Below are 72,089 nucleotides of genomic sequence, written 5' to 3' on the forward strand. Positions count from 1 at the left end.
ATAAGTTTGTAATTTGAATCATAGAATAGAATCATACAATTGCTTAGGTTGGAGGGCTCTTAAAGACTATCTAGTTCCAACTACACTGCCATGAGCAGGTTTGCCAGCCACCTCTTGTGCCAGCATCTCAACACCCTGTGTGTAAAAAACTTCTTCTTAACACCTAACCCAAATCCCCCCTCTTTTCATTCAAAGCCATTCCCCCTTGTCCTATCAGACCGTGTAAAAATCCATCCCCTCCTGACTGCAAGCTCCCTTCAAGTAATGGAACGCCGCAATAAGGTCTCCCTGGAGCCTTCTCTTCTCGAATTATAACAATTTCCATTCTGATACTCATTTTTGTATGCACACATACTTATTTCTAATTATCATTGAATGCTCTCCACACCAAAGTCAGTAGACCATGCATTTGCATGCAATACAAAGGAAATGCGAAATGCCACTTCCGTAATCTTACACTCAGCCTTACACACATCCACTCACTGGAGCGAGGGCTAGGAGTTGTAACCAGTGTAGAACTGGGCCAGAACAAGGCATGGAAAAAATTAGGAATTCCTCCCCGGTTTTGACATGACCTCTTCCCAGTGACTTGGCTCACACACCAATTTTCCCTGGCTTTCAGTATAATCATCAACAGCTCCTCGGCCAGAGCTACTCAATGCTGCGTGAGGGGCCTTTCTAGCCAGCTCAGCTCAGCCCATCACCTCATGGAACTCTGGTGCTGTCTGCAGTCAGACATCTAGAGCCAGTTGAAAACAGAGGCTTCAATCACGCGTAGCTTTCTGACATGCCTGCGTGGGGAGTGCTTGAGGGTCTCTGGCGCGCTCAGGTCTGGCAAAGCCTTCCCGGAGCCGACAGCTCGAAGGCAGGTGGGCCAGGAAACCGCCCTGCCATCCGCAGCGGGCACTGCCGCAGCTCTCAAACTTTTTGAGAGAACGAGGAGGGATAAGAGACGACAACAACTCTGAAGGGGCTCCTGGGACCTCTCGGGGCGGCAGCAGCGCCACTCTAATCGGGAGAGACCGAGCGCAGAGCGCCGGAGTTCCGCGACACCCAGCCGGGCGACGCCTCCCCGGAGCCGCGCCCGCAGCGAGGGCAGAGCTCCGCGCTCCCGCCGAGCGCCGGGACCGCGCCTGCCCCCGCCCCGCCACCCTCTGCGGGCCCGTGCCGCAGCGGCGGCGGGCAGACCCCGCCCCTCTGCCCGGCGTGTCGCGCGGCGCGGCTCGGCACGGCGCGGCACAGCACGGCGTAGCCAGGCTCGGCCCGCCCGGGCTCTCCCTCGCCATTGTCTGCCTGCGCGGCTGTTCCTGCTGTGGGTGGCGGGCGTGCGCGGCGGCTCGTGATGCTGAAGGGCTCCGCGTCCCCTCCGAGGCACTGGCAGCGGGCGCGGGCTCGAGCTTCGGGGCGCAGCCACCCCGCCGCCTGCTGAAAACTGAAACTTTGCGTCCCCGCCGCTCCCTCTCGTCCGCCTCCGCCCCGCCGCCCTCCATGCGCTGAGCGGCCCCATGGACGCCTTCAGCGCCGCCAAGGCCAAAATGGGGGCGAAGAGCGGCGGCGAGGCGGCGGCGGCGGCGGGATTGGCCGCTCCTCAGCCCGCCGCCACGGCCCCCAGCCCCGCTGGCCCCGGCTCGCCCTCGGCGCCCGAGCCCGCCGCCTACAAGCTGGAGGACCTGGAGACGCTGGCCACCGTGGGTGAGTACGGAGGCGGCGGGAGCGGGAAGGAACAAAGAGCCGCCCAGGTGCTCCCGGCGGGCGCGGCCTCCGCTCCGTCCCCTTCCCGTTGTCGCCGCGTTCCCCCTTTCTGCCCGCAGCCGTGCGCTCAGCGCTCGCTCTGAGGTGGCGCGGCGGGAGTTTGGGCCGTTAACGGACGACAGGTGCCGCTGGGGCAGCACCCTCATCACACACGCACACGCGTTGTGCCGCCCGGCATTGTGGTATATGGGCAGCGCGGGCGCGTTGGGCGCGAGGTGCGATTCGGCTCTGCAGCCGAGGAGCGCTACGCCCGGCTCGGCTGTGTGCGGGCAGCGCGGCCGCCCTCCGGTACAGAGCTGCTTCGGCTGGCTTAGCTGCATTTGGGTGCATCGTGATAGAAATTCATCATTCAAATGCAGTCGTAGGACCGGTGAGAGATCAGACAAGTTAGCTGAACGCGTTTAAGTGTATTTCAAAGCCCCAGCATTCTGCTGGCCTGAATGCTGATGCGGAGGTGTTTTGCCTAGAGCTGAATGTTGGTGAAAGGCAGTGTTACATCCCACATCTGCCACACTCCTGTGATCAGCAGCGCTGAGGTGTAAATGCGCACACTTAGTAACCTGACACATCCACCATCAGTGGTGATATGTTCGTATCAGTGTAACATCTGCCTGCTGTACACATACAGCTGATTTTGTGCGTCCTTTGAACATCTGAAGGTTCAATGGTACAGAAGTTGGATGTTTTTCGTTAGAGATCTCTGGAGGGATTTTGGATAGATTTATTCTAGCAACTACTTCAGATACTACTAAGCTCTCTTCAGTCAGTGAAGTGGATTGAAATCCTTTCGTAGTGCAATTCGTGGTTTGAAAAGGTCTTTAAAAATGGAGTTGAAAAGGCCTGGGAGCATGGTGATTGGTGAAGACAACACTACCTTCTCTTGAAGTATGTTGTTTTATGAGATAATATTTCCACGTTGAAATGTCAACAGGCGTTTTATTGAGACTTTAATTGAGATTCCTAAGAGTCTGCCAGAAAGGTTTGTGATGCTGTCCCTCTGCCAGGAGTGGTTCGTCTCGTTTGTTACATCATAGCTGGTTGCTGTGGACACAGTTGTCATCACCAAGGATTATGACTTCATGTGGTGCACAGTCTGTGGGAAAACAGTGATTCTTAAAGAATGCAGTAGTCACAGAAATGTTGCTGAGGCCAATGAAGAAATTTACATTGATTGCTCCAAAAGTAATGCCTCCTATTTGTTTCCAAGGAAGCTGCAACAGACATGAAGAGCAGAAAAACACTGTTTAATAGAGCAAATTCTCAGCTACAAAACACTATTTTTTTAACACGGTCCCCACCTTTAGCTATGCATTTCTGCCAGCAGTGAGCAAGAGCCTGCATAGTGATCTCATAAAAATCTGCACCAGCAGTGGTAACCTACTGTCGTCCCTGCTGAAATGCACCACCCATTGCCTCACTGTGCTTGCATCCACTGTTTGGTCTCCATAAACATTCAGCAAGCATTGAGGAATGTCAGTGGATGCCATTTTTTCCACATGGAGAAATCCAGTTCCACACCTTTGCTTCGCACGCACTTCTATGTCAGACGCCATTTGGACAGACTGCCCCTCTGCTGCCATCTGTTGTGCGACAGCAAGATGTAACAGGATCTTAGTAGGAAGGTTCAACCTCTGCTCCCCTAGCACCAACATCCGCCTCCGATGTTGTGGGCCAGCATAATAAAATAAAAGACATTACTTTCAGAGCACAGAAATAATCTTGATGATGGTTTTAAACAGCATAACTTGTTAGGGTGTTCTTTAAAGTGCTCCTAAGAGTTTAAGAAAGAGGAAAGTTTATTTCAATAAAGAGAAACTGCTTGATGTAAAGACGCAGAAGGAAAAAAATGTAAAAAAGAAGCAGGCAGCTACTTCTGATAACACTAGCAATACTGAAAGAACGCTCTATCTGCTCTCTTTTCTTTTTCTTTTATTTTTTTTCCCCTCTTCATATTTTTGTAACTCTCTGTCTGAGTAGATGAGTATTTGCATCTTTTCTGGACTTTGGCATTTGTTGGTGGAGAAAAAGACGTAAGATGTGATGTCTTATGTCACAGATGTATGCATGAGGTCTTATCTCAAACAAGAAGCTGAGCCTGTCTATTTTCAGCTGATTTTGAAGTAGATTTAAGAGATGTCTGCATTCCTCGTTAAAAGGCTGTGAGAAGGGAAGGGACCTCGCTTCTGACCAGGAAGCAATTGGCAGCCTCAAAGTGATACTGAAAGTGAACACAACTGTACCAGCCTCCAAGTGGCAGAGTTTGTAAACTTGAAGATGTGGTGCCCTCCTGAAATGGTGCAGTGCTGCTGAGGTATGGGCCAGCAGCTCTGTATGTGCCTATTGACATGCTGCCCTGCATCCTGCAGCTCAATGTGCTGCAAGCTATCAAAGGTGTATTGCAGCTTGAGAAACATGTTTTTGCTTGGCTTAAAGTTTTGTTGTTTTTTTTTTGTTGTTGTTGTTTTATAAGTTAAATATAGTTCAGGTTTATATCACATACACTGAAAGAGTGTATCTACTTTTTGTTCATGGTTAACTTAGTATTACCCTAAACTCCTTTTATTTGATCTCCTTGCAGAAGTGCAAGAGATGAATGTGCTGTCATCGGTTTCGTTACAACAGCCTTATGTGCAGCATGACTGCTGTGAGAAGAGCAGCCACTGTCTTTAGACTGGGTGCTCAAAAGCTGTTTGTGCTCTGAGATATTTGGAGATAGCTATGGCATTAAAGGGGACACCCAGAAATTACAGGACGGGAAGTTCCAGTATCTTCCCTTCTAGGATCGCTGTTGCTTGTAGATATACTCAGGGCTAGAAGGGCAGCCTTGGAAACTATCTGCAGGCAAGCGGTAGTCTGGAGGTAAGCTCTGTGCTCCTACTGCTGTGTGTGAGTAGGATGTAAGCTAAATAAATTACATTACTGTCAGTGTGGTCATCCTTGGGATTGGGCATCTCCTCTTGGAGGATGGAATGAAGTTCTTAATAAAAACAAAAAGTGGTTGGAAGTGGTACTTGCTTTGAAGGCAGCAGCTGCTGGCTTTAATATCCTCTAGGCTGAGAGGATTACAGTCTTTGCTAATGTGAGCACTGCAGTGCAAGCTAGCTTAGAACTGCTGCTCTCTGACTTCTGTTGGAAGTTAGGCCTGGTTTAGCAAAGAACACCTTATGAAGGAAGAAAGAGAGCAAAAAGAGTAAGCATAGTTTTGCACAGTGATAGGTGGGGGGCATTTATCTCTCCCTAAACATCCCTGGGCTTTGATATTTGTAGGCTCCCTGATAAAACATTGAGAGCAGAGACTAGTGTATGCTTTTTGGGTACTACTCTGAAACTTGGTTAGTAAAGTAGTTGCAAGTTTGGAGCAGGCACCAGGAGTGCGGTGCAGACTGGTTTCTGGCACTAAGAACAGGAAGAATATTTCTTTAAGGTTACTTCCTGAGAGGTTGAAGTTGTGGCTTTGAGTTTTTCAGGTACATGGTTGTTTTGTTGTTTGTTTTTTTTGTTTTACTACCCGTCTTATCTAAGAAGGTACATGCTCTGTCTTTGGGGCTAATGAAGGTGCCTTTTTTCCACTTTTGTTTTTGAATTGATTTCTTTTTCAGTGGAAGTTAAGCCACGTGTGTTTGCTTAGTATGTTCAGAAACTGCTGCTCAGACTGGAATAAAATATTTGTGAATCAGTTGAGCTTAAATGATAGATACTCATCTGTACCAAGGCTATGGTAGTACTATGCTGGATAGAAGCAAAAATGTAGATGTCATAGCTACATTCACTGAAAGTTAATAGCTAAAAGTTCATGGCCCAGCCGTGCCTGAGTTATTAGTTTCAAAACATTTGTAGGTCTGGTGAAAGAGAGAGACCGTGAACAGTAAGTGAATCATCCATGGCTTTGCTGAGCTTCTAACAAGGGCACCCTTCCTGTTCCAGGTGCTGGTGTCTGCAGCTGGACACCTTACGCATACTCTGCAGATGCTACATTTTTTAGTTATGTCATAATGAAGAAATAGTGTAGATAAACTAGAGTAATAGGTACAAGTGAAAGAAATTTAGAAGCTATTTCTTTACTTTTGGGTAAGTGAAAGCAAGAGAAGAAGTGTTATGTTCCCAAATTAAACGTAGGTTAGTGCAGGAGTAGCAGGCAGCTTTGGATAGAGGAGGGTGACAAACTTGCTCCTGCCCTCTCTCCTCTGATATAAGTTTCCTGCCCATTTTTTGAAGTGCAGTGAATTCCATAGCATACATTTTGAATGTAAATCAGGTTTTGTAAATCTATTAAATTGATTGAAATATTTTAATAGTAACATATTCATTTGAAAAGATTCTTTTAAGCAGCTGTTCCCATGATGTGCTTTAAATGAAGCAAATGCAGAATAAAAAATTGGGCAAACCAGTATTGCAATTTTTCTGAGCATGGGAAAATTTTAAAAAGTACATGGGAAAAGTGAGAAGCAACATATTTTTAAATACTTAATTTCAGTGAGTTCACAGACAAAATATGTTAGCCAAATCTATTTTAAATGACATTATACCATAGGGACAGTAGGTATAGAACTGCCGTCTAATCCTGTGAGAAGAACCTGCTTGTGTATAGGATGTTACAGGACTATTCTCCTTCTCTGTAGTCTAAATGACAACTTCCACACAAGGATAAAGTTTTTCTTACACCTCTTCTGTTTCTGACTAATCCTTAGTTTTGGTTTTGCTGCTGAGGGCAGCTGTTTTGAATACTATTCAGGGAGGTGTGGGAACGTTTTTTTTCTGTTTTGTCACCTTTACTTGATACTGCAATGATAAAAAATAATCACCAATTTTACTTGGCAATGTCCTTAAATACCACAAGTTTTGAAAGAAAACACGGTCTGAATGTTGTGACTGTAATGGTGACCTGAATTCACTGTTGCATTTGTACATCCTTGAGACTTTAGTCATCTAGCTAAATTACTTGGATTTTATTTTCACTCTTCTGTGGAATGTCTTGCTTCATTTTTCCCTTCCACAACATCATACTTGTCAAAAAATAAACCTTTAGTACTGTTTTAGCTGATCTGGAATGGGAATGACCAGGTGTGACTCAGCTTTCTTCTGTTGCTTGTTTGAGCACTGTGATAGTTATTGTGGAATCAGCAGCAACAGGTCCTTTTGCATAAGTTTATTGTTCTTATTTTAGTCTGGAAAAAACGATTTGAAACAAGTACTTTATGTCTTTCAAAAAGGAAGGTCAGAGAAGGAAAAGTATATGAAAGAAGTCTGAGCATGTGAAATCTGAAAGTTCACATTTCTGCTTTTCTGTCTTTCAGTTTTAAAGTCAGTGAGGAAGTAAATGGCTTACTTAGTGTTTGCCTGTCACCTATTAGATCTACAGCTACATTTTGGTATGTAGTTAACTGCAGAAAGAAATTTGAGATTCTTTCTCTGATGTTGAGAACTTAGTACATTTTAGAATAGGCTTTGACTCTCAGATATACTTCTTGCAGATAAATAACCTACTAAGTCCTGTAAGTAGCTCAGAGAGCCACAGAAGTACCTGCTGTGATGCAAATCATCTGGAATCAAACTAGTTCTGATATTTCAGAAATAAGAAGCATTCAAAACTCATCTCCCACAAAATCATGAGCAACTAACACCACACACCTTCTCCACAGAAAGTCTCTGCTTAAACAAAACTAATGTTCTAAGTGAAGATATTGTTGAAAAATTCTACCATCGAAAGTATTGTGTATCAACCCAAGCTTGACAAGATAGAAAATGTGAACACAAATAGAGATTCTGTTTATTTATTTACGTACTTAGATTTGAAATATGAACTTTGTTGGCAAAATACTGCTTGATTCAGCTTTTCTGTGCTTAGATTCCTGAGTTTGCCCATCTGGGCTTTTTGTGGTGGACAGCAATAGTAACCATTTATATATTCAAGAGGTAAGTATAGAAAGTAAGAAAAGGGTGGAGTTTATGTGCTGCTTCTGTTTATTGTGAAGAGTGTAGACACGCAGACAAATTCACAGAATGAGTTTTCCTGAAGTGGGAGATAGGAACTTCTTGTTTACCTTGCAAGGACTTGTCTGGGCATAAGCTGTGCTTAACTAAATTAGTTTAGGTTAAACAGTATAACTCCCTTACTGTTGATACTTCCTAATGTAAAACATGTTTAGTGTTAGCTTAAGGAGTAGTTTAATACATTGCCTTGGTAAAGCATAATATATATCTTTCCATTCTGCAAAATTTTGGTGCTGTTTCAGCAACTTCGGTGAGTTGGTAAGTAAAATTTTGCTGGGTGCTACATTTTGTGTGCATCTGGGATATTCTTGTGATAGGGGATGGCACATTTCTTTTAAAGCTCTTCTTCCACATAGAGACTGTAGATGTATGACTGCTGAGGAAGTTTGCCAGGAAGACAGGTAAATTGTGAAAGTAGTTAATAAAACAGTATATTGGAATGTGAGTGAAATGTTACAGGACAAAAATACTTTCAAAAAATTTGGGTCATCCCATTGTTCCCTTTCTTTGGATTTCTGTAGTCTTGCTTTGTTAATATTTGTAAGAGAAATGTTCAAATCTTTGCCTGTTGCATTATGTTTATTGTTTTACTTTGGATAGCTACAATATACTTGAAGGGTTTTGAATTAATTTCAGTTGCGATGGTAAGACTAAGCTGGCAAATTCAAGACTTCCTTCTGAAGTGTTTCCAGGGGACGATGCTTGAGATGATGTTACTTCTGAAGCAGTGAATGTTCCCAGCCTCCTTCTAAAGCCTGAAAGGGTGTAAAATAGAAACAGGATTTCTGTGAGCAGTTTTGCCCAACTCCCTCTGGTAATCTCAAAAGATACAATTTCTGAGCCTAATACTGTTTTATCATTTTGGAAAGCTTATTTTAACAGGAATGAAACGTCTTGTTCTACTCTGAAGAACATTCTGAATATGCTAAAACGGCAGTTTTGTGGGGATTAACTTAAGCTCCCTTCTTGTTTTTATGCAGTTTAAGGGCCCCAGTCTTAGTGAACTCTGAATAATTTGTGTTTACAATTCAATTTAAGCAGTTTAACTATATCCACATAAATGTCTAAGCTCTTTCACTGAAAGGCAGAAGGATGGCTGAAGCGGGGGAAAATATTGCTGGAGCCTGAAATCCTTACATACTCATTTTATTCTGAATATGCTCTTCTGAACTTACCTATAGTGTACATACAGTATACTATTAGAGTTCTCTTTTATAGGCATACCTAAACTGATTTTAACTGCTTGCCTCACTAGCAATACAACTATGCTAAACTGCTTGTGCTTTTCTGATAATAAAGTAAGCTTGCCTAAGTTTGAGCTTATTCTAAAGGATCATATTAAAATGCATATACTGCATTTTAGAGGTAGTTTGAAGATGTTTACAGAGTTGCTTTTCAAATTATATGTAAATAAAGTCTAAAATTTGTTTTTGGTGAATTCTGACAGCTACTCCATCTAGTCCTCAGTTGTGGTGATCTGTGGCATCTGTTCCTGAAGGCTTCCTGCTCAGTTGCTTTTTTCCTTCACTCCCATCCCAGCTGGGAGAATTTGATAGCCTGACTTTTAATTGATGAACGCTAAGTTTTGTGTAAATTTGTTGTGATTTTTTCTGGGGAATCAGTTGGTTTGCTTCAATACGCTTCACCTGAGGCAAATTGCTAGAAAAACGTTAAAAATAATGCAGGAAACATTGTTTCTAGATGTATCTCAACTATGAGATAGAACATATTTATGTCTGTTATCAATGGCAACAAAATGTTACACTTGGCTCTGGGGTTGACTATTGCTGGATCATTAGCACTGATCTTTACATTCTTCTTTGTGACCCCATAATGCATTGGAAAGCACAGCAGTGACAGCAGAGAAGCTGGATCCTAGGCTGCAGGAAGTGAGGATTTGCTCAGATGCAACAGCTGTGGGCACAGAAACAAAGGAAACAAACTGCTTACCTTCAGAAGGGCTCAAGGAAGCAGGGATCTCTAGCAAGATACTTTTACCTCCACTGCCAACCCTTAAATGAGGTCTTAAATCGGATCTTGGCTCCACCCCTGCTGGTTACTCAGGTATTGCATGCACCTGAGCTCCCCTGGGCTGGCCCTGCTTTCACACCAGGTGTTCAGTTAATGGTTCAATCCATGCCTTTGCGTTTCCACTACAGACCCTCACTTTATTGTTCTGTTGGGGAGCAGGAAAGTCCAACTACATCTCTGAGCTAATTTAAATACTTTGTGAAATATCCAGTTTTCTGGTCTTTAGATTCTACTTACTGTTCATTTAACACAAAAATAAAAGAAGATAGGTTATATGGTTTTATTTGGTTCACAAGGTGTGTTGTAGCCATTACACCAACAGGTTGCAGAGTCTAAATGTAAAAATTGTATGTAGAACCTTCTTTGCACTTTGTGTCTTTTCTGGATATTCAGTGTGAAGGTCACCTGTAGCTTTCTTTATCAGCTTATGAAACTTCTAAATATAAGTGCATATATAGTTAAATTTATATAAAATTATGAAACAAGCTCTGTAATCCTGTAGTTTGATGTAGAAAGGATGAGAATATGGGAAAGTCTTCTTGCTTTGTGTGAGTGTAGTTACATAGGACTTCCTAGTTGGTTATGTCTTAACATTTTGTAATTCTTTATTTATACAAAGCATTAACACAATATCTGCAGCATGCCACTGTGCTTACTTAATGTATTTTTAACTTTCTTCAAGGCTGGATTCTGCTCTGATTTTTCTTAAAGGTCACATTAACTTTATTCGATTACTGTGCAGCTTGCAATAGTTCAGGAGGTATAATCTATGTATTCATTGGCCTACTTTGGAAAAGCGACCTTAGGCAGAAGAGCTGTGTCGCTTAAGTTGCTGCTTGTGATTTATACTTGTATTTGTTTTTCATGTGTACACCTCACATTGTCCTATTTGTGCATTTGAAAAAACACTAAAGCTATTAAAGCGATATATTTTTTACTTGGGAAATAAAAGAGGAAAATGTGGTACTACTAAGTTTTTTCTTTTGTTCTGTTTATTTTTTTATTTTTTATATGGTACTTTCAAAGGAGGTAACACTTCGTTACAAAATCATCAAAAGTGCCCATTTTGAGTCCCCACTGCAGTAATTGAGTTTTGGAGTAGTTGCTGGTTATGACATGCCTTCTTATACAGAACTCTTGGCATTTGCTTAAATGTTGTTCTGATTGTATTTGGGACTGAGCAATCTGAAATATTTGTGGTAATGACACAGCCATTACTAGAAAAGGTTCAGGTTGCTCCCTGGATTAAAGCAAAATATCTGGTTTGTGTTCCTTTTCATGTCTTTCATGTAGTACTCCAGTCAGTAAATTGAATGCTTCAGGATAGTTTAGGGAGATAGACTCTTCAAAAAACAGGCTGAACTGGGTGTAAGATTTTTACCTTGCTAATCTACTAATTAGGATGAACTGTAATTAGTTACATGGATGGCAGCTTTACAAATTAAGACTTCTGGATGCTGTCTGTATTTATGTAAAACCTGTCAGTACTGTAATAGCAGACTCTAGTCACCTCCCCCAAAATTGATGACAGACTTCTAACCTCAGCCCCTTCCCTCCAGCTTGGTGTTGGCTCCTTGTAGCTCCTTGTGTGCAACAGATGATAGCCTGTTCTAATTTTACAGAGCCTGCCAGAAATAACTTCAGAGTATGCATTTTAAAATTTAAGATTGTTTTCAGGAAGATTAATGGGTTACTCCTTTGTCCCTGGGGAACTTAACAAACAATGAGGACAGCTGCTGGTCAGCTGGGATTCTAAACTGGGATTCTTGTCATCTCTTTCATGAAAACATGTCAGGTTGCATTTCAGCATCCTGAATTTGTGTTCTGATGCTACTAAACTCTTCTTCATTTTTTGTGAATTTCAAAGGCTTCTGAAGAGTTCTGCCGTATGTTGTTGTCACACTCAGAAGTGGTAGATGTAGAAGTTACACTGAATCAACAACATTGCTCTTCCTTGCTTTTTTTTTTTTAGTTACCAGCATACTTTAAGCCACTTAAAATAAAATAAATTAGCAACCGTAACTGCAAAATTTTCTCATTCTTGAATATCTCTTCTAGCAATTTTACCGTGAGTAGTAGTGATTCCTTCAATCTCTTTCTTGAAATTTTTCCTCTTACTGTTAGGTTTTGTTACTTCCTTGTTCAGCTGGGAAGAAGCTTTGTGAGGCTCACAAGACCCACAAGACAACCATTAGAGGCAAAGCAAAGTAATTGGAATTATAAAGAAGCTGAACAAAGGAACAACACCAAGGTTAATGCAAAATATTTTAAACGAAATGAAAATATATTTCTTCTGGGGGGAAAAAAGTACTTAATTTTTTTGAATGTCTTTTGTATACATTCTGTCTTTCATCAGTGGAAGAGTAGAAACAAATTGGGGCGTATCCATTTTTGACACATTAAAACCAATGAAAGCTTTCCCTATTATATTTTAAGCACTCATAAAATAAACTTGGCAACTCTGTCATTGATAGCGGGTTGGAGCTCCATGATCTTGAAGGTCCCTTCGACTGTAAGCTATTCTGTGATATTGTTAAACTATATCTTTGTTCTAAATGTCTAAGTGGAAAGAGTTCCTAGAGTTGTTTCAACTCTTGTTGTCTCTAATGCTTAAGGTAAAAGATTATTTTGTTGGAGGTGGCGATGACTGCTTTCAGTGCTGCTTATTTATTTGGTAGGTAGGCCTACTGTTTTCAGTGCTCCTATGGCAGTCAGTTGTGATTTAGGCAGTGTGCAGCATTGCTGCTTGATTTGAGGTAATCCTGGGAAAACAGTGCTTTCAAAACATGTGGAAAGACAGTTTGAGTGGATCTTGTGCATTTTGTGGAGTAGCAATATTGCAGTGTCTGAAATCTGAAAGCAATTTTGAAATTCTCTTCCATGCACACAAAAATAGTGTAGTGTGATGTAATTTTGCAAGCAGGAGTTGAGCATGAGATATACAGGTGGCTAGATTGTAATTCCATAAATGCTCGACTTGAGTGACATCAATGTTGAATTGAGGAACAGGCTTTCAAAATCCTGTTTATCAAGTTGTTTTTTTTTTTTTTTTAATATTCTTTCAGTATGAAATATATATGAATTATACTGCAGGTGATGTGACTTATTAGTGAATGCTTTATTTGTTGAGAGGAGACTGATTTATATGATAGTATTAAGTAGAGAAATGATATTGTGAAGTGGGAATCTAGGAAGCTGATTGGCTGTGTTTCTAATTAGCCAGTTCCTCATCAACCTTGGTTTTTTTCAGGTAAACTTCAGGTCTTTAGGTAAACACATCCAGCTTTAAAGCAGGAACTGGTTGCATGTCCTTGATCTTAGAGTATGCCTATTTCACCTTGCTTTTAAGAATTTCCTAGGACACATTCCTCAGTGATAAAGCCTGCTATATAAATAATTTTGAGTCTTGATCTTAAGTGTTTACTTGCAAGTGAAGTGCTTTGAAATTATATGTGTGGAGACAATGATTCATTCCTCTATATAATTTTAAATAACTATTTTAAAATTTGTTGACTTTTTTGTCTAGTTGTTATTTATATTTTAATAGAGGCCCCTTAGTGAAAAGAGAACTACAACTACTGAAGTGAATGGATAGTTAGAGAAGGCTGGGAGGCAGAAAGAGTGTTGAATGCTTAGATGGAGCTATACTTTTGTCTGAGAACGTTGTGGTAGTGAATTCATTGATATCCTGAAGTTGGGCACTCCTACCTATAATGTTGCCAGTTTATAAAATACACTGAAAAACTTCTCTTTTATCTTCACATGTTTTGGCATTTAAAGTATTTGTAGGAGGGATAAATGTTTTTGCTTGCAGTAGATAATCCTAGGCTAGTTGCAGTTTCTAGCTTAATTGTTTTTTATTTTTGATAGAGACACTCCAAACAGTGTTGAGAACAAACAGAACTGTTACCTGGGCTCCCTTGTTTCTTCAAAATACAGTGTTTGAAATGAATTAAACAATGATTTCAGTAATGGAGAAGGGAAAAAAGCATAGAGGTGCTGGAACATTTGAGGGGGATGTCAGAAGAGCAGAGGTTTTTAAGAAACAACAACTAATGTTTGTTTTCATTTGGAGATCCTTCTGTAGCATAGTTGCTTGGTTGTATAAGCGAGTCAGATCCTTTTCTGTGCAGACTTCTGAATAATTCATTATGCAGTACATATCCAATTTTATATAGCAAGGAATGTTTAAAACTTGACTAAAAATAACAGTATAGAGAAAATAGGGACTCTTTAAGCAGTGATGCTACTTAGTAGGATTACCTCAGGTACACAAACAACTGATAACTTTTAATTTTCGTATCAAGAATGAAGATATTAGTAATTTGTGCAGCTTTATTCTCAGCTTCATGAGTACTTCATTTTGGATAGTGCAATGCCGGTTTAACATCAGTGGTGCAGGAGGACCTGTTACTGTGAAATAATAATTTCTTCAGTCTCTGTCGTATCTTTGAGACTGTTGGTTTTCCACAGTATTGTGAAATGGTGGTGACATTCCTAAGAAGAGTGTTTTGTAGCTGAGAATCTGCTCTACCAAATAGTGCTACCATGCTCTTTATATCTGTTCTAGTTTCCATGGAAAGAAATAGGAGGCATTGCTTCCAGAGTGACCTGTGCTGAACTAGTGCTTGTGCACTATTTCTTTAAGTGTAATTCCTGAATTACGAGTTCTATTAAAATGTTTATTCTTTAAAATGAAGAACTGAAAATACATTTCTATTGAGAAGTGTGCTATTGTCAACTATAATTGCAAATGAGTGTCTTAGTAAACACTGATGCTACAGTTATTGAGAAGTAGTCTACAAGGGTATGTCAAGTACTCTTGTGTTGAGAACTACAACTTGTGAATTTGATTAGCTGCAATTTAGTCTGTCCCATCAAAACAGTGTTGAATTGACTGTTAGCTCTCTCTTCTGTAGACTGTGATCCTCTTTTTAAATTTGTCAAGCGAAGTTCAAATAACTTATAATGAGTTTTTATGGGACAAGAGAATGGGAGTGAGAATTGAGAAGCAGACCTGGCAGTAAATAAAATAAATTAACCTGTGCTTGGATTAATGAGTGTAAAAAAAAGTTAAGAATTGGAAAAAAAAACAACAAAAACGTTTGACGTATGAAGGCGGTATTCATACAAAAGCAGTGAGAAATAACTGGAAGTCTAGAGAAAAATATTCTTATGTAAATACAAAAGCTGTATTTCAAATATTGGACTGTTAATGAATGTGAATGTTTCAGTGACTGGAAAGTAAGAGCAAGTAAGAGGGGCTCTCTGTGATGTCTAGCTAGTAACTGTAACTGATAGAACAGGAAACTGTGTTTTACTAATATGATTTATCTAATAATAGTCCTTCTATTATTACTATCAGATATTCTTATCAATTGATATTCTTTATGATCAGGCAGAATATCACAAGTTAAGTTCCTGGAAATAACTCCTGGGACAAAGACTGACTGGAACATCTCAAATGTTGATAATTGGTTTCCATGCAGTACTTAAAATGTTAGGTTTTGTCTAGAGTGGAGATTTTTGAGAAAGGTGATGCTAATCAGGACAAGTTTAGGTCTCAGCTCTGAGACTTCATTGTCTGCTTTTCTGATGTTGTTGTCTGTTACAGATAATGGAGAGGGGACTTTTGTTTTGTTTTCCATTTGAGACATGGTTTAGATTAGCCAGTCTGTTTAGGGTAGAGTGTTGTCCATGTGCATTGGGTCAATGTATTTTCCAAGTATTACATGTATTTTACAGTTGATGTAAATTGCAGTTTTAAACACCTCAATTTATTATTTCTTTTTCTTTGTGTTTATATTGGTAATTTGCCACTATATTGCTTTGTACTTAGTCACCAGCAGGTTAGTGGCTAAATCCAGTCCACCATCAAGCTGAGATTCTGCAGCTTGAGGTGGGTCATTGCCTATTGTTGAAAGATTAAAGGATGAAATTTCATCAGGCTAAACTCACTGCATGTGAAAGGAATTAAATGGTCTTTTCTTCTCAGTGCACTGAAAAACTGCATTTGTTTGGCAGAACTCTGAAGCACTCCAGGTTTTATGTCCATTTGTCAATTTTAAGGAAGGATTTGTGTCAAGGTACGTGCTTCTGTAGGATTCCACTAGAGTGGGATTTTCTATTTTTAAGGGAACCAGTTCTTGAACAGACAGGTAATATTTAAGAAAAGCCTATTTGTTAACAACATAGAAATCATAGACAAATTTGAACAAAACTACAAAAAATTGCAGTTTTTAGAAAACTTGAGATCCATATTATGAAGGATTATATGCAATTTAAAAAAGTAAGTACTGTGCAATTAGTAGGATCTATTAGTGTTCTGTAACAGCTGCAATAGAGGTAAACGTGAAGATTATCACACTACAGTGCTGTTATATATGGGACAGGTTGGTCGTTATATACATTGGTCACTCTAAAAGTAATGCCCCCGTTTATTTCTCTGCAAACTACGACAGGTAGAAAGAATACAGTAGAGCTGCATTTAGAGCAAATTCTCAGCTGCAAAACAGACTTTTTTGGCACAGGAAAAATGTTGTCTCCAAAATGGTGTCACCACTGATACCTATGCATTTTTGCTGACAACGAACAAGAGCCTGTAGTAGCTTGTTGATTTGTGGGGTTACTTGATAGATACTCAGATGTCTATCATTAAAGCAAAGTTGCATTGAAGAGATACTAGATTGCAATTTAAAAACAAAAGGAACAAAAAACAGAAATAAATACATGCATAAGGCCGATACAGGCAGTTGGCTTCTAAGTGTGGAAAACTGGCACAGTGTCTTTTTTTCCTATTTAGAAACTGTATGGTAAAAACAAGAAAAAATACCTATCCACTCTGTGCTTCAAGTCCCTGTGGCAGGCTGAACTGATGTCAGAAAGCAACAGAACTTTAAATGGGGTTAGATTTATGTTTTTTATGTAGGAAATTATACAGTTGTCCATACAATCCCAAGTAACAGAATAAATTTAAGCCAGCAGGCCTTTTCAGCTATTGTGTTGAAGTATTTATGTTGAAGAAAACTGTTAAATTAACATCGGTGTGTCCTTAGTAGTACTGTATTAATACTAAGAATATTTACACTTCACTTCTATCGATAATAATAGTTTCTTGAGCCTTTACAGAGATTTTCTTCTGAGATTTTTAAATGCTATTTGAGAACAGATTTCTGAGATTGAGATTTCGAAACATAATATTTGTGTTAGTGCATTTGTTCCAGTTCTGTATCAGATAGAACTTTATTTGGATATTCTAAATTTATTTCCTCTTTCTTGCATAATAGCTCTTTATATGGAGAATATTATGTTCATTCTAGCGCCAAACAACAGTGATTTCATCTCCTTGCTTTGGACAATGTTACATTATTTTCTGTATGGTATAGTATGAGTGAATGTGGAAAGGTAATGACCATGTGAAGTAAACTCTAGATGCCTAATGCATCTTTCTGTAGTCTCTCAGGAGTATCAGTTGATACTGTGTTAGGAATATAAACAAAGCCTTCCCTTTGAGGAATACTTTGTTCCACTTGTGAATTGTTGGTTATCTTATTAACCCTTACCTCAGAATAAATCAGTGAGTGTTCCAGACTGAATACTTAAATAGTCTTTGAGAAGATTCTTTTTGACTCGCTGCTTGATTTATTGTGTAAAACTTAATTTATAGAAAATGAAATACAGAGTCCCAGTGACCCAATGTACTGATTATGGCTTATAGATGATAGGTCATTTTGGTCATTTCCAGAAGGGGATTATTTTGCTGCAGTTACAACACTGAGTCCTTTGTGCATTCGATAATATGAAAATATGATAGTATGAAAATCTTCAGTATATCCTGTTCAGAATAAAGATTGAGCTGAAGTTTTTTGAAGAATGCTTAGTTGCATCAGAAATCCTTTTCTGTTTTTGTCTGCATAACAGCTGAAGAGTAAGGTAAACATTAAAATAGTTTCAATTACCTTTGAAGACTTCTATGCTACATAAGCTTCAATAACTTGTATAAAATTGTAGACTGTATGTGTAAATAAAGGCTTGCAAATTAGGCATGATTTTGAGGCATGATTTTGCTGTTATTAATTGGAAAAACTGTGTTTCTTTCTTGTGCTTAATACCTGCTTATTAACAACATCGTTATTAAAAAAAAAAAAAAAGGTAGATGAATGAGTTGATTTTTTTTTTTTCTTTTTAATAGCACATTCATGAGGTCGTGTTGTTTATTTTGTTTTTTCTTTTGACACTGCTGAAGATTGTAGAATCAAGAGAATGGTTTGGAATCATTTAGTTCTAACCCCACTGCCATGGGCAGGGACACCTACTAGATCAGCCCTTTTGGTCATCTTTGTGGCCCTGCCATGGATCCGTTTTCAAAACTCCTTGTATTTTGTGTGCTGTGGGTTCTCGAGTTGAACAGAGGATGATATTCATCAGAGCAAAGCAGAGGGAGAGAGTCACCTCCCTCAATGTGTTAATCATGCTTTTTTTTTTTTTTTTTTTTTTTTTTTTGAGGCAGCCCAAGTTAAGGTTGGCCTTTAGGGCTACAAGTGCACATTGCTGGCTTATGTTGAGTTTTTCATCGAGCTCTTTCTTACAAAGAAAATTTGTATAGGTATCATTTGACATATGTTTTGATGACAATTATGAAGAGTTTAGTGGGCTGTTAATGATTTAAATCCTCAGATGTTTTTTCCTTATACAAATTAGCATATGCTGTGTCAATATTGTTCCTCTGTGTTGAAATTCTGTGTGTGCACACTGGACCACATAACTTTGAGGCTGATAATAAAATCAGGAAGTTTAATGTATCTGAATGTAACCTCTGTAGTGTGATTGTCAAACCCGTGCACAGAACCATTTCAGGATCAGCAGAGAAAAATAGGTACTTTGGGTTCATAAACTGGATGGGTGCAACGGCTCGATTCAACACAGAAGTGACTTTTTTTGTCCCTTGAGAAGGCGGTTTACCTAGTTTCTTCAAAGGCAAGCTTGTTCTGTAATGAGGTAAAGTAATTCCAGCTCAAGATATGTGAGGAGAATGTTGATCATATGCTTATAAAATGGAGAGAGTCTTATCAGTTTGTGTTTATGGTACAAATGATCAGCTGCTTCTTCTACAAGATTACCTGCAACTTTACTGCAATTGTTTCTTTGCATTGTGGAAAGTCTTTTAATAAGTTCTCACCATGCATGGCAGCAGGGCAAGAAGTGTGACAGCCTTTGAGGACACATCCATCATACCCTGTGGTGTCCAGACATAATACAGGGCTATATGTTCCATTGTGGTAAACTTACGTTTTTGAAAGAAGGAAGAACTCCAATGTATCATTTTTTAAAAATGTCAGGCTTAAGGTATAAATATAAGCATGAATAATGAACTTTGAGGCCTCAAGGCCTTAAACAACTCACTGTCTAGGCTTTGTCTTCAGTATTTTTTTGGCATCATGAATCAGCTCAAAGTCAGTGAAATTGGGAAAAAAAAAAAAAAAAAAGAGGGGAAAAAAGGTTGATCTTTAATTAATTAATTATTTTTTTTTTAGTGCCAGATGTGCATACTGACAGTGAACTTTATTTTCGATGCTGCTTTGCTAGGATTTTCTTTCTGAATATTAATGTGTCTTGACTTCAACCTGACCTTTTTGGTTAAGTCTCAGTTTCTCAGTTTTGCTTGTATTTAAACATATACACTTGCAAGTGTGTTTCTGAAGTAGGATCTTCTATGCTTAATTCTGTAGTAACACATAACATAGGGTATCTTGTGGTATCTTCAACCTTATATTTTGCTATTTAGTGATTTCTTGAAAATTTTGATGAAAGTACTAATAATTTAAATAATATAAATTAAACAAAAGTCACTGATTTGTCTACAGAGTTCGACAGAATTTATTTTTCAATGTTATGCTTTAAAAACATTCTAGAAATACCACAGTAAACAGTGGATATATATATTTTTAAAATCTTTTAAAATACAAATTTTGTATACTATGTGAAATGTCCCCCTTGATTTTCTTCTCCTTTGGCACTATTTTGCATGAAGATTGAAGTGAAATGTAATTGAAGTGACTCTTACAAGAGGTAACAGTCCCTCAGAGGCTTCTGTCCAGTGTTGGTCAAGTACAAAGAATGTGGCTTTTATTACATTCACTTAGCAATACTAAACTTCTGTACTTCTGAAAGATTTTTTCCATTTGATTTTTAGAAGGACACAGTCAAGGATATTAAGTCTGATACCTCCTTTGAATTAATGTGGGAATGACTTGCATCAAGTAGCTCTTCTGGGGAGAAAAACAAAAAAGGAGAGAAAGAAAATCTACAAGATCAATTGTGGGATAGACCAAAATACACTGATTATGTTTAAAAAAAAAAAAAAAATTAAAAAACATCAAAAAATCCTAGGCATCCTAGAAGGTTGTAGGGGCATGTATTTGGGGGCTGAAAAGGAAAATGGCTAAGCAGGTATTAGATAATAAGTAATAGTATTTAGCTTTTCATAATTTAGATGATGCTACTTTAAAAATTTGGACATAAGGTATTTCATGTATTTGACATTTATCAGATGCCATGCAACTTCACTTTCTGTAGAATGAAGTGACTCTTCAAATCCTTCTTGGGTTATTGTATTCATATTCATATTAATCATTGTATTCATATTCAGGACAACAAGGCTTGTGAAGGGCATGGAGAATATGCTTTACGAGGAGCTACTGAAGGAACTGGGGCTGCTTAGTCTGGGGAGAAGGAGGCTGAGGGGAAACCTTATTGTTCTCTTCCTATAACTGCAGGGCGCTTACAGCAAGAGCAGGGCTGGTCTTACTGGTGACAGGTGACAGGACAAGGGGAAATGCGCTTAAGTTGCACCAGGGTAGTTAAGGTAGTTAAGGTTGGATATCAGGAAAAATTTAAAAAGGGTTGTTAAGCACTGGAATAGGCTCCCCAGGGAGGTAGTTGAGTCACCATCCCTGGATGCATTTAAAAACCGTTTGGATGTGGTGCTCATGGACATGATTTAGCAGAGAGTTCTTAGAGTTAGGGTAGTATGGTCAGGTTATGGTTGGAATTGGTGGTCTTTAAGGTCTTTTCCAATCTGAGCAATTCTATGATTCTGTAAGCTTTTTTTTTTTTTCTTTTGTCACACACATTTTGGGGCGCAGCCATTTTCTTTTGATTGGTCAGCTTTATTTAATGGTTTTCTGGTTTTTTTTTGTGGGAACAATTATTCTTCTATACATAAAGTAGTTTACCATCAACATATAGAAGCTAATAGATTCAGTTACAGCAATTGACAGAGCAAAAGCTACTGAAACAACTTATTAAATACCTGAACTGTGCTGTATATTCTACATAGGTGTTGTTTTAAATGTTCAAGACAGTGATAGCTTCCATTAGTTAGAAGTGCTTGAAAAAGTTCTTGACCTAGTGACATATAAAATGCTTCCTTTTCATGTAAAAACAAGCTAAATATCTCCATTCAGAGTGGCAGTAAAGTAACTGATCAATCATATATATGCTTGCTTGAAAGAGAATGTAAAGGAGATAATGATGAGAAAGCTTTAATGTCGTTTTAGATAAAGATTTACCTGTGAGAATGTGCAACAAATCTTTTGTGTGTATGTGATTTTTGTGTGTTCTCATGCATGTTTTATTCAATATCTCTATTTTTGCCTTCACTGGGAGGGAAAAAATTACTGGAAAACAATTCTAGTTCATCAGAATAAGTGAAAAATTGAGTATTAATGATTTACAAGAATTCATTATTTATTATAGAATCATAGAATGGCCTGGGTTGAAAAGGACCACAATGATCATCTAGTTTCAACCCCCTGCTATGTGCAGGGTCACCAACCAGCAGACCAGGCTGCCCAGAGCCACATCCAGCCTGGCCTTGAATGCCTTCAGGGATGGGGCATCCACAACGTTCTTGGGCAACCTGCTCCAGTGTGTCACCACCCTCTGAGTAAAAAACTTTCTTGTAATATCTAACCTAAACCTCCCCTGTCTCAGTTTAAAACCAATTCCCTCTTGTCCTTTCAGAGGTAAGTTTCAAGTATTCTTTCTTCACAGTAAAATAGCATTCAGTTCCTTTTGGCTTGAACTACCTTTGGGACATTGAGTTCAAATTTTTACTATTTTAATACTAATCCCAGTTCAGGGGGTAGGAGGTATGTATTCACAAGAGCAGATGCAAAACTAAACAATATCTGGAGAGATTAGGATTCATCGTTTTGAGTTATATTATAAATGTAGATTGAAACTCTTTACTAATACTATGAATCTTAGAATCAGAGAGAGCATCCAGAGGAGGTCTACGAAGATGGTGAAGGGTGTAGGTGCTACGACACGAGGAGTGGCTGAGGCCCCTCCATGTGCTCAGCACAAAGCAGAGGAGCTGAGGGGAGGCCTGACAGCAGCTGCAGCTCCTCACAGGGAGCGGAGGGGCAGCGCTGAGCCCTGCTTTTTGTGACTGTGACAGGGCCCAAGGGAACGGCATGGAGCTGTCAGGGGAGGGGCAGCTGGGGATTAGAGAAAGGTTTGAGAAAGGTGCTGCACCAGAGGGCGGTGGGCACAGCCCCAAGTGCCGGAGTTCAAGGAGTCACAGAGTCACAGAATGGCCTGGGTTGGAAGGGACATCAAGGATCATGAATCTCCAACCCCCATGCCACAGGCAGGGCCACCAACCTCCACATTTAATACTAGACCAGGTTGCCCAGGGCCTCATCCAATCTGGCCTTGAATGCCTCCAGGGATGGGGCATCCACAACCTCACTAGGTAACCTGTTCCAGTGTGTCACCACTCTCTCTGTAAAGAACTTCCCCCTGACATCCAACCTAAATCTTCCCTCCCTCAACTTAAAGCCATTTCCCCTTGTCCTGCTGTTATCTACCTTTTCAAAGAGTTGATTCCCCTCCTGTTTGTAGGCTCCCTTTAGGTACTGAAAGGCTGCAATGAGGTCACCCCGCAGCCTTCTTTTCTCCAGACTGAACAAGCCCAGCTCCCTCAGCCTGTCTTCTTAGGGGAGGTGCTACAGCCCCCTGATCATCTTGGTGGCTCTCCTCTGGACCCTCTCCAACACCTCCCTATCTTTTTTGTACTGGGGGCTCCAGACCTGGACACAATACTCCAAATGGGGCTTTACAAAAGCAGAATAGAGGGGGACAGTCACATCCCTGTCCCTGCTGGCCACCCCTCTTCTGATGGAGCCCAGGATACCATTTGCTTTCCGAGCTGCAAGAGCACGCTGCTGGCTCGTGTTAAGCTTTTCATCCATCAGGATCCCCAGGTCCTTCTCTGCAGGGCTGCTCTCAAGGACTGCTCCTTCCAGTCTGTATAGATGTCTGGGATTCCTCCGGCCCAAGTGCAAAATCTTGCACTTTGCTGTTTAGAACCTCATTAGTTCACCTAGGATCACCTTTCAAGTCTGTTGAGGTCCCTCTGAATGGCATCCCTTCCTTCCATTGTGTCAACCGCACTGCTCAGCTTGGTGTCATCAGCAAACTTGCTGAGGGTGCGCTCAATTCTGTCTTTGATGTCAGTGATAAAGATGTTAAAGAGCACCGGTCCCAAGACAGACCCCTGGGGACATAGAACCATTGATGACCACCCTCTGTCTGCGACCTTTCAGCCAATTTCTTATCCGTTGAGTGGTCCACCCATCAAATCCACATCCCTCCAATTTGGAGATAAGGATGTGGTGGGGGACCATGTCAAAGGCCTCGCTCAAGTCCAGGTAAATTACATCAGTCACCTTTCCCTTGTCCACCAATGCTGTCACTTCATCATAAAAGGCCAGCGAATTGGTTAAGCATGACCTTCCCCTGGTGAAGCCATGCTGGCTGTCTTGGATCACACGCTCATTCCTAATGTGATCAAGCATGTCGTCCAGTACAGTCTGTTCCATGATCTTCCCAGGCACAGAGGTGAGTCTTAGTGGCCTGTAGTCTCCCGGGTCCCTTCTTGTGGCCTTTCTTCCAGTCATCCACACCTCACTGACAGCTAGGACTTTTCAAATATGATGGAGAGCGGCTTGGCAACCACCTCAGCCAGCTCCTTTAAAACCTTGGATGCACGCCATCCGGCCCCATAGACTTGTATGCATTCAGTCTCATGATGCGGCCTCTGCCCTTACGTTGGGGGGGGATTTACCGTCCCGGTCCCCACCTAGATGTTTAGGGATGCAGGGCTTAGGGACGTGAGAAATACTAGAATCCTGGCTGCCAGTGAAGACCGAGGCAAAGAACTCATTCAGTACCTCAGTCTTCTCTTTGTCCATTGAAGCCAGTTTTCCTTTTATGTTTACCAAAGGAGGTACACTTATTTTGTGGCCTGTCTCTTCTGGCCATTGTACCTGTAGGATGTCTTCCTGTTGTTTTTCACAGCCCTCGCCAAGTTCAGTTCTGCCTGTGCCTTGGCTTTCCTGATCCCACATCTGCAAGTCCAGACGGCATCCCTGTATTCTTCCCAGGTGACACACCCTTGTTTCCAGAGCTTGTACGCACCTTTCTTTGCCCTCAGCATGCCTAGCAGGTTATTGCCAAGCCATGCTGGTTTCCTACGTCCTCTGCCCATTTATTATTCAGAGCGATGGAGAGCTCTCATGCTCTCAGAAAGGCATCCTTGAAGAGCAGCCAGCTCTCCTCAACGTCGTTGTCTTTAAGGACAGCATCCCAGGGGATCTTGGCCAACAATCCATTGAAAAACTTAAAGTTTGCTCTTCCAAAGTTCAGGGTCCTGACCCCACTCTTTGCCAGCCCCACATTCCTCAAGATCACGCGAGTGTCTGTACGATGCTCTCAAGCATAGGGTTTGAATTTTGAGTGGTTCTGTGTAGAGCCAGGAATTGGACTTCATGGTCTTTGTGGGTTCCTTCCAACTAAGAATATTCTACAGTTCTGTTTTGAAATAGCAGGGGCTCATACACAATAAAGAGAAAGAAGAAATCTCCAAAGCTTCTGATAATTTAGTTTAAAAACATTCGGATATTTACAGTGTTTTCATAGATACACATCAGATTGTGATCAAAACAATTTATCTGGAATTAGAAAATAACTCCTGCCATGGTTGTTCTGTTGAATTGTTCTTGAAATCAAGAACCTGGCCATGGAACTGTGTGGAAAAACAGGAAGCTTAACTGGTATGTTTTAATTTGCATGGTGATTCCTGACCATTCTTAATTCAAAAAGAATTAAATGCGTGACTCAGCACCAGGAGTTACAGACATAATTGCTTAGTATTCTTCTCTGGCATATCAAATTTTGTGGGAAATTGAAAATAGGCTAAGCCAAGTTCTGTAGTGTTATGCACAATTTTAGTATTGTGTTGTAGACTCTCTTTGTACATAGAAAGAACTGACACATTCAGGACATTTGAAATTTGGAAGCAGGAAAGAAGTGGACTTTTTTTTTTTTTTTTTTTTTTGCAGGACAAGCAGGAGCTGTGAATCTTTTAAGTCAAGAGCAAGACTGTATTAAGAACATGCATTGGTTTCTTTTCAACTTGAGATAAAGAATTGATGATACTGACCTTTGAGTTGAAAAGTGGCTTAACAAAGGCATGAATCCACAATCCAAAATAGAAGAAAAGATCACTCTAGAACACCAATTCTAGTGGTATTTCTGGGATAAGTAGTATTCTATCCTGCAAAAACTGATGATCTCACCCGGAATCTATAGAGCAGATTTTTTTTTCTGTCTGGTATTTCAGATTGTTGCTAAGTAGAAAACTTGTTCTTGATCCACATAGTTCCTGGTGGAAACTGGGGAATAGCGCTATGGATGAATGAACAAAGTCATAGAACTTGGGCAAAGCTGTGTGTGGGAAACTGTGTGAGGCAGTTTGGTCCCATTTTCTATGCTGTTAAGCTCTTAGACACTTGATAACTGAAGGATATATAAAAGCTTTGCAAAAGTATTGCATAACAGTCAGTTATTTAATAATGTGACATAGAGCAATAGGCAGCATGAGAAACATCTAAATTTCTTTATATCTCTGTTGTGATTTTAGGTGTAGGTCAGAACTCTGTGGGAAGGTGGAGGTATAGAAGCGGTGGTTATGAACAGCAGCCCACAGTTGTTCTATGGTACGATATGAAGACTCTGGGCATGTTGAGTGTGCAGTAGTCTGCAAGCCATTTTGACTTGATGCCTGTGTGTTGGAAAAACTTGAACAAAACTGCTTTGATGTCCAAAATCCTTGTCTTGTGTTACATTGTGTTACTTACCTGTTGTAGAAGTCTACAGTTGCTTGTGTTGTATGATTTCCTCTTCTTTCTCTAAAATATTTAATCTTCTGGTAAGCTTGGGCAGGCTCATCTCATTGCTGTGTCCCTTCTTCCCCTTCTTTGTCAAGAATAATGAAAGCCCCCTCTGCCTTTTAAGACATGTATTGCTAGGCTATTGAAGAGAGGACAGATTAAGGAGCAGACAGATTTGACACTGAGTGGTAAGATTGTAATCTAATACAGTTTGCCTACTTTATCTCTGAAATTCAGCAGAATTGTCTGTCTTGTTTGTAGCTACCAACAAAGACTAATACGTGGCATAGTATGAAATGTTTATCGTAACTGTAAACAACAAATGCATCTGATGGTTTCTGTAGGCATCTGTGGAAATCAGGACTAGCCCCTTTGGGACTCAGAAAGCAGCCCTCAGGGCTGAGTAGCTCACTTGACCTAATTTATTCTTTGTTAATACAGATGGTATCTATCTGAGCAGGGCAAACTTATTTTTAAGAAAGAACTGGGGATTGAAAAAGTGGAAAGTTGGAACAGTTGGGCCTAATTAATGGGGGCAAACAAAGAGGCAAACTGAGCATTAAATCAGTCATATACATCAATAACAAAATAGTCTGTGCATGATTAGTCACTCTGTTATATCAGTTGATCTAAAGTAGCAGGATTGGTTTTCCAATCATCAGAAGTACCTGAGATTGAATCAGAAAAATTCCCACCTTTGCTGTTGTTTTCTACCAGATTTTAAAGAACAAAATCTTGGATGCTGCATATGTTCTTGTGGGCAATGTTAGGGAATCCAGCTTGTTTTTTGTGACTGAGAATGCTCATTTTGATGCCCAGGCCAAGTTGGTCCCCAGCAGTATTTGCCCTCCTCCCTTTTGTGTGTTTAACAAAAGGAGGTTACTTACTTGAGAAGATTGTTGACATTCCTTCAAGTTCTGCAATCACATTAAATTTGCAAAGAGGATCCAAAAATTTTATTGTTTCTGTTGTAAACAGATTATACTGGATTAGTGGTTAGCATTCTGCATGGTTGTTCTGTTTATTCCTTTCAACCTGAAAATTTTGGAATTTTGCATACTGCAGATAGCACAAACATTCTATACTGCTTTTGTTACTGGTGGCCAGAAACCTCTGTTTACTGTATGCCTTCAAGGGGAGATGGGGTCTCATCTAGAATGGTGCAGTTTGTGAAATTCTTTTGTTTTGAACTGAACGCTAAGTAAAACTCAGTAGAATATTGTCCAAATATGTGAACACCCTATTTCCTTTCATAGCTATATGTAAGGTGTTCAATGTCTGAATATTAAAATGTAATTCTAAGGTGTGTTTCTTATCTATCATGAAGGGTGAAATTTAGTCTGTTCAAATACTTGAGCTTTGAGATCAGGACAAAAAAATTGCACAAGCATTAACAGAAGTTGTTCCATGACCTTAGTGTCTCCTTCCTGGAGGGCAAGAGGCAGTGGTGCTTTGACACAAGGCAAGTAACCATGCCTTTTTCTGCTTCATAGAACTTTCTCTTGGTTTTATGGCCACTGAGCCTCCATTTCACCCACAGCCACTTCGCTGCTTCAGTCTGTAAGGCTTTTTGCCATGAATGTGCTTGTGGTAGTATGTAAAAGCAGAAATGAAATTACATTTCTGTGAAGTTATACAGCTCTTTTCTTTGAGTTTCTGCAAATTCTCTTGTGCTTCGATTCTTATTAATGACACACAGGGTTTTTTTTTGCTTGAAAAAATAAATATGTAGTATCGTTTACCCTTTTATTCTCTAAGAAGATTTTGAGTAAAGAACTTAGTGTGTAAGCAGTCCTCAGTTTAAATTGCAGGACATCACTATTGTTTTTCTTCTGGGTTTTGAGCATGTGTATTGTTTGTCAAAAGCACTGGAAGGGTGCTCGTTGTGTCTGGATACTATCACTAACAGCTGATGTAGGCGTAACAGATCTTCTCAGAAGATCTGAATGGAAGAAAATTCATACCACAAGAAGAGATATCTAAAAACAGATGTTGAAGGACTTATTGGTCTGTTGAGTCAGAGGGGCTCTGGATTGCCATCTTGATTTCTATAGTGGCTTGGAGTCAGGCTAAAGATGCTGCATGCAGCCAGTCTAAGAATGAGGCTGGTTTGGGAGGTTGTAGGCTCTTGCTCACCTGTGTGGCCTCCTGCTTTACCCCCAGGCTCTCTGGATGAGGTTTTGCCACTCATCTGTTATTGCGTGCCAGGCTTTGCAGCTCCTGGCAGGAAGGCTTTTAAAGAGGCCGTGTTTCCAAAGTTAAATAAGTGTCTTGCAGATCCTGCTGTAAAAATAGTGGAACATAACATTGATATCATTATTTGTAAGCACAATTGTTTTTAATGTTAGACCAATAGCAGAGTGAAAATAAAACATTCTAAAATAAAAATTTCTTGGACATACACGAAGTCATGAAACAGGAGGGCATTAAAAACCTCTGGCTTTCCACCTGAATGTGTTTGTGCAAGATGTCTATTGAAACAGGTACCAAAACATATATGAAAACTGTATTTTCTCATACAGTAGCTATTGTTACTTTCCCCAAGACAGCATTTGGAAGTCTTTAATTTTTAAGACGATTTTTAGTTTTGATGTGTAATATAACTGTAGTTATTCTTGGCAGTCTTTTTCAAGATACTTCAACTTGCATTTCAGCTCCTAATTCTGAAATGAGCAAAGGTATTTATTTTCATGTATGCATCCAGTAAAGATGTAAATAATAGGTATTTAGATCTGGACAGATGGCCATGCTTGGGTGTTTTTTTCTTTTTTTAATGGTGTTGTTTTGTTTTGTTTTGTTTCCTGCATAGGCTCATCCACATGAAAATGAGATTGGTTACAGTTACAGTCATGCAATGTGACTGCATTGCTAAGGGATTTAATTGCATGATAAATTTTCCAGAGTAACCTGGTGTCTTACTTTGATATAACAGCAAGCATTGTCTGAGACCTGTTTACAGTTTTTGCGGTTAAAGAGCTGTAATTGAGGACAGGTGGGAATATGTATTTGTTAGTTCTTTCTGTTTGGGGTGTTTGTTTTCTGTTTTTGTTTTTAAAGGAGCTTTGATTATAATCTTTTGGATGACTGTCACCCTTGGTGAGTTTGTGTAGTGAGAAATTTTATCTTGGAAGCTGGTTTTGAAAGCTATATTGGTAGTGGAATTGCATGTTTTTTTAAAACTGAATTGCTGAAGTTGTCAGTTCCTCGTTTGTGTATTTTGTTCTGGTTGTAGTAAACACTGTGCTCTTAAACAAAAATACAAGTGACTGAAAAGGAAAAAAAAGAGTTAAATAAAATGTAAATGTTTTAAGGAAGTACACATGATGAAAACAAACATTGGAGGGTGGGGGAAGGGGACGATGAAACAAACAGTAAGTTTCCTGAATTTGCTATAGGCAAAAGCTCTTCTTTTTTTTTCTTCTTTTTTTCTTTTTTCCCCCTCTTTTTTTCTTGTCTCTGTAATGCAGACTTTTTTTCTCCCATCCTTCCCCTTTCCACATACATATTCATCCTCTTCACCCCACTACATGTCATAAGGAGTTTTCTTGTAGGATAGGGTGATCATCAACCCGCTCTGCAGTCAGCTGAAGTACCAGCCCATAACTCTGCAGCAGGTCACCGGGCTGCCTTCCTACTGTGTGTGCGAGGCAGTAATTGCGAGCAGAAGTACAAAATTCTGACAGCCTTGGATGGGACTTTCTGAAGAAGGGAGTGGTCCTTTATAACAATTGACTTGAATGCCAAGTGTCTCTCGTTTTGTGGGAAGTACTTCTGTCAGAGAAAAGGATTAAAAATGTGCTGCACCATTCTAGAGGAACCTACATGACATTGTTTAATGAAAATAAAACAATGAGCAACCAGCCACCCAGAGAGCTGAAATAGGAGTTCATCTTGAGATGTGTAACACTGTGCTGCTCGCAAACATAATACTTTTAACTCTGCTTTTTCTGAAATAATACTCAGTTCAGTTCTGTATAATTATCTTGAGTGCAAAGCATTTAAAGGGAACTTTAATAATTGCTATGTTGCCTGATGAGAAATGCATACTGCACTATTAAAAACATAGTATGTTTTTGACTGACTTTTATTTGCCTTTCATATATTTTAGAAGGAACTGAGAAAGGAATGCATTAACTGAAAAAAAAAAAAATCTTCTACTAACAGTCAATACAGCAGTGCAGCACTACAAGGAGATCTTATTGGTATTTATAAGTGAGCAACTTTTAAGCTTTTTTTCCCATCGTGTACTGAATCATTTCACTGCTCTGTAGATATTTAAGGGAATAATCTCCCTGCCTGAATATTTGCTGACAGCTGTTTTCAGTCACTGGAGCCTTGGTAGATTAATATTTTGTATGGTTTGTTTTGTTATCTATTTTGTATATTCTTCTGTGTTTTGAGTTCCTACGTTTTAAGCACTAATTTAAGTATCTGGCTTTAATAAATAAGCTGTGGAAAGTTAAATTGTTATTTTTAATGAGTAAATGTTAAGCCTGTTACAATTCTTCCTTAGTGGAGATTTTTCCCTTTATGTAGTACACCATGTATATATGTAATTGACATCAGCTTCCCTTTCCAAACTGAATTAAAATTGATGTCTGAAATTTAAGAGAATGTTTTCCTGTCTTTCTTCTGTACTTGCGAACAGTTTTGCGTGTTTCATTTCTGTTGGTTACATTTGAATTTTCTGTATTACACATCAGTTTTTTTGGTAGATCTTCTTTAGTCTTTCTCAGGACCAATTCTCTTCTTGGCAAGGAATGCTTCTAGTATTTATCCAAAGAGTGGCAATATCCCAATATTGTTATTTTTATTAAAATATTACCACTAAAATATGACAAATTTTTCCCTTACCCTCCCCTAAAAAATGATGCGCGGGAACAGCTAATGTAATGTAATATTGATGGGGAGGAAAAAATAAAAAAAAAAAAAGAAATTGAGATCCTATGTTTTTAAACCCAGCAAATTGTCTTGGCTTTTTCTTTTTTTGTTGTTCTTTTTTTCTTTCTTCTTTTTTTTTCTTTTTCCGTTCGTAAGTTGATGGTTTTCTTTCTTCAATTTTTCAGGCACAGGTACATTTGGGCGTGTTCACCTGGTGAAGGAAAAAATGGGAAAACATTACTTTGCACTGAAAGTAATGAGCATTCCAGATGTCATTCGACTGAAGCAAGAGCAGCACGTGCACAATGAAAAGTCAGTTTTGAAAGAGGTCAATCACCCATTTTTGATCAGATTGTAAGTTGTATTGACTTTCTCACTTTGCAGTTAAACTAGTGCATTTAAAGCTAAGTGTTTCAGTGTCTTATTGCAAGCTCTTGTATACTTAACAAACACCAAATGTTTAATTTCTATTAAGTAATCTAAAGTAAGACTTCAAACTAAAATAGTGTGGAAGAATCAAGAATATAAATTTAAGTATCACAATTTAAACATTTAAGCAGTAATTTATTAGAAGTTTTATTTTTATGCTGTCTCTGTGGTAGTTTCTTTTTCTCAAATTACAGTAGAGATTTTCTTAAGGGAGGAAAAAAATATAATTGAAGAAAGGTTAACCTTAGCTTATCAAATTGAGAACTGTAATAATTCTTCATGTTAGAATGCTGAGAAAACAACAATTTCTATGTATATATTTACTGTCAGTATATTGATGAAGATACAGTTAGATTTCATTATATCTTTTGAAAACGTCTCTGAACTTTTTTCATTGTTGAGGTCACAGCAGCATTTCATATGTTTTGTTATTCCCATATTTGAGGCGTAATTATGGTACTAGTACAAATTAAATAGTTAATAGAGAATACTTTTTTTTTTAGTTCAGGTCTAATGATTTTATTGATCTCTTTTATTAATAAGAGAAAGGAGCACGCTTCACTATTCAGTCTTTTTTCATTGGATAACGAAACTTCTGGGTAATTGTACAGTTAATACAGTTAATTTCCATTTACATTTTCTCATAGATGGATACAGGGCCACTGACCAAGATTTGTTTTGCATTTATCTGCCTTAACCTCTTCTACTAACGTGAGACAGTGCTAGGTTTTGTTAATCTCTAAGCAAAGGGAGTGCAGCCTCCTTCAAGGCTGAGAAGGCATCGAAGAGAGAAGGCGCAAAAGCATGCTAATCATGTTCTTGTTGTGTGGAAAAAGCCCTGCAAGAGGAGTCTTTCTCCCTTGTGTGCTATTGCTTTTTCCAGCACAGTGATGCTATTAGTTTCTAGCCAGTGTTCACAAATCCTGCATATGTGCTAATATTAGTGAAATGAGTTCTTGGATATGTAGCATTTGATATGCATGTAGGAAAGCAAGTTGGAGAGACTGACAATGCATCTGGTTAAACTGGTTAAAGTATGGGCAGAACAGGAAGAACAGGATTTTACATGTAGACTTATGTACATGTATAAATTCTGTTTAAGAAAGAGGAAGGGAAAAATGCTGCTTTCTAGAAGCACAGATTTACAAGTGTGGGAACTGGAAAACTTGTCTGAAAAGTCAGACAGGATCATGAGGATTGATGTCCCCAGAGAAGCGGTGGTCAGAAATGCAAATGGACAAGTTTTCTTGGATTTCATTCTTGCCCTGTTTCCAAAACGTAAGGTTTTAAATCTTCAAGAAAGGAATGCAAGTGAAATAGAAGTTCACTTGTGTGCAAGGCAACTGTTTGTCATGTCTTTCAGCGTTCTTCCTTTTTTTTTTTTCCTGTGGACGTGCTGTGTGTGATGCTACATGAACTGTGCCTTTTTTTTTTTTTTTTTGTCTGTGTCCCTTGGCAAAAGAGATTTAAAGCAGCCCAGCTGAAATGAGTTAGTTAAATTTTAAGTTGTGTTTAAATATTATATTTGTGTGCTTTAGGTTAAACAAGCATTTATGGACAGTGAACTTTTTGACAAACGGGGCTTTTCCCAGCCTCCTACTTTCTTTCTTGATACATGTGTTTCTTCCATTATTTTTTTATTTGATCAGAAAAAAGAATAATATTTTGTATAGTTCTGTTTCAGATCCTTTCAACCATATTATTTTCATCTATTTATTGTGTTCCCATTTAGTATCACTAACTTAAGCACAGGTACTATTATCCTCTGGCTGCAAATCAAGGATTATGTGCCAGTGCAGCTTAATTCAGTTTTTTGTAGCGCTTTATGATAAAGACTTTAAAGTATTGCTGCACATCATATATTTCTGGTAATCATCCTTCCTGTATCTTCTCATATATAAAACTTTCAAGATTATTTTTTTTTCCTTGGCCTGTTGCATTTAAAAAGGAACATATAGAGAGGATCTTTATCAGTTTTCAAACAGAGAAGTTAGTTATCTACTATACTTTTAAGCTGTGTTTTTTGGGAAATGTTTATGTTCTTGGGAGAGCTGTTCATTGGAGACTCATAGGAAATCTTTATTGATACATTTGAGTGAATTATCATAATTCAGTGGGTTCAGCAGTTCATGTGGTACTGTGATTTTAACATGAATCTTGACATTTCAAGAAAACTAGAATTAATAAAAATAATCTCTCAGCCCTGTAGCAGTCTCATTTTCTTGGTTGTCCTGTCAGTATAAAGAATGAATATCTTATTGAGGAAAAGTCACTCTTTGGTTCGGAAGCTTGGTTTGCTGTTTATGTCTTTCTTATCTTTCTTGCTTATCTGTCTTTCTAGACTTACTAGCTTGATTAGAAACCAACAAATAAAACAAAAAATACTTGATCTTTAGGATTTTTTGATACTACAGGAGGAGTTAATGGAAGCTGAAGTAACTTTCATTTTTCTGCCAACAGAGTGCATGGAGATACAGTGTTCTTTTTTTACTGTCACTGTAATAGGGATATTTGTTCATTTAAAAATAGTAAAATATTTTTCTAGGCATTATCAAATACTGATTTTCTTTTTAATTATTATGTTACATTTGGATATGTGGTGTATGACTTCATTAATGTGGGTAGAAAAAAACCAGCTTAGCTCAGGGGAATGTGAGACAGAAGATTCCTGTATTCTATACAAAAGTATTTGTAAACCATGTGGAGTTACTTTCTTCATCCTTGACTGTTCTTTATTGCACTTAATGAGAGAATGTATCACAGTATTTCTTAAATAATTCACAAAATTTCTTAAAGACAACAATCTGAACAAAAGAAGGTTCTCAGTAGGTTAATACTGAGACATAGAAATGAAAGAATGCTGTCATTTTTTACTTTTCTGTTATTTTTGTTAGAGATAAAAGAGAAAGCATTGTGATCTTACGCTTATTTACTAACTTCACTTCTGTTGAGGTTCTATGTTTCTATATAGGAAGGAATAAGCAAAGGGAAGGAGAGCACTCTGGCATCCTCTGTGCGAATATATTGACAAAAATTTATTTATGAAGGCAGCTTCTGCTCTTCCTTCCACATTGCTTTGGCAGTATTTGATTAAATAAAATACAATTGTGAGAATTGTTGGGTCTTAGCAGACTAGCAGTATATGAAATCAGTTATTAGGTGCTTAGCAGATACCTGTTTTGTAGAAGGCAAAGGAATCTATCAGTTTCGTTTTCCTGTGTACATTCTGAAGTATCTGTTTTTACTTTTCAAGTTAAGTCTATTAATTACTTAAACAGCTGTTAGATAGTCCTAGATTATTTGGGTTTTACTGGTTGCACAGTAGTAACCATAAATAGGTAGGTTGATCTGAATGTAATGCCTCCTGTATACTTCCATGGAAACTACAACAGATACAAAGAGCACAATAACACTATTTAATGGAGCAAATTCTCGGCTACAGAACAGTATTTTTCAACATTGTCACTACCATTAGCTGTGCATTTTTACCAGTGGTGAACAAGAGCCTGCGTGCTATGCTCATGAAGGTCTGTACAAGCAGAAGTGACCCACTGTTGCTACTGCTGGAATGCACGACCCACCACCTCACTGTACTCACATCCACTGTTTGGTCTTCGTAAGCATTCAGCAAGCATCAAGAAGCATCAATGGGCGCCATTTTTTCCTCATGGAGGAATTCAGTTCCACACTTTCGCTCATCTACTCTTGCATGTGAGACACCGTTTTGTCAGACTGCCTCCCTGCTGCCATCTTTCACACAGCAACAAACTTTAATGGGATATTGGTGGAAGGTTCAGCCTCTACTTCCATACCACCAACAGCCGCCTCTGATGTCGTGGGCCAACATATTAAAGCAGAAGGCATTACTTTCAGAGTAACCCTTGTGTATTATCTACATACTTGGGGCAAAAGAATTCAGTTTACAGAAACTTAATTCTGAAGCAAATTACTGAGATAATTTGTTTATTCAGTAAAATAATATTTTTATTACAGATTCTGGACCTACCACGATGAACGTTTTTTATACATGTTAATGGAATATGTACCAGGAGGAGAACTTTTTAGTTACCTGCGCAACATGGGGCGTTTCAACAACAGCACAGGACTGTTTTACTCTACAGAAATTATTTGTGCAATAGAATACCTGCACTCCAAAGAAATAGTTTACAGAGACTTAAAACCTGAAAATATATTGCTAGACAAAGAAGGACATATCAAGCTTACTGATTTTGGATTTGCTAAAAAATTGGTGGATAGGTAAGTACATTTTTACTGTTTAACATACAGAAATTAGAGTTGGAAAAGCTTGATTTCAGAGCTAAGCATTTCGCAAATGTGAAGTCACATAATAAAAAGGAAGTGGGCTTTCTTGAAATCACTATAACACCTTAGGCTTAATTAGGAGCAGTATCACAGGTCAGCAACTGTAGGAAAATATTTTTATATGCGTACATTTGTGTATTTGGGTTTTCAGTAGTCCTTTTGTAAAAAGAGACTTCAATAATGTAAAATGATGAGAGAATGTTTGATCTCTGTGTCGATACGTTAAATAGGACACAGTCTTCTGGACAAGTTGAATTACTAAATGCTTTGTAACTGCTGTTTCCTTCGAATTTCTTTTTAAAGACATTTTTGGTGATGTAGTAGTATTTTTAAGCTGGACACTGTGTTTTCATAACCTTGTTAAAATGAAACTACAATGTAGGGGCCAAGTTCAGCAAAAATAATGTATTTAACTGATTTCTACAGTACTGTAATCCTTTTTACTAGCATTATGTAAACATTTTGGCAACGCGTAGTTTTCTCCATTATTTCTCTGTTCTCTCTATTTGATCTACTCTTCCAGAATTATGTGTGTTTTTAAAAAGAAGCAAGAAAGAAGTGTTATTAGATTGAACATAAGGGAAAAAAAAATAGCTGTCAAGTTAGAAAAATGCCTTTGTAAGGTTTGATATCATACCCTAGCACTATCTCTGTAGAGACCGTATCCAGTTGTTCTAGATGAGATAAATGGATTACTCTAGTTGAGTTAAATAGTTAATCATCTTTTCACTCACCTATTAGCTGCTACTTTTCCTACAGTTCATGTGGGGGAGCTTTTCCACAGCATGTGGGAGAAGTCTAAAGGAATGTTTTGAAATGAAGGAACTGTGAGAGCTACTTTTAACATATCTCTTAGGGCACAAAAATCAGATGGGACAGATTAAATCATGTTACAATGGTCATAAAAGTTGATTCCTGTGTGCTACAGGCTTATGGTGCTGTGTTGTCTCAGCACAGTAGAATGGTAGGCAGAAATAAATACACCTGTTCACCCTTGGAATTGAAAGTTCTGTTTTAAATCCATAATGTTTTAGTATCTGCATATTTGCTTGAATTCAGTTCCTAGTGAGCAAACACATTTATACATATTGACATTAAAAAAAAAAAAAATTCTGACATAAGTTTGAGGCTCTCTTAGTAAGACATCTTTGTAGTAATTTTTATTCCCTCCTTTTTAGATGCAGATGCTGCCACTTAGTGGTTATTCGTAATTTGGATTTCTGTGGATTGAAGATAGGGCAGGAGTAACTGGTCGTATCACATAATAGTTCAAGTGAAAGTTTATCTTTCAAACTGAAAGATGAATCTATAAGAGTCAATTTGTTCCAATACATTTTAGGAAGTAGTACTGTGCATGTAAATGTATGACAGATAATAGAAAATACATAGCACAGTTGGAAAGAGTGAGGACTTTTTCATGCCGAGCACAGGTAACTCTTTTTTTTTTTTTTTTTTTTTTTTGTAACTACATGCTGTTCCTCCCACAAAATCATTTGCACAATATTTTTTTTGTCACTGTAAAAAATACATATTGAATACATATTGTTAAAAACAAAAGAAAGAACAACAAAAAGCACACCCCGGCTATCCACTAACACAATCCAGTTGATTATGGTTATTTTGTTTTATAGACTATTTTTGTTTTATAGACTATTGTGTATAGTAAACATCTAGACCAATACAGTAAACATCTCTGCACGTGAATCTTGTGAGTCTATATATGTGTATGTTATCATGAAAATGAAGAGAATTTTTGTTTTTTTAAACATGTGAGGATATTCCTAGACTGTGGAAGATATGATTTATGAAATAAATTAAAACATAAATTGTTGTCTGCACAAAGCCTGAATAGTTACATGTACTTGATGTATATTAGTTCACATAAATGATTCTGTTGTATTTAATTTGAGGTTTTCTGGACACATACTTCTCTCTTCCCATTATGGTGCACAAAGAAATAAAGTTTTCTATCTACAGTTTAAAAAAAAAAAAAAAAAAAAACTGTGGGGCAGAATGAATCACTGTTATTGTTAGGGTATAGGAAAGATTTGCTTTGAGCTTTATAGTTGTTATAATTATAGACATTTCTTTTTATGGAAAGGGCATACCACTACTCAGGAATAATCAGCATGTAAACATATTTCTGATTATTCTCACAATTTTTTATGTGATATTTCAGAGGAATGTACAAAAGTAAAGTTCACAATTTTGCATTTTTATGCACATATTTTACTTAGTTTTCTGAAATTTTGAAATTCAAGTAAAATAATGATTCCTGTGTTTGTTATTAATGGAATGTTGTTTGCTGTTAATTTTATATTCCTCAGCATAAATCCCATTAAAAAAAATAATAATAAAAAAAAAGACAGTAATGACTTCAGTGGTTAAGTTTAAAGCATTGTGGTACACTTCTTCACTCTTCTTTAAAGTGGTTCAGCCTCAAAGCAGTTCTTCATAGTGGACTTGAATAGAGAAAAAAAAAAGGCAAGATGCAGCAAGTCTTGTTCTTATGTAATCATCTTGTGCGTGTCACTGTAGAAGCAAGAATATCCTGCAAAACAAACTTTTGAGGGCTGGAAACAAAGCCATCTCTGTTGAATTTAATTATGGAGAAACTTCCAGAAGACAACACAAAAAAGGATGTTACTTATCTCTGGATCCTGTGTGAGAAGCTTGGCAGGACAACATAGATGGAGGCTAAATAATGTAGAACGCTACAATACAGTAACCAGCTTCTTCAAATGACACTGTTAACGAGTCTGACAGATGTTATTTGATAGTTTGTCTTTGTTACGAGAGTATACTTAGTTCAGTCTCCTGATTTTAAAATTACTCGTTCAGTAGTATCAATTATTGATTACCTGCTTGTTAGCTCTTACCCTGAAAACCCGTAGCAGTGAAAATTTTGAAGCAATTGGAGGGATCTGGTCCATTCGTATTTTTATACTCTATAATTTTTGTCCAAAAGGATGGCATCTAATGTCTCCTGTTTTATTATGTTGACCCACAATGTCAGAGATGGATGTTGATGGTATGGAACCAGAAGTTGAACTTTCTCACCAACATTCTGTTACATTTCATTGCCACATGACAGATGGCAGTAGAGGATAGTCTGTCCAAATGGCATCTGACATGGGGGTGTAGGTGATGTAAAGGTGTGGAACAGAATTCCTCTGTGCAGAAAAAAAATAGCACCCATTCACGTTCTTCAGCTTTTGCTGAATGTCGATGGGGACCAAACAGATGAAAGGACAGAGAGGCAGTGGGTGGTGCATTCCAACAGTGGCACCAGCAATAGTGGGTCACCTCCACTGGTGGAGATTTACATGAGCACAACATGAAGGCTCTTGTTCATCACTGGGAAAAATGCAGAGAAAATGGTTGTGACTTTGTTGAAAAGTAGTGTTTTGTAGCTGATAATTTGCTCTGTCAAATAGTGTTATTGTACTTTCTGTTTTGGTTGTAGTTCTCATAAAAATAAATAGGAGGCTTTACTTTCAAAGCAGCAGATTATTAGCATAATAATCAAAATAATACTTTATACATTTTCCAAAATACAAAATAGTGTGTTACTTGACCAACAAGAGAGTACATAAGTCATGATCATGTGGTACAAATATACAACTTAATGAAGACACCAATTACTGGCAGCTGTTTACTTGCAAGATGGGCTAAATTAGCACAGATATAAGTTTGTATACTGGATTGTAATACAGTCTTAAATTTTAGGTGGAGATTGGGTCATAATTTTTTTTTTTTTTAGACAGTAGGCATTATCTTGGCAACTGCTAGATGGCAGCAGTGTGTAAATAGTGCTGCATGAAGGAATTTTCTTGAATGCGTTTGATTTGGAAAGTCAGTTTATAAGTTTATATTTTCTATCAGTTTAAATTATGCCTTCCATTTGTCATTAAAAAATTGAAGATTTACTCTTACGCTAATGAACGTGGCTTCAATAGTATGCACAATATATCAGTATCATGCTCAGTTTAGCTGTGGAGTAATTTACATTTGCTGTTTTAAAATTAGGCCTAAAGAAATTCAACTCCTTGCATCTTGGATTTTTGAAAATTATGACTGGTTATACAGCTTGCCTAATTCTAATTCCTAATATTTTAGGAATAATAATAATTTTTCTTGAAGCTTCAATTAAAGTAGTTCTGCAATTTTAGAAAAGCATTTTATTTAACCTTCTAAAAAGCAAAAGATAAAGCAAAAATGTTGATAGTCTGAGATGCTGTAATAAAAATTTTGAACATTTCTTTATGGTTGTGAAGAAGGTGGTAGAAAAATGGAAGGAAAAGAAAAATGGGGTGGTGAAAGATGTATATATTGCTTTTTAAAGGTGATTGTTATTCATATTAATGCATTCATTACCAGTTTCGTTGTTTTCCTTGGAGAAAAATCATATTGCATTTACAAATAAGACAGAGGTTTTTTTTTCTGTAGACGGTGTTTAAAAATAAGTTGCGATGTGAAGCCAGGCAAATTCTGCACAAGTGTTTGTACCAATAAAAGTTCATGTGTAGTTTGCTCTGAAAGTAGCACTTCCAATTTCTTTCCATGGAAATTAAAATAACTACGAAGAGAACAGTAGCACTGTTTAATAGAACATATTCTCAGCTACAAAACAATAGATCTCACCATAGTCACCACCATTAGCTATGCATTTTTGCCAGCAATGAACAACAGCCTGCATGCCACGCTCGTTAAAATCTGCATGGCCATCTGGGATATGAGTTATCTTTCACATTGCTGTTGCCGCTGCTGGAATGTCTGCAGCTTACAGGTTGAAAACTACTGTTAATGATCTCAAAACATGTAACCTAATGGGTATGGTACCATGCTAGCAGCCAGGAGACTGAGTTTACTAGTGTCTCTTGCAGCCAAGCAGTTTCTTAATCTCCATATTTTTCTTTATATGCCAGGTGAACTGGATCATGATACAGCAGTCTTCTGAGATCTGTAGAGGTCTTGCTTTTCCTTTATTCCCATATATAATAAGTAATGTAGACACATCTTGAATGTTTCCTGTTTGTGATGTTGTTGTTGTTTTTTAACTGTAATTTTAGTTCCAATTCGGTCTAATTTTATTATTGTATTTTATGTTTTCTGTTTTCCTCCCAGAACATGGACACTTTGTGGCACTCCTGAATACCTTGCACCAGAAGTCATACAAAGTAAAGGACATGGGAGAGCTGTGGATTGGTGGGCCCTGGGAATTCTTATATTTGAGATGTTGTCAGGGTAAGTGATAGAGATTAATATATCACAGTAATACTATGTCAAAGATAAGGTTATGATTCTTTACTAGTTCTGTTTGTGATACTCTGAAGATCAAATTTGGGTTAAATTTGTTATTAATATTACCAGTTTTCATTTTTTTGTCTTTGAAGACAAGAATTACAGTGCTATATTAAAAACAAACAGAAAACTACCATTACTGGCTGGTTATTGTGGGGAGAGGAAATTACCTTTTTTAGGTAATTCCTTTAAGTACTTTTGTTTAGTAGCTTTTGTTTAGTACTTTTGTTTTTTTCTAATCTCTTCTGGACAAGAGTTCTGTTAAAGTTGACATTTTTATATGCAAAACCATAAAAAGATGAAGACAATGAATACTGTTTTTCTTTGAAACTTCTGTAACCAGCTTCTAGCATAGCAAAATAACAGTTGCAGTGAGAACTTCAGTCTGTTAATAGGTAGATGGAGAAAACAGGAAGACATATGTCAGTGCAGTTTGGTTTTCTTTAAACCAAACCGATTGGGAAAAGGTTAAACAGTCTATTTGATAATCAGTTTTCTCAAATGTTATTTCTGGTGTTTTGAAATTTCTTGAAATTTCTTTTTTCACAGAAGATAAAAATTGAAATGAGATTTTTCTCAGCATTAATATAAATAACTGCTTCTCTGATTTAAAAAATAGATATTTGTATTTTTAGTAAAATAAGTAACAGGGTTAGAGAGAAAGTGAAATTGTGCATGTATACCAAACAAGGCATCCGTATGCTTTTCCTCACTTTTTAAAAATTTTTAAAATCAGGTTTGTCATTGTTGCTGCCATAAAGTAAGTACAGATAAAAACTATGTTTTCGTAGCTTACAAAGAAACAGTGTATTTCAATAAGTGTTTGTTAGAACAGCTTCTTGGAATATCAGTCCCAGTGTGCTCAATGCCTTCTCACAGGCTGAGCATGCATCAGGTTGTCATTATAGCCTTTCGTTCTGAATCTTCAGCCCCATAGAGAAAAGTGAGAACAAAAACTTCCTTCCCTGGATTTGATCTTCTTTTCTGTGACGTGTCATCAGCTCAGCGCTGTGGTGCTTGAATAAAAAAATTGATTGCATGAGCAGACTGTCAGTGGCTCATCGCTTCAGAGCTTCAGTATACAGCAAATGTTTGATGTGAATGAGCCCACCCAATGCTATCCAGATTGTGTCTGAGGACAGTGCTGCAGCCCACTGCTTGGTTTCTTAAAGTCCTGAAGATCTGAATATGCATTTGCTGTGAATCTCAAGGCAGAAAAAGCATAGAAATGTACTAGGAGTTTCCTACTGACACAGGCAAGGTTGGCTGACTCATCTAACAAAAACTATTTTATATAGGCTGATCTGTGTAGAGGTCAGGCTTCACCTTTCTTCCATAGCCCTGTATGGGTGGGATTCTCTTCTTGCTTCTCAGAGGGATAAATGAAGGGAGCAAAATTCCCAGCAGCCCTTTTGCTGCTAATCTTAGTTTTAGACAGCATGAGGATAAAAGTGTCTGGGGCAATAACATTAGCTCAGATGTTACAATCTCCCAGTGGTTGTCTGAGTGATTTAACTTCCTTCCACAGGATTTGGTGAGGAACCCCTGAATATCAACTTTTCTGTTCTGCCTACCTAGTCCCAGTGAAAGTGCAAATCTGGCAGTTTACCCTTTTTTTCATAACTCAGGTAGCATAGTAGCAGAAATGGTTTCCAAAGTTAATGTAGTGAATGCAGGTGATATTCAAGCAAGATCTCATCTGTGGAGTCAGTGAGATCTCAAGATTTGAGAACGCTGAACTATGACTGTTGCATGTTCTGCTGAAATATAATGGGTGTATATTTAACATAATGGGAGCAGCTGCAGTCATTTCTAGCTGCAGAATTTTCTGTGACCTGACATAGTGTGATGAGGTCTTGGTTCCCTCAAGCTTAATAGGAACATTGCAACTATTGAGACTTTTAACTAATAGAGATAAATGATGTGTTTTCTAAAAGACAATGAGATCTTGCGTTGGCTGATTGACAAAGCAGCTGCTGTCGGCAAGTGGTTTTGTAACAGTCTTTCTTTTACTACAGTATTTCTGATTTAGTAAAAATATGTGTTTAAATGCTCTCCATAACAGTGTATATATGCTTCATTTCTTTAGTGTTTGTTTGGGGTCTCAATCCACATCTGGTTGTATTAAAATTCTGAGGTTTATGGACCAGGGGTTCAGGGGAGCAGAGACTGTGTTGTCCATCTTTTATTTAAAATGAAATGTTACCACACAGACTTACTTTTAGCATTTTATCAGCTTTTCACTATTGTTGGCAGTAGCAATGTTTTAAAGCACTTTCCCTCCTCAGCTCAAGATATGGCTTGATACTTACTATCAAGGCTTTTAATGCAAAAAACAGTTGTAAGAGGTTTTGTTTTGTCATTTAACGCCTTAAAATTCAACAAAGAGTTAAGAAGCAGGACAGTTATTTGAAAGTGAACAAAAATTGACTTCAAGACTAAGCTACTGTGTGCAAGTAAATGACTTGTGACATTTGGTAGTTATTTCCTGAAGTTACTCTCTGGACCCCAGAAGCAATTGAAAAGAATAGGGAGATGTGTGTGTTAGGAAATGATCTCTCTAAAAACAAACAAAATAAACCACACTTTCCTGTTCTTCAGTGTCTTATTTCACTAACACAGTCCCTGGTGGCCCATGGAATTCAGGTTCTGGACATTCTAGGTTTAAGACAAAGTCCTGTTTAGGTTTGAGATAATAAAATATGGGAAGGAGAAAGAACGCAGAAGACCAAGATTATTAATGTCAGAGTTTTTTTGATTAATCTGAACAATCTAAATAAAGTGTCAATAGAAGAAAATAGAAGTCAAAAGATTGTTGTATGTTGAGTGATTGTGTTCTACTACAATTTACCACAGAGGAAAATATACTTGTTATTTAACATATTACTCGTGTTAGATGATTGTCATCAGAAATATAACTAACTCAATTTTCTTCTTTAATGAGAACTGGGGGAGGAGGGAGGGGATTTGTTCTGTTTTGGTAGTCACGTGACAGAGTCATACAATTGTTTGAGTTGGAAGCGATCTTTAAAAATCACCTATTCCAACTCTCCTGCAGTGAACAGGGACACCACATCTAGATGAGGCTGCTCACAGCCTTGTCCAGCCCTTGAATGTCTCCAGGGACGGGGTGTCTGCCACCTCGCTGGGCAACCTGTTCCACTGCTTCACTACCCTTCTCATAAAAAAAACTATTCCTTATATCCAGTCTTCATCTCCCCTCTTTTAGTTTGAAGCCATTTTCTTTTGTCCTGTCACAACAGACCCTTTCATACTTGGTCTATCATTTATAGGTAGATAATGATTTCTGCCTACAGTTTCTTATGTCAGACTTGCTTTTCCCTTGACGTTTTGCAACACCTCTTCTTCAGTGCTAAAATGATCTGTTATTTTTGAGACCAATGTCAATGCCATTGTTACGCATCAGTTAGCAAAAGGAATGGTTTGCAGCTGTTGTCCTATATACAGCTTTTTTTCAGTTGGTGGAAAAAAGGCAGCTGTTTATATTTGCTTTGTGGTGTGAAGATGGTTTGAAGCTCAAGGGGTTTTTTGTTGATTTATAAGGTAGCTTCCAGCACAGTACTTGTACTGTTGTGTTAAAGTTCCATGCTATGTGTTACAGATTGACCAGTTGCATGTAGTATCAAGTCCAAGTTATTTGTTTCTTAAGTAAGAAAAGTTTTCACCTCAAATCTCATATTGCGATATAGTTCAAATACACTTTAAGCAGAAGTGCCATTAGATTTTTATGTAGCCAAACGTAATTTAAAAGAATAATTGAAAGATAACATAGTAATATAGAATTTTCAAATTAGGAAAGCACAAAGCAAACTTAACATGCACACATACATAGAAACGTACAGAAGTTCCTTATTCTTCTTGACTTAACACCTCAGCAGCATATAGAGCATTTGGAGATGGAGGAAAAAAAATATCCTGTATTACATATCGATCTGCTTACAGCAGCAGGCACCTTCGTGCTGAGCAGTTCAAAGGTCTAATTCTAATTGTCTTATAATTCATTAATACACTATAACAGATAGAAAATTGGAAGTTGAGTCTACTGTTTGTTGTTTTGCTTTGGAGAATGTGAAGGACATTACACAAGTGAAAAATAAAGTTTATGTGATCTACGATAGTGTCTGGTTTGCAGAAATGTTACGTTTTAAATGTGTCCACTTTTCTTCTTTTCTATCAAATTAGTAGTTTGTAAGAATATAAATATTTTTCCTGATATCTGTATGTTCTCCAGTTTCAATAGTGAGAATATTCAGTTTTTCATAATAAAACAAATAGTTTCGTCATAGTTCAAAGCTTAGAAAATTATAACCTTTCTTCTCTTAAAAAAAAAAGGAAAAAAAAAAAATTAAAGACAAATCTTAGTCATATTGGGAAGAATTTGGTTATGTCTGTGTCTGAATTTTAGAGTATTGAAAAGGAAATGCTAACCCACTTCACCATCACCTAAATAAGCATTTAGTACTTCTGAAAATATGTACATGGAGGAAATAAAGTACAGTACTTGTTGGGGAATAATCTGCTTTGAGTAACGTAAAATTAAGGGAAGAACTTGAGATGAAGAAATGTTCTTCCCCTTGTTTCTGCTACCAGTAACTTCTAAAACCATCAGCACTGTATTTGTATTGTGTACACGTGCCTGCAGTTTAAGTCTTTTAGAAAGTAATTACAAAGTGTTAAGAAAACGTGAAAACATTCTAAGTGTTGAGGCTGTTGTAACAGTATTTGAGATTTTGAATAACATCTGCATTAATTATATCCAGTTTCTATTTCATAAAGGATTTGAGGTAGAAGCATAAGAGCAGTGTTGTGTTACAGAAGTCAAGGTGGGACAGATTAGTGAATGAATAGTTATTCCATTCCCCTAAAATATTTCCTGTGGTAATTTCTAAAACGATGACTATGAAAACCTGTTGGCACTTGGTCAAAGCTGAATTTGCCTGTTGAACGGAAGAACCTACACTCTGAGCCTGTTGCAGTAATTGGGGTCTGTCATATACTGGTAAGGGAAGCACAGCAGAAAACTTTCTCAAATCTTATCGTGGATGTCAGACTGGAAGCAGTCTCTCTGATATCTCACAGCTTTGTGGAGAATTCTATAGAAAATAAGTGTAGAATTTTAATTGTATCTTGATTTCCTCATCATCCTGGAGAGATTTAAATCAATGCTTTATCTGTCCCAGTGCAGAAAAGAGAGCTGCACTTTAAGAGACTTTGGTTCTGAACAGTCTGAACAACTTGTCTCCTTCAGACCTTGTCTAACAAAGCCTGTACTTAAACTAAAGAAGTACCTTAAATAACTGAACTGGACTACCTTGTTTGTATGTAGGGCCTTTGACAGTTTGAATGGAAACTAGTCAGTGGTTACAGGACATCTAATCAGTTTGGGGAGATTCCTATAACAACATAATATTTTCAAGATTCTTATTTTCTTTTTTTTTTTTTCCTAACCTCTGTAAATTTGTTGTGTTAAAATAGGTTTCCTCCATTTTTTGATGACAATCCATTTGGTATATACCAGAAGATTCTTGCTGGCAAAATAGATTTCCCACGGCATTTGGATTTATATGTAAAGTAAGTCTGTGACTTCCAACCATGTCTTTTATATTTTGATTTCCTTCTGAGCATTCTTTTTGAAAGGATCTTCATAGATGATTGTGATTTTCTAAAACACTAAGTAGGAAAATATTTTAGATTGCCTTTACTTTTGCACTCAAAGTAAAACTGTATGTGTGATAGACTTCAGGCAGGTGATACCGTTGTTATATACTATTTGCCTCTCATACTTTTCTGCATGTATTGGAATATTAAATGCCTTCCTGCATTGTGCAAAGCTTATTGGTGCAAGCATGGTGTGGGAAAGGAAGAAAAAGAGAACTATGAGGAGATACTTTAGCATGGATAAAAATTAGGAGGACACCTTACTGTTCCTTTGTGTAAGTACCACTTAAATCACTCTTGACATAACTACTTGAACTCTGATACTTCTGAAATTCCAGTGTAAAATGGCTCTTCAAATAGTGGAGACCCAGTTCAATGTGCAATCTCAAATATGCGTGTATGTTTTCTATTCATAATATTTTTCAACCACTACAGGTGGGTAGCAGATAAATGCTTCTTTCTCCTATTCCAAAATTCCTTCATTGAAAGTTCTGTCACTGAAATAATTGCTAGTAAATTTTAGAGTTTCTAAAGTGCAATTGTAAACATAGGTTTACAGAGATGTAGAGATGATTGCATGAGTGAGTGCAGGAAGTTATTCTTACATATCCAGGTTAATCTTTTGAGGTATTTTGAAGTGATCTGTTGAAATGCCATTTGCTTAATGTCAACACTAGTTTGATAGATAAAACACTGTATGGCATATGTAACAAAGTCTGTACAACTTTAGCTGAACATCCATGAATTATCCTGCAAAGCTATTAGTTTGGGGAGAAATTTGTAAACCTTCTCTGAATCATCAGGTTCACTGAATCAAATCTGTCTATGTCAGGTTATGCACATTAGTGTCTCTCATTCGTGTATATTCTTAAGAGTGTCACTATCTTGAAGTGGTTTCTAATTAGGGTAGTTTCCTCCAGTCTTCTAAATCCAATCTATCTTAGGAAAGAGAGTGTGCATTTCCAGTGTGCATACTATGTACATCAAAGTATAAAAGCATGACCAAAGCTGAATAGCTCAAATTTAGGGTATTTGGGTAGGTTGAGTTAGCATAGAGTATCTAGCAGCTCTTGAAAGCATTTGAAAGTAGAGGTGTTGTTAGTTTGTGCTTGTATTTCATGTTCACAGACAAGCACTTACCTCTACTATCCAGAAGACACCTGATGCTGTAAGTTTCCTAGTTATGTTATTAAGCATATATATGCATTTTTTGCTCTTCAGTCTAGACGTGAATTGCAGGATACATTAATCAGCATACTTGCTGATACACCTCTTTGCCAGTTTTTGTTATCCAGATGTTCTTTCAGCTTGTGCTTGGCAGTTCATTCCCATTACATTCCTGCCTTTAAGGGGCCTTGTGGGATTCTGGTTTGGACTTTTTTCCTTTCACACTTTGGTTTTGAGTGATCTCATCCATTGACTTCACCTGCTTTCCTGTACCAAGTTGTTAGCGTAATTTATGTCTCGTTGCAGCAACTTCCTTAATTTTAAATCATAATATGAAGAAAAGGTAGTTTCACATCTTTGCACCATTTTCTTAAAGCACTTGCTAAGATTGTTTTGTTCTAGTAAGACAGTCTCCTTTCTTTCTTATATCCCTTTTGTTTTCATTATCTTCTTCCTAGCAGTTGGTATCTCAGAAAGAAAGAGGAGTATCATGTCCTATCTGACGCATCCATCAAAATATTGGTGTTATACAATGTTTGTAACAATTGAATTATAAGTCTTTGCTCTTAGGCAGCAAAACTTTTCTTCTGTTTTTGTAAACTTTTCTTGCAAAGACAATTTTGGAAAATGCCAAATGAAACGTCAGTGCTCCAGGAATCTGGAAAGGTCTTGATGTAGAATCTCATTCTTCATGTACATACAGCAGTATATCAACAGATTCTACCGTGATGATTTCTACATTTTTCTTGAGAAACTGCAAAGTAAAGAAGCACTCAGCTGTCACTTGATTCAAATTAATAGGCATCTGTTCATTTTTTTTTGTGACAATACACATCACTGAGTTTTGCTATGCTTTTCTAATATCAGTTTTTGAAGCTAACAAATAATGATCTTTTCAATGTTTTCTAGTTATACTGGAAGAGCAAACTCCATGATTTCACTTTGGCTGTATATCCTGTCTCCCATTTTGGTTTTCTGGATTTCTTTTCAGTTCTACTCAGCTGAAAAATTGTTTATAACCACTCATGTAGCCTCCTTTGTGAAGAACTGGAAGGAAGCATTTCACTAAAGGTCACTGTAAAAGGAGTCACTTGCTTTATTTAATACAATCCAAACAACGACTGTCTGAAACTATCATAAGAGTTTAAAAAAATGATTTCTGCCTTCTTTATTCTCCTTTTATCTGGCAATTGAATATTTTTCCGGTTTAGTTTTAGAACTGTATCCTGCCAAATACAACAGTTTTTGAAACAGTCCAACACATTCACTTGTGAGTTCATGTATTCTTTGTGAATAGTTTTGCAATTCCTAGGATACATGACACAATATTGTTTTTGTTTTGGAATAGTAGGTGTTTGAACCAAGGGTGGAAAGAGACAGGTATACTATGTTTGCCTTTTTTTTTTTTTTTTTTTTTTTCCCTGTAAATCAGCTTGCTTAACCTTCTGCAAGGTTAAAAAGTCTAAGTTGCCCATATTCTCTAGATCTTTAGCATTTCAAGCAATACTGGAACTTTCAAGTCTGTTGAGACTGTAGAAACAAGAGAGGTGGCTCAATTGTTCTTACCTTTCATTGGAAGTTTCTGAAAGAAAAATGATAGGTAGCACAGTAATAATTGAGGTACAAATTAACTGCTTCAAATATATGAAGACAGATTTTCTCCCAACTCGTAAGTAATCAACTGGACTCGATAAATTATGCTCCTTTAGTTTTATGTTGTTTGGCACTTAGAAAGCACTTTGATCTTAAAGCACAAATCTTTTGTGTGTCTGAATGTATTTTCATCTTTTAGAAGGTCGATGTAGCTTTATGTAGAGTTGCTCAGTGATGTAGAATCACAGAGGAAGGTTTTCATTTTCACTGAAATGAAAACTTGCAGATCTCACTAGTTTTATAAAGATGAGTAATTCTTCCATGCATATTTAGCTGTCAAAGAATTTAAATTTGAATGTATGAAGTTGAGGGTGTGACTTCATCTGTATTTTATGTATAAGTTAGGGTTGTATTCTGCCAAATAGATTTGAGATCAATTTTGATATTCAGAATGCCCAAGAAAGTACAACAATGCATAGAAAGATAGTACTACTTGGGGAGAAGGAAAGAAGAGAAAAAAAGATAATGACTCTTAACTCTCCTGAAATGCAAAATAAATGAATGGATAAATTATACACAGTATTAACTAGCCAAAGTGATGTATGTTCTTATTCTACAGCATTTGTATGGCAGTCAAATATATATTGCTTCTGTTGAACAGAGAACACATATTCTTTATTGCAGAGACCTTATTAAGAAGCTACTTGTGGTTGACAGGACAAGACGATTAGGAAATATGAAGGTCAGTATAAAATGCTAGATGTAATGCACAAGGTGAAAGAATTTTACAGAAAAGACTTAAGAATAGTTTTTAGTTTTATGAGTTTGAGTTACATGTTTCCAAATGTGACTTCTGTTGTCCAGTTCTAAATGAAAAGTTCAACTCTGTATTTCTGGAAGTTTTACTCATATTGTTATCCAACTCTTCTCAAAAGTAAAAAAAAAAAAAAAAAAAAAAAAAAAAAAAGTACATAATAGAAACCAAGCCAACCAAGTGAAAGTAATCACTACAAAACACTAAAATGAAAAAATAAATGGTTTTATATATATAAATATTTTTATAACAGTATTTAGGACTTCTTTTTGTCAGTACTAAACATCTGTAACATTTGATAAAAGTATTTCCTAGTACTGTCTTCTACTTTACACTCCACCAACCCACAATTAATTTCTTTTACTAGTGTGAGAATTAGAAAGCAGGTCTGAATAAGAGTCATTCTTTAAAGCTCTGGAGTAAACTGAATTAAATAAAACTGCAGTGAATGGCATTTTCATCTCCCTTGTGTAAGAAGAATGCTAAAAATAAATAAATAAATTGAACTGTACTGATGGAACTTAGGATGTGCTAGGGAAACAACACCTGTAAATTTATCCTGTAGAATCTTTTATTGATTATCTCCTGAAAAAAAAAATGATATAAGATTAAATAAACCACTAGGGTTTTTTTTTATGGCATATTTCTTATGGTGAAATGCATGTCTTGGCATTCATATCCATTTATTAAATGTTTTGTTTATCTTTGTTTTTAAAAGAATGGAGCAGATGATGTGAAGAGACATCGATGGTTCAGGTCTATAGACTGGGATGCTGTACCTCAAAGGAGACTAAAGGTGCCTTCTGAAAAATACTGTATAGGACATGCCAGTGAGAAGTTACTGTTCATTTGATCTGTTCTTTTTTGCTGTGTGTGTATGTCTTCATGTGTGTATGAGTATCTGAGTATTTGTATCCATCAATAATTATACTTTTTTTTTTCTTTTTATACTGCAAATTTAATTTATTTGAATGTCTATTCACATATTATGTGCAATACACTTATGAATAGTCAATTTAAAATAGCCTGCTTTGTTTTGCTGGAGTCTGGTGATCAACATTACATACAATAAGCTTCAGTTTTCATTTATAGGTCTTTGTAAGTAACTACTGTTGTAGGATTGAAAGAGTGTTGGTGTGGGGTTACCTTTGTTTGCATCTTGTACTTGTGGGAATATTTTCTCTGGGCTTTAATTTTTTTCTGCCAAGTTCAACTCAGGTAAATGCTTTAATAAAATGTAAAGCATATGGGAGTAGGAAGAAGAGGAAAGGTGAGAGAGAAGGATTTATGAATGTAATTCTAACCTAAGTTTTAACAGCACTGAATTCTAGTATTATATGAGTGAGGGCAGATGTTTGCAAAAGCTATCAACACTGTAAAATGCTTTTTAAAGAACTTTGGAAGTAAACCGTTCTTTCTTTCCTCAAAGTTCTAACTGGAACAGTTTCTCACAGAAGTGATTTTCAATAACATAGATAGCCATCTGCAGTCAGTCAGGTACTAATTAGATGTTTGGATTTACTTTTATTTGCACAGCTTTTTACAATGAATTTCTAACTAGATAATTTGGGGAAAATAGATAAGAGGTGAAAACACTCATGAGGTATTTTTGTAAACAACATCCTAATGTAATGCTGTAGGCAGTTTTTTTTCTCCATTTGATGTTGGGATTACAACAGCTAATTGACGATTTATCTACAGGTGTTACAACAAAGGCACATTTTTCATATTACCTACCATAAATTCTGATCACGCAGAAATCACAGATGGGAATATAACATCGTAATAGAAATTCCAACTCTGGTTTACAATGATTTGTATTACTAAATAAATAGCAAATAGTATTAAAAAAGTGAATGTTAGTCTCAGATCCAAGCACCCTTTATGCAGCATTGTAATTAAAAAAAAAAACTCACTGGCATTTGGGTAATGAATTTGAAATTTTGTTTCTTAGTGATGATTGCATTGAACTTTAGAAGATGAGGATGAGATCCTACTTAATTATTCTTCAAAGCAAAGACATAAATTGGGTCACAAATTTGCTTTCTGATTCTGCTTCTAAAAATAACTATTTTGATAACCTTAGTCTTTTATCTACTGATGAAGAGATGGAAAACATGACATAATACATGCATTTTTCCTCTAAAAAGTATGAGTTGTTCTGTTGTACAAGGGGGCATTGAATCAGAGTCCTGAAATGATCTTAAATGTCAATATTTTCCAAATAACATTAAATGCTGGGAGAGAGAATGTAGTTTTGTTAATGTGAATTCCTCTCTCTGCCTCTGCATTACATAACAAAACTTGTTTCCCTGATAGTTTGCTTCCAGGGAAGCAGGGCTATCAGGCATTCCCTCTCCTGGAGCAAATAGCTCTGATTTTTCTTGAAGACCCATTTTCCATGGGCCTTGAGGCTCTTTCACATTTTGAAAGCAAGATCAGGATAAAGCAGGTTTTGGGCCAGGCTACATCTTCCCTTGACATTAACTGTAGCGTTTTGGCAGTATTCAGTCAGTTTGGATAGCTGTCACTGCACAGGAAGTTTTGAAAGTACATTTTCAACTTGTTTTTGCAGTTTGAGAATATTGGAGGATTGAGATTATGAAAGACTATGGCCTGGAGAGCTGTCCTACATACCTGTGTCCCCCACACACAGCTCTCTGGAACTCTGCATTAAACATTAAATCACAGAAGCTGAGCTTCTGGAGCAAAGCACATTGTGCCCGTCTTCATAAGAATCTGTGCAGTATTCTGTGGCTGCCATATTGCCAAAATAAGGCTTTGTTTTTGATTGAAGTGTGGAGGTACTGTCTGTAAGGACTTTTCCTTCCAGCTGCAAACTTACTAATAGCATTTTTCAAAGCCTAAAATTTCAAATTAGATCTCAGAGCAGTGGAAGCCTTTATCAGGAAATGGAGAACAACATTTGTAGTTCTTTTTGTGCTGTAAGTTTCTTTGGCCTATTTGGTGTCCTTTAGGTTTTCTTAAACTAGAGCAGTATGTTTGGTATACTGATACTTAAGGTCTCCATACCACTAAGAAGGGGATAGAAATGAAGATCACTTGAGTAAAGAAATGTTTTTTCTACCTGTAACTGATTAAGTGTTTCAGAAAGAAGATTTCTCACATTCCTGTGTCCAGAAGGGCAGAGCAATCTCAGCCCTAAACAGAAAACAGGAAAAAAAACCTGTAAACTGGAAATCCAAAGGATCTTCTGAGGAAAGAGGTAGAAAACAATTATTTCTCATTGGACTTCCAACTTCCATAAAATCCAAAGATCCGTTTGTGTTAAGATACTTTTACTGACATCCTTGTGAAAATCAGTTTTTTACAGTGCAACAGTTTCGTTATTTGCTGCCTAGTAGATAGTGTGAGGCACATACAAGTTAGTTATTTCAGCCTCTTCAAATGCAGCCAATCTGTAATTGAAAATAGAAGGCTTTTTTTTTCTTCAATTACAAAATAATTACCTGCCCTGCTATCGTGACTTTATCTTAGTTGAAAGGGATCTGATGATGATTATGCTGCTGCTTGCCAGTTGGCCGAAGAGTGAAGGATGAGGAGAGTGGCAGAGTACTCTGTAATAGAACATACCTGGAAGCTTAACTGAAATAATCTTGTGCAGTAATTAACTTCCATTTGTGAAGTATCTGGAGCTTGAATGCTAAACAAATAGATATCTGCATTATAAGTGTTTTTTTTTTTTTTTTTAACTTCAGACAAAGCTTTGGAACACGTACGTGTTGCTGTAATCTTTTCTCTCTCAATGTCAGTCAATATTGGTGAAAAAGGTGGACTTCTGTAAATGCACACTAACTTTTTTTTGTACTTATGCTCACTAGCCTCCTATAGTGCCGAAAGTATCCAATGATGGAGATACTTCCAATTTTGAAGCTTATCCTGAAGATGACTGGAACAAAATGCCTCCAGTACCCCCTAAAGATCTAGAAATTTTCAAGAACTTCTGAATGCAACACTGGACAAGGTATGTTTAAAGGCCAGGAATCCTCTTCAAAAGATTGCAGGTTGGTGAGTGAGAGCCTTGTGCAAAAACTGTGTCTTCTGATTCATAACAGTGATTAGTTCTTCCATACAGGTCTTGAAACCAACATGAATTGGCCACAGCAATGCATGGTATAAAGTAAAATTGATATAATAGATTTTAAAGCAGGCTTAGTGAATGATAGAGGTATGCAACAGACTTTGTTCTATAGTGGTTCTTATCCAAGTATATTTTAATCTTTCAATCTTAACTTTTTAAATTGAGTGTGAAAAGCAAAAATGTAGATTCATTTGACAAATAACATTCATTTCTTAATTCCAAGATTTTTGTATTAAGAGTAAATGCTTTAGTTCAAGGAACAGGATTGTCAGTTTAATTCTATACCTTGAATTATGTTTTAGAACTGTGAAAGACTGAAAACTGACATTGAATTCACATGTTCTGCATTGTGTTTTTAATTCTTTTTTTTTTTGTTTTTTTGCCCTAGAAACTGGAAAGAAAGTAAAGAGCAAGCCTGAAGAAAAAATTAAATTAATACATAAATGAAGACTTTCCTTGTGGATGAGAATTATACTGCATTCAGATATGCAAACGAGAATATAATGAATATCTAAAGAGTTGGAGGCAGGCAAGCATCAGTTTTAGCTGTAAACATTTGGCATTGGTTTAGTAAATTGTAATGTTGACAGTCTACTCCGAAATAGACTTGAGTAAAGTGAAATATTTTAGGATTTTTTTTTAACTTATGGTTTAGTTAAGTTTCCTGCTATTCCCAGATCCTTTTTGCATAATTAATTCATAGATTTAATTTTATAAGTTTATACTAAACTTGTGTAATTAAAAGCACAAATTAGTATATATGTATATAATGAATACAATACAACTAAAGCACAGGAACTGTGCAAAGATGTAAATTTTTGTACTTTGCAGAGTCTATGATTTTTATTTTTCAAATAATGTTTTTCAAGAAGTTCTCTAGGGATAAAAATCTTAAAAGGATAAATGAGTTTTTCATCATCTTATATACATTTTATAATTCTTTGTAAAAATAAAAAATAATTAAGTTTTAAATAAGATTTGTACCTAAAATTTCCAATGCCTCATACTTGCAACCATAGTACTTGAAAGCAGAAAGACAAGGGCATGTTTTATTGTTGATTAAGATACATCTTAATGGTTAATTTATGAAATTCTGTTACACTGATGTCTCTACAAACCAGGATATTGAGTGATGACGTGCTGTCTGAAATGTGATTCCTCTTGTGACAACTCTCTGTAAACATTCAGCTCAGTGCATACTGGTATAAGGGCTATAACTGGCTCTTACAGTTGTTGTTCTCTCTCTTAAGCTTGCTATCTTTTCTAAATTTAAAGCATGAGCCATAACAGACTTTCTTCATTATTGGCATAGTTGTTGTTGAATATTTGGCACTTCTAACTATCAGAGGGAACACTAAATATATGTTAGAGCCTGCTCTTTCTGCTCCTGCTTTTGGAAATAGCCTGAAGTCTCCACTGCCAGGAATTCTATATGTACAGTGCTCAAGCCTTAGATCTGAGGAGTTTCTTTTAAACTGTATAACAGCTTTTTGACATCTTAAATACACTGAATTTAGGAAATATTTGCAATACTGTTTCATTTTAAGTAGCACCAAGAATCTGTGTGTGCATATGTATTTCTCTCGTATATGAGTACGCATAAACAAAAGTAGATTGTATACAATTCAGGATTATTTCAGTCTTTTTCATGTTTCATATTGAGATATTTGTTTTAATACAGGGGAAACTGAGTGCTTTGATTTCAAAAAGTAAATACTTTTTTGGTTTTAGGGAAATCATATTTAGATCAAAAGTTTTTGTTTGTTTCAGAAGTGCATCAGCTTATTGAAGTTGTACCACTGTGACTGATGGCTCTACATAAAACTGTCTCTGTAGATTTTACAGACTGTTTTCCCTGCAAAGAATTCTCTCCACATTTTTTATTAATCTAAAATGCCATATAAATGGGGGCCAAAGATTCATTTTTCAGAACTAAATTTTGTGTGCTTACTATACAGGCATTCTAGTAATTGCAAATTAAATTACTATCTTTATAAATTTATGACAGATCTACAGCTGGTCTCTCCTGATGGAAAAATTACTTCAGTTCTCTTTTGTTTAGCTCTAAACAATGCAGAGATGTAGTAAATAGTAAATGTACTTTGAAAGCTTGCAATTTCTAGTTTACTAGATCTTTATCTTTATAAAACAAATTAATTCTTAGAGACTGTATGACTTTTTGCAGAAATACAATATGTAATAAAGTTACGCTTCTTCAAAGAGGTAGTTCTGAATTATTACAAATATTAAAAAGTGCTGCAAGTTGATTGCCCCAGCTGAAAATCAGTGAAAACTATATAGGAATACATAATAAGGAGAAAATCCACGGAAAATTATCCTTTTAACATGGTATAAATACCTTGTTCTCTTGAAAAATGAGTCTAGACTTCTTTATTTGTATCCATGGAGTGAGTTATTCCAAATCAGTTGGAGAAACTGAAGTACATAAAAGAGCTTACTTTGTCTAAGGGGGGAGGAAGCACAGTTTATTTTTTAACGTGCAAGTTTCAGTATTTTTTTGAATCCTAAGTACTACGAAAACAGCATGATTTTGTGTTTTTCTTTCAAATTTAAAAACCGCACTGTGTTTAAGTCTTCAGAGCTGAGTAAATGAAGTTTGAAGTTGCATTTTACTAATCTGCTACATTGGTGGTCAGAAGTTTTGAAAGGTTAACAGAAAATCATTGATTTTCTTTCTTACCTATTCTTACTCATTCACATACCCATTGCTGGCAGTGGATGCACTGGCTCTCACACTATGATAGAGACTAAAGTGAATACAGTCTTTATAGTACTAATCCATGGACTTCACGTTGTTTCCATAACCATGTGTACTTACACCTAACTACTGACCCCGTCAACATGCTTTCTAGTACAAAACTACCTTCAAAATTTTTTAAATTAAAATCCTTAATAAGAAACCTTTTTGAAACATTATTATAAATGACCAGTTATTTTCTCTACAGTCTTCAACTTACTGAACTGTTACTTTACATGCCCATTTTATTTATTTGCACAAGTGAGTTGGTTTTATTTTAAGTCTTTGCTGGGACTTCATGGACCACTAACGAACACAGTTCTGTCTGAGTGCTCAAGCAGATGTTTCCAGATACATACTGCTCTAAGGACTCTGGATTTATTTTATTCTTTCTTAAGCAAGCTAGAACACTTCTGTTTTTCCTTCCTCCTCTATTCTGAAGTTCATTTTATTATGGTTGCTTCTGTTAACATATATTTTTGCATATAGACTGTTGCATAAGGACTGTTTTCTTGTAAGAGCCCATAGGCCTTTCATATTCTGCTTTGGCAAACAAGAATGTCAAACATTAAAAAACAATCTTTATTTTTGAGTTTTATATATATATATTTTTAATTGCCCGATTTGAGGTTTTAAGTGATAAACGTGCATTGTAAACTCAATTGCCTTGTAACCAAATAATAAAAATGCTTCATGATTTAAATGGACAACATGCTGTAGATTTTCCTGTAAATTAGCTTGATCAATGAATATGTGTGCTACTGAGCTTTAACTTATGTGATCTTCCACTGTAAAAAATCATTGTTAATTGATCAAAATATAGGTACTGAACTATGTTTAAATAGATCAACAGGGATTGTGCAAGTTTGAAAGCAATTAAGATATGGCTGTTCCTCAGCCCGTCTGCTTGCCATTCAGAAGAGTTGTGATGCAGTGCTTCCTATGCTATAGAGTTATTTTTCAGCTTTCAATGACTGTAGCATGATTCCTTTTCGTACTGTACTGTGTACAGACTTCCCATGTTTTGCACTTTTCTATGGCAAACCTAACTGCTTTATAAATACTCTGTTGTGTAGTAGGTAGTGGTAGTGATAGCAGGCATTTGTGTAGTACATAACCAGTTTGATCCGCTAGTTTTGCGAGGTGAACTTGGACTAATGTTGTATGTTTCTGGTTGCTTGTTGTGGCTCACATGTATAAGTACTGTTCAAAGTTACAAAGTCAGCCCTCATTGCACAATGAAAATCACTGTGATCTGTACATAAACCCTAGTAAAATTTTATTGCTGCTTAATTTATGTAATATCTGTCAAATCTGGATTCATTTAATAAACCTTTATAACTTTTTGAATGTTTAAACCTAGTTTGCTTCCATTTATGTTGGGAGGAGGTACAGGTTCTTCATCCAAAAAAATGATGAGGGAGAGAGGAATAGGAAAACAACTTTTCCTTTTTCTCAGGAGTTAAGTCTTTCCAGAGTATGACAGAAGTGGTGGAAAATATTTCATTTGGCATGGAAGAAGTACCAAGAAGTACATTTTCCAATTCATTTCAGGTAGTACTGATACTGAAAACCGTTGACTTGAACTTCTCATTAAACTTTGATTATATGACCCTAATTTATTTGACATTTTCACGATTTAATGATCTGAACACTATCCGGAACATTTATTTCAATCTTTGCTGTCATTTTGCTAAGCACCAAAGAATATTCTTAAAATGTCAAGCACACCTAACTGAACCTTTTTTTCATCTTCTATCAAAAACTTCAATCTTGCTTTTACCAGAAATCATTTAGATGTTGGTTGTAAATTACTTCTCAAGTGTCAGTTGCACTTTATTTCTTACCTATATAGAGAGGTAATTACATAGGCATAGGACTGACTGATTGGATACAATAGGAAATACTTAAGGGTTTGTTTTTAACACAGTTTTGTGGGTTTTTTTGTACCTAGCTTAAATCTAAATTTTGCTCGTTGACATTTTTCACTCATAAAGCACTATGTTGTGCTTTAAAAAAACTGCTAATGGAAAGTGAAGGAACACTGCAGTAAGCCCTGGCAAACTTTTAGTCATGTCTTCGACATGAATCAAAATAACTGCTCACTTAGAACATATGCTTGCTAACATTCAAGAATTTAGTATTCGCAAAGAATTCGGTTTGGTATCTTGTTCTTACCCAAGCTTTTTGTTGTGTGATAGAGTTTTTGTTCATTTTCACTAGCTTGAGTACTGAATATTTTTTGGCTTCACATGTAACTCAGAATCTTTTCCAACAAAGATGATGTAAAATATGGTTCTTGACTAATGCAGAGCAGGTAGGTTTTACTGATCTATAACCATCTCTGTGGATCATAGTCACGTAAGTACTGGTCACAGATTCTGTCTCATCTGCATGGTTAATTCAAAAAAAAATGAGAAATTGAGGTGGTTCGATTAAAATCTGCCCTTCTGTGACTTCCTAAATAATGATTTCACTATTACATACTGATAGCAATATATATTAGTAAGAAATGGTTGTAAGGAGTTGCCACTTTTGCAACTTCGAATATTGCCCAATGCTTTGTAAGTCTGTATATATTGAGATATCAGGCTGTTTCCTCTAGGAACTCTTTCTTGGCTTCAATCTTCAGGCCACTTTTCGCTGGGGCAGTAAATGCATGTCCAGTGGGAAGTCTAGCCTTCCTTTCTTCTGATTCCTTCCATCTGCCCTCCATAAATACGCCAGATGCGACTGTAAGTCAAGTTTCATAATTATCTGTGAAACAAGGAATATTATAAGATTTTGTCAAGCTGAGTTGTGATTTTTTTTTTCAGCCTATCCAGGAAAATTAGAAACTGACAGCAAAAAAAAAAAATAAAAATCAGCAGTAACTAAAGTGGAAAGTCAAGCAGGTTATTTAACAAACATTTACATGATTGGACTGGAGGGGAGAAGTCTAAGCTTAAAAGTTGCGTTCCTGAAAGTAGCTGGTATCTTTATTATAGCAATACACTATGTATGTTACTGTTGTTTGACTGGAAAAATTAGGAATGAGTCCTATAATATGAGGGCTTTTTTTCCAAAACAAAAACAGAAACACCCACATCTTTGCATTTTTTTTTACTATATTTTTTATTTATTAAAAAAAAAAAAAAGACTACAGCTAGTGTAACAACAGTTTTATCTGGCTGCTGGGAGTGTCAGGCTGATGGGTACAGGTTCTTTTGAGGCTCTACTCAGCCCAGGCATGCACCCGCCAGCCACAGATAGGCCTCATCCTCACCCCTTGGGCATTTTGGGAATCTTCCAGTCCTATATTTGTACCACAGGCTCCCTGCTAACTCTGTAGCATAAACTCTGTAGCATATCATGATATCCTTCACGGTCCCAGCTTCCCCATCCTTTCCCTTTCTCCCACTCCTCCATGGACACCTGTGTTGTGGTCCAGTCCCAACACCCTCTGTTCCTGGGTACCCAGCACAGAATGGAAGAAATAGAAGAGAAGCACCTTGGGTCCCCTCACCACTGTTTATATGTAGCTGTGCTAACATTGCCTGTGGTTGTTACCCTAATAACACTCCTACTATTATGGCAAATGTGAAAAAGGGAAGAAAAAAAAAACACCTCCTCTTCTTATTATAGTACAACTCTTATCAGGTGCTCTCTTAAAAATATACTGCAATCTCAATGATTAAAATTACATTTAAATTTTAAAAATCTGAATACATTGTTTGTGGGAAATGGGTAATAAAAAAAAAAAAATAGATATTGTAGTAATTTGGGCTGGTTCTGTATGATTTGCTGCATTTGATTTAGTGCCAGTGAGTTGGTGGGGCAGCTGAGAGCAAGAATCTGTTGTTGAATCTGTGATTTAGGACCATGGGCCACTGCAGTCGCAGAAGGAATTCCCCCTGAATTACTGTTTAACTTGAAAAATGCACAGCTCTTTAATTTCTTGTGTGTGAAGCTCTGTAAGGCACTGTACGGGCGCTGTGTCTGCTGCACTACTTCATTTATCAGAGTATATCACAGGCGTATGTCGCTTTAGGTACTTTAGGAAAGCGTAATCTGTGTCAGCTTAAACAGCTGATCATCCTCCTTGCTTCCAGCACATTGTCCATAACATGGTTTTCAATAATAAGACAACAAATGGAAGAGAGAAAACTACTTCAGAAAGCCAAGAGAGCTTGAATTAGACTTTCATTCAAGAAATATCTGTGTCTGATCAGTATGTATTTGTACATGCACTCTTTGCTCTATCATTAAAAGGTTGTAGGGAAAGTAGTGACTGTCCTTGCTTCATTATGCTGGCTGCTAAGCTCTAAACTGCTCTCTTGCCTTATGCTGTGTCAATTAGCCTAGTTCAGAAAATACTTGAGACTAAAAGTCTTGGGTTGGAGAAGGAGAAAAATTGTACCCATCATCCTCTTCACTTAAGCAGGTGTTACAAGCTCTGCATAGGAGAGGATTGTGCTTGAAATGCTGCTCATGATATAAGTCTCTCGAAGAAAAAAGCAGCTTTCTCAAGCAAACCGTATATCAGGTCTGAGATCCCTGTTCTGCTCAGACACTTACCATAAGCCTTCTTGCCATGCAGAGCAGGGCCTGTTGTTGTCTTTCAGCCGCTTTGAGTGTGTGATCAACAACTTAGCAAAGAGTAAGATTGAACCTTAGAAAAACTCAACTTTTCTGTGGCAGCCTTCTTAGTCCATTTTATTTTTCTCAGGAAGTTGATTATTAGCTTGGTTTTTGATGTAGGATACTGAGAAAAGATTCTTAGCTATTCAGTGCTTAATTGTTTCAAGTTGTGTGTAATATATAATACTTCTTTCAATAAAGAAGAAATTCATAATTTAGGAACCTCTTCTAGTGTAGGTTTGTAATGTAGGGTTGTTTGACTGTGAATAGAATAAGACCTTCACAAGTGGTGTAATTTTTAGTGATATAAAGAGGGTTTTTTTAGAAATTAATCAGCACTTCTCAACATTCTATTCTCATTTTTAACTCAATGTTTTACCCATTTTAGTTATGTATTTTGGAGAAGAAACTAAAAAAAATTGCTGATAAGTATTTATTATTAAGTGAATAAATAGAACTAGGAAATATTTTGTTTCCCTGTTGTAAGCTAAATGGAGGAAAAGCTTTACTTCTACTTAGTTGAGCTGAAGTTACAACAACTGAGCATAGCTGAAGTCCTTCTATTCCCTCTTCTGAGTATTTCCCCCTGGAGAGCATGACTATTGCAAAACAATGCAAAGTGACACGAAATTCAATGAGCACTTTGAACCCATTTTAAAATCTTGACATGAATGGACTGTGCCTGATGTAATTCCTGGCAAAATCTTGCTTGATTCATGAAGAAAATTTTTATCATCAATCACTTATCTGAGTGTTGTTAGAGTGTAGGTCTGTTGTTTCACTGTCTGGTTGCTGCAGAATGGGATTTTTATTCTTCAGTCCAGTTTTCCTGTAACCCCTAATTTTGAGATAACTAATTTTTGGGTTTTGAATGTGTGTGTGCAAAATGTGTTTCAAGACTGCAGATTGTTCCAGTAATTAACTACTTAAGATTTTATTTATACAGCTGGTGATGATTAACATGCAAAATATGACATGCTTGAAATTAATGCATTAATTTGTTCAAGACATTGTAATACTTTAATACATCGACTTGGCAAGTGAATAAAGAAAATCTATGAATTCAAGAAGATATTAAAAAATACCAAACTTTTTCATATAAAATATGTTGTCTGAATAAACAGGTATCAGGAAGGTGGGCTGTTTAAAATTCTTCACTTTGGGGATTAAATCTGGCAACTAATGAATAAGAGGAATAAAAAGAGAGGAAGTTGGAAACTATCCTTCTCTCCCACCCACGTCAAAACTTATGTAACAGAAAAGCTCCAGCTACATCACCAGCTAAAATCTAACAGAGAAGCTGCTATATCTACAGGACATTTCTCAATCCACATCATGGTGAATGGTTGTAGGTTGTCCTCTGCTCTGTATTAGGTCTTACTGGGGTGCTTTCAGTAAAATACTGGCTTGTATCAGGAATGGTGTAGTGAGCAGGACTAGGGAAGTAATCCTGCCCCTGTACTCACCATTGATGGGGCCTCACCTTGAGTACTGCGTTCAGTTTTGGACACCTCAGTACAGACATTGAGGTGCTGGAGCAGGTCCAAAAAGGGCAACAAGGCTTGTGAAGGGCTTGGAGAATATGCCTTACGAGGAGAGACTGAAGGCACTGGGGCTGTTTAGTCTGGGGAAAAGGAGGCTGAGGGGAGACCTTATTTCTCTCTTCCAATATCTGAAAGATGCTTACAGTGAGAGTGGGGCTGGTCTCTTCTCACTGGTGACAGGTGACAGGACGAGGGGAAATGGCCTCAAGTTGCACCAGGGTAAGTTTAGGTTGGATATCAGAAAACTATCAGGAAACACTTCTTTACAGAAAGGGTGGTTAAGCACTGGAATAGGCTCCCCAGGGAGGTGGATGTGTTTAAAAACCGTTTGGATGTGGTGCACAGGGACATGATTTAGCAGGGGGTTCTTACAGTTAGGATAGTATGGTTAGGCTGTGGTTGGACTCAATGATCTTTAAGGTCTTTTCCAATCTGAGCGATTCTATGGTTCTACAGCATTGTGACATGCTGGGTGTTCCATTTCTTCCCTTTTCTCAGGTTGGGGGTCACTTATCTCCCCAAATCAAACTGTAGGCTGTTGTAATTCATCCGTACTCTAAATACTTTTTGTATCATGTCAAAATCCAAGTCTTTGAAAGAAGCGTAAAAACCTCTTTTATTCCCCTTAAAAACAGTGTTTACCTGGATGGAAAACAGTAATTAGTGCAATAAAAATGCAGAGGATGAGAAATCTATCTTGTGGTATCCTTAAGCTTCTATACAGTGAGTGGAGGACTCTCCATGGCACTTGAAATAATTCACTCCATAAATTCTTTCTCTCTAAATCTCTTTGGTTGATCTTAGATTGGCATAGGTTCAAGGGCTAAAAAGGGAAAAGCTGCAGGAAGACTATAGAAAGTCAATGACTTTTAGAGCGTGTTATCCAAAAGTGTTGCATTTTTTTTCTCTGCATAGGACCATTGCTTATGATGTATTGGAAGGAAAAATAAAAAACACCTTGAAAATCAGGTTTGAGTTACAACGTATTTTCATATATTGCCAAAAGTTGTTACATTTATAGGCTAGTTCACTTTAAAGACATCTGTAGCTGTATTTTCCTGTACTGTTTTGGAAGCATTTTCTTCATATTCAAGTCTGTTTCCTTGCTGAGGGTGACATTCAGTGGAGTTCACTTCTGTTTATTCTATGAGAGACATCTCTGATCTTGTTTCTTTTCAAGGTGCTGTGGAGGATAGCAACAATAAATTACAGTCTGGAACAATGCATTATTATGACTCATACAAAAGACTGAATCAGAAATAGACCGAAGCATTCTAATAAAAGAAAGAGAAAATCCTATCCTGCTAGTGTCTTTAAAATAATTTTCACTAACATGTTTTAACTTTAACTCTTTAAAATAAGGTCTTAGGATACAATAGTAAAGTTTTAAAGACAATTTCTTCTATTAATGTCCTTTGTTTTGTTTACCCAATTTTTCTTATTTTTCATGTTTGAAATAGCAGAAAGTCACTAAGATGATTTGTAGGTAATTGTCTGGGGAAAAGGAAAAGAAAAGAAAAAAAGAAAAGAAAAGAAAAAAGGAAAAAAAAGGAAGGAAGGAAGGAAAGGAAGGAAAGGAAGGAAAGGGAAGGAAGGAAAGGAAAGGAAGGAAGGAAGGAAGGAAAGGAAAGGAAAGGAAAGGAAGGAAGAAGGAAAGGAAAGGAAAGGAAGGAAGGAAAGGAAAGGAAAAGGAAGGAAGGTCTCTGGGTAAGAGAATAAGTGAAAAAAATATGTGCTCCAAATTCTCTAATAGAAACGTTGCATGCTATCACCCTAGCTTTCTTTTTTTCAAACTGAAAAAGGAACATCAAAAAAATGTAAAATCTTCAGTGCTCCTTTCCACTGTCTTCCCTATACAAAGTATAAAACCAAACCCAACTGAAAACCCCGCCACCCATGAAGTAGTTGATGTAAGGCAGATGCAGTCTTCTATGGCTGGAGAGAGTCCTTGAAACTAAAGAATAGCAGCATCTCAGGAATGGTAGAAGGAATATTTCCTTGGTTTTGAAAGTTTTCTACACAATTCTCATATTTGGTATCTTATACAGCACCACAGGGACTCAGGGTTTCAAAGATCCAATTAAGTAAATTAGTTTGGGGAAAAAAAAGGAAGAACTTGGGAAAAGTTTTGACTTTTGCTTAAACATTTCAGAACAATGATTTGCATTCATCTCTAATGACATTTTTGGAACTGTCTCTGAAAGTTAAGCAAATAAAATATGCAAAACTTTTCTTTTAGTTTAAAATCAAACTAATTAAAATCTAAAAATACATTATTTATTGAATAAAGTTTTCCAAACAGCCAAGAAACTAATGCATTCCTTATTCTCACAACTTTAACTTCAGAATTTCAGCTGAGTTAAACAACAGAGCTAAGGAACTTGCTCAGCTCTCATCCTCTAGAATTTCAGAGAGAAGTTCAGCCTCTCTAGACCTCATGGAGGTCTGAAGCCATGCAATGGACTATGCCGTAATGCTAACTGCTGCATGCTGGTAGCTCGTAGCAAGCAAGTTCTTCTGCTTCACACAGCTTAGAGTAGGAAGAGTGTTACTTCATCCAGTTCCATGTGTCAAACCAAGTTTCCAGCAGTTCATAACCCTTTTTTAAACAGCCATGTTATTCAACCTCCTTTCTTTCAGGTCTGGAAGGATGGGACGGCCTGGGCTCCAGGAAGGGGCTGACATCAGGGACCCAGCAATCTGTGAACCAAGGGGCAGAAAATGGGTGTGTACTGAGTCCAAAGAATATTGACAGCTGCTTAAAGTATGTATCTGCTAGTTAAAGAAGTTTCACCGGAAACTTATTTCTACCCTGCTTTTTCAATGGTAACACGACAACTGGCAGATAGTGAAGTTGTGTAACGTGGTGCTTGCATTTCTGCCAGCTGTGATTGTCTGGATTATTCATAAGTCCAAAGGAGCTTCTGTACAGTTAACTGGAGTGAAGACAGAGAGATGTCACCACCAAAAAGCCCTTCCAGGAACCATGAGCGCAAGCAGGACTGCGCTCAACTCGCCGGTCAACTCTTTCATCACAGACACATGGGAATGGAACACAGTGGGACCTCTTCGAAAATCTTGGAAAAGAAAAGTTACCTCTGGCATAAAAAGCAATCAAGACAAAGGCTGCAGCAGCCATGCAGTTGTTCCTTGGGTTTTGTCACAGAGCTATGCAATAGGTCTGAGGACATGCATTTCTCCTCACCCACACAAACCAATTTTGATCTAGCAGCCTATGGCTCATGCAAGGCTCCTCATGTAAACAGCATAATTCACTTTGATACTTCGGCTTTTACTAATATAGAGAGTGCATCTTTCCTTTGCAACTGCAAAGTGTGCCATGGGAATTGGCCTGGAATATATTTAATTGGAAATGGAGGAAGCCTAATGCTATTTCCAAGTAATGCCTTTCTTGTGATATGCTTTCTGTTTCTTTAGCAGTCCGTTTCTGTACATACAGTAATAACACCATCTATATTTTTTTTAATTCCCCTCTTCTGAAATGCCATGTAAAGAAAAACATTCCAGACAGATTCAAGGAATGTGTGACCACTGTTAATTAACAGAACCTGAATTGTTCTTGGCCCTTTGGTGACTGGAGAATAAAGGAAGAATTGTTCTCATACTAAAATAAATAAATAAATAAATAAAGTGAAATAACCACAGAAGTACTATACAGTATATTCCAGAATGGTTGTACTTATTTTCAAACAATAGAAAATAGTTCAATTGTTTCAGCCAGGCTTAGTTCCAAACCCTTCTAAATTTAGAGTTTAAGAATGAATCTTGAAAAGAAGGACAGGAAAATGAAATGGTTTTCCTTACTCATTTCCTATTTTAATTGATGAGAATTTGTGCTCCTCTTTGGATAACTTGGCAAGCATTAGTCCCCCATGAATTGTCTTTTTAGTCAGGGATCACAGAATATCCTCTTCTCATATGAGAACCATGAATTTATAATCCACTGTGTGCTTTAAAAACAAACAAATAAATAAATAAATAAAAATTTCCTTTCCTTTAAAAATGAACTACATGCTATTAAAAACACTTTAACACTACTGTTTACAGAAATGATCTCCACTTTCAGCTTTCTGTATTTTGAATACAGTATGTATTAGAATCAAGTGCTATTGTTCATAGTCTTAGATATATAGCACACACAGTAAGGTACAGTGAGATAGTGAGGACATCGACTATCATGCACCAAAAGCTCTGATTCTTCCTGATGGTCTTGATTCAAAAAGGAGTGATATAACTGAATTGGGAAATGGAGACTACACTGAGAATTTAAATAAATGGCAAAGAAGCTTCAAAATTTTCTTAGACGTTTACATTGACATCTGGAAGAACTGTCTCTGGCTGCATGAGTTACCAACCATTCCTCTGACACTAAATATGGATTTAGAGTATAATAAGGTTCAAGACTGTTGAGACTTTAGTCACAGGAGTTCTTACTGTATCCATATGAGTCTGCTGAAGTTGATATTTTAAAAATGAAATGTGTATCTGCAAAATGCTAGCAATTCTAAAATTATGTCACAGCATCATCAGGATCTGTGAGTGTGATAGGTATCACTGACAAAACATAGTCCATGTAACATCCAATGGGAGCATTAAAAAAAAAAAAAAAGTATTTTCTAAAAAGTTGTAACCTAAAGTCATGTGTTTTTGGTTTTTTTTTCATTGAAAACTGCAGCGGCTTAACTGAGTAATCATTAAATACTTACTTCTTGGGATATGTCAAGGTCATATAAGTAGCTATGACATTTGATTCAGGAGGGCTGTGATTTTGATATGGTTTCTTATTGCTTTAGGTTGCCCTTCCACATTGAAAAATAGACTCATCATCAAATTAATGATACCTGTAAACTTAGCTTATAATTTAACATGATCATGAGATAGGAAGCATTACTTCTCCAATAATTCAAGATCCTGTTCTTCAGTGATGAGATGACCTACTTAAAAGAGGAGGGAAATGCTATAGACTGTTTACCTGGATTTTAGTAAAGTAACACCAACAGCATTCTTGTGGAGAAACTGGCTGCTCGTGGTTTGGACAGACATGAAGTTTGCTGTGTGACAGACTGTCTGGATCACTGCTCTCAAGGTGAATGGAGTTCAGTCCAGTTGGTGGTGTTCCAAAGTGTTCAATACTGGGGCCAGTTTTATTTAACATTTTTATCAGTGACCTGGATGGGAGGATTAAGTGCATCCTCGGTACGTTTGCAGATGACAGCATGTTGGGCAGGAGTGTTGATTTGCTTGAAGTTAGGAAGGCCCTGCAGAGGGATCTGGATAGGCTAGATCTATCCATTCATATATCATTCAGCAAGGCCAAATGCTAGGTGCTGCACTTGGGTCAAAACAATCCTATGCAGCAATGTCAGAAGATTTGGGGAAGATTGGCTGGAAAACTGACCTGGAACAGCAGAAAAGGACCTGAAAGTGCTGATCAACAACCATCTGGACAGAAGCCAGCAGTGTGCCCAGCTGGCCAAGGAGGCTGATGGCATAGAATCATAGAATCATAGTATGGCTTGGGTTGGAAGAGACCTCAAGGATCATCAAGCTCCAACCCCTCTGCCGCAGGCAGGGCCATCCAGGCCATGCAGGCCATCCAGGCCTGCATTTGAAATAGCCTGACCAGCATAACCAGGGAAGTGAATTTCCCTCTGTATTCACCACTAATGAGACTGCATCTTAGGTACTGTGTTCAGTTTTGGGCCCCTCACTACAAGAAGGTCATTGAGCCTTGAGCCTGTGCAGAGAAAATGAAGCTGGTGAAGGGACTAGAAAAAGAAACTTCTGAGGAGCAGCTGAGGAAACTGAAGTTGTTTAGTCTGGAGAAGAAGAGGCTGAGTGTAGACCTCATTGCTTTCTACAGCTGCTTGACAGGAGGTTCTAGTGTAGAGAGTGCTGGTCTGTTTTCTCAGGTGATAGTACAGTGATAGGACATGAAATGGTACCAAGTTGTACCAGTGCTGTAGCTTTTGGAGTCAACTTACTTCTTAAAATTCTGTAATAATTTTATCTCTGCCAGCACTAACAAAGCTTATCCTGCTTTCGGCATCCTTGGACATGGACAAGGGCTGGAGGTGTGCCAATGAAACGGAAATGGGGCGAAGCAGATCTTTTTCATGCAGCGCTGTGCTGGGAGGAACACAGAGGGCTGTTGAAATTATAGGTAACACAGAGCAGTGTTTCGCTCGCAGGTACCTTGCAACCACCTGCACACAGCCTGCAAATGTGGTTTAAAAGATGTCTCTGTGGTGAAACGCTGCTGCATGGCACTGTGTGGGGTGAGAACCAAACAGCTGCACACCTCTGCTGCCTCTCAGCTCAGTTTCCGTAACAGTAGCAGAAATATGGGAGCCAAAGTAAGAAGTGGCCTTTTTCCATTTTCTTTCAGTAAGATGAGAGACTGTAAGCATGGTCCAAGGGAAAAAAAAATAATAATAATAAAAAAGGACTTGTGGGGTAGAACTTGTGGTCTGGGGTTTGCACAGAGATGTTAAATAGCAGCCAGAGAGAGAATGCAGAGCTCTGACAGCTCACGGGGGGAAGAGACCAGATCTGAAAGAGCACTGAGGTAGGAATGGGAACCTGTTACCGAGCCAGAAAGAATTAGAAAGGAATGAGGGTGAAAGGACTTGAATTGAGATATTTAGTTTGCCTCCTCTTGGATGGAACAGCAACCTCTTTAGGAAGGAAAAACTTTAGAAAATGTTTTTAGCATGTTGCCCCAGGAGTAGACCTGTCTGAATGACAGGTGAATCTGTTGAGGTGCCCCTATTTCTGAAGGGACTGGGGCAGGGGACAGGCTCACCCAGTGTCTGCAGGCAGCACTACTCCCTGCCTTGCAGGAACCCTTCCTCTCAGAAGGAGTTGCTGCTGAGCCCCCCAGTCTCCACCCAGCCACAACACAGCTGTGCCTACCAAGCACCCATGCTTGTAAACTGTCCCCTGCACTTCCATGATTACAGGTCCTTGGGGAGGTTCCCATGAGCAGGATATATCAGCACAAGCTCCTTCCTTGCTCTCCCAACATTTTTAGGCCTTTTCCAAACTACAGGCAAATAGCAGTGAGGTGAGTGTGAACCCTTTACTCCAGGTAAAGTGGTGTTATTAGCATTTACATGCAGTGTGGTCATGGCTCAGCTGCACAACACAGCAATGCTGCAAGTGATACAAACGAGGCTAAGCCAAACTCCTTCTATAGTGTTGTGTTCTCCAGCTCTGGGGTTTGCACTTTGTGTTGTGTTACAAAGGCTATGGCCAAACTCCCTTCTTTGCCAAGAAAGCTAAGCACAACTCCCTTACCCATCACAAAATTCAAATCAGAATCACATTTCTGGACCATGAGCTGGACTACTGGCCCCTGTCCCAGATGCTCTATAGGGAAGCATATCACAGCCTTGAAAACTGCCCTGAACGTGCCATGAGGTAAGAAAGAGAGCAAAATGGCTTTTGACTGTCCTGAGCGCTCACAGTGGGAAAATGGAAGTGCCAGAGCTGTCCTGAGCTCCTTCTGGTGCCTGGGTGAAAGGTAGCACAGCCCTCCTCCCACTCCTCAAATATCTGCTCAACTGATTTGGGCTGATTTTCCTCTAGAAGGGGAAATTTAGGGGGTGGAAGCTGAGATCATTTTCTGATAAAGCAGAAACATCTGTTAACCTTGAGTGCTGTCATGTCTGCATCCAGCAGCCAAAAAACTCAATTCCTGCTCCACATTATCACTGAGCGATTCTTTGATCAGCAGGAAAAGTCTAAGGAAACCAGATTTATGGAGAGCAGAGCTTTGCTGGTGTGAATCAGAAGGCTGGCTGCTGTCACCCTGCCCTGAGGACCCTAGGAAGGCAGCTCCACTGCTCTGTTGGTGAATTAGCTGTGCGTGGTGAATGCTGCAGGAAGGGCTTGGACAGAGAAATACCTGGCCAGGAAACACACCAGCAGAGGCTACAGATGGAAAAAAAATAATGTATTTTTCAGTCATTTTAAATGATGATATTTGTGGAGTTCTTTTGGTACATATGGTGATCTGGACTGTCAATGCAGGGAAGTTCTTCATTGAAAGGAGGGCATTTGAGTAAAGAAAAACCTTATTTTTTTTTAGTACAAAATTATCAGTGCAATCCTATACAGAGGAATTCAAATAGAGCTAGTTAAGGACTGGCAGTCTTAAAGCTTGCACTAATATTTAACTTTTCATATCTCTATTCCTGAAAAAATACCTCTGAATGGCACACAATAGTATTCATTTTTATTTTTTTTTTGATAGTTGTATTCTTTCCTGATTATCTCTTATCAGAAATGTTTGTAACTGCTACCAGTTTGTATGGCCTCTGGTTACTGAGGCCAGAGAAAAAAACATCTAACAATTTCTTTAGCTCAAATCCTCGATATATGTTCTGGATAGAAAAGTGAAACCCTTTGCAGTGCGATCTCTGATATCTAACAAATCAGTAATGATGTCAGTAGGATTTTCTACCGAATACTGCTATGACCGTATAGTTGTTATTCTTTCAAGGTCCTTTAAATACATCTCAACAGCAAAGCGAACAGCTGTGGTTTCAGGAATTCAGAATGCAGTTGTTATTCAAGAGGTTTACTGAATTTGGAAGCTTTCCTTGTGATTTACTGTAATTATATGGCTGCAAGAGGTGCTGTTAAACATTCTAAGGGTCAATGAGAGAGAATTTAATTATATCATGATGACAGTTCTTTGCTTTCATCACATGAAATATTAAGTGTTAAAATCTTTGGACTGATTACTAGAAAATCAAGATTAATGTCTTCGTACACTGCAAAGAGAATGAAATGTGGGCACCATTAGCAAAAAAAAAAAAGAACTCCGATAAAC

At 37.5% G+C, this 72,089-nt stretch overlaps 1 protein-coding gene across 1 annotated transcript; it reads left to right on the forward strand.

The window, feature by feature from the left end:
• The first annotated feature begins 1,503 nt into the window (after positions 1–1,503).
• On the forward strand, positions 1,504–58,423 carry PRKX (protein kinase cAMP-dependent X-linked catalytic subunit). The gene is made up of 9 exons (XM_085212819.1): positions 1,504–1,692; positions 31,082–31,250; positions 35,319–35,582; positions 40,776–40,895; positions 46,449–46,544; positions 50,076–50,133; positions 50,924–51,001; positions 54,048–54,190; positions 54,696–58,423. The coding sequence occupies exons 1-8, from the start codon at positions 1,506–1,508 to the stop codon at positions 54,171–54,173; spliced, it is 1,098 nt and encodes a 365-aa protein (XP_085068945.1). The 5' UTR covers positions 1,504–1,505; the 3' UTR covers positions 54,174–54,190; positions 54,696–58,423.
• Positions 58,424–72,089: the final 13,666 nt, after the last annotated feature.

This window comes from Meleagris gallopavo, chromosome 1, assembly GCF_905368555.1.
Source record: "Meleagris gallopavo chromosome 1, MGAL_WU_HG_1.1, whole genome shotgun sequence".
NCBI classification, from domain to species: domain Eukaryota; kingdom Metazoa; phylum Chordata; class Aves; order Galliformes; family Phasianidae; genus Meleagris; species Meleagris gallopavo.

What these genes read in the sequence shown, in the direction of transcription:
- PRKX (XM_085212819.1), top strand. Translation starts at nt 1,506, where the DNA reads ATGGACGCCTTCAGCGCCGCCAAGGCCAAAATGGGGGCGAAGAGCGGC. An exon ending in CACCCATTTTTGATCAGATT is followed by an intron (nt 31,251 to 35,318) that starts GTAAGTTGTATT and finishes TTTTTATTACAG; the next exon opens with ATTCTGGACCTACCACGATG. An exon ending in TACCTCAAAGGAGACTAAAG is followed by an intron (nt 51,002 to 54,047) that starts GTGCCTTCTGAA and finishes TATGCTCACTAG; the next exon opens with CCTCCTATAGTGCCGAAAGT.